We start from the raw sequence: 72,089 nt of genomic DNA, 5'->3' as shown, positions 1-72,089 counted from the left end.
TCAGGACCGATATTGGTCTGTGGGCAGCTTAACAGGAATCAGGACCGATAGCAGACTGTGGGCAGCTTAACGGGCATCCGGACCGATACTGGACTGTGGGCAGCTTAATGGGCATCAGGACCGATACTGGACTGTGGGCAGTTTAATGGGCATCCGGACCGATACTGGACTGTGGGCAGTTTAATCGGCATCCGGACCGATACTGGACTGCGGGCAGCTTAACGGGCATCACGACCGCTACTGGACTGTGGGCAGCTTAACGGGCATCCGGACCGATACTGGACTGTGGGCAGTTTAACGGGCATCAGGACCGATACTGGTCTTTGGGCAGCTTAATGGGCATCCGGACCGATACTGGACTGCGGCAGTTTAACGGGCATCCGGACCGATACTGGACTACGGGCAGCTTAATGGGCATCAGGACTGATACTGGACTGTGGGCAGCTTAACGGGCATCGGGACCGATACTGGACTGTGGGCAACTTAATGGGCATCAGGACCGATACTGGACTGTGGGCAGTTTAACGGTTATTAGGACCGATACTGGACTGTGGGCAGCTTAACGGGCATCAGGACCGATACTGGACTGTGGGCAGTTTAATGGGCATTAGGACCGATATTGGTCTGTGGGCAGTTTAACGGTTATTAGGACCGATACTGGACTGTGGGCAGTTTAACGGGCATCAGGACCGATACTGGACTGTGGGCAGTTTAACGGTTATTAGGACCGATACTGGACTGTGGGCAGCTTAACGGGCATCAGGACCGATACTGGACTGTGGGCAGTTTAATGGGCATTAGGACCGATATTGGTCTGTGGGCAGTTTAACGGTTATTAGGACCGATACTGGACTGTGGGCAGTTTAATGGGCATTAGGACCGATATTGGTCTGTGGGCAGTTTAACGGTTATTAGGACCGATACTGGTCTGTGGGCAGTTTAATGGGCATTAGGACCGATATTGGTCTGTGGGCAGTTTAACGGTTATTAGGACCGATACTGGTCTGTGGGCAGTTTAATGGGCATTAGGACCGATATTGGTCTGTGGGCAGTTTAATGGGCATTAGGACCGATACTGGTCTGTGGGCAGTTTAATGGGCATTAGGACCGATACTGGTCTGTGGGCAGTTTAACGGTTATTAGGACCGATACTGGACTGTGCGCAACTTAACGGGCATCAGGACCGATACTGGACTGTGGGCAGTTTAATGGGCATTAGGACCGATACTGGTCTGTGGGCAGTTTAATGGGCATTAGGACCGATATTGGTCTGTGGGCAGTTTAACGGTTATTAGGACCGATACTGGTCTGTGGGCAGTTTAACGGTTATTAGGACCGATACTGGACTGTGCGCAACTTAACGGGCATCAGGACCGATACTGGACTGTGGGCAGTTTAATGGGCATTAGGACCGATACTGGTCTGTGGGCAGTTTAATGGGCATTAGGACCGATATTGGTCTGTGGGCAGTTTAACGGTTATTAGGACCGATACTGGACTGTGGGCAGTTTAACGGACATCAGGACCGATACTGGACTGTGGGCAGTTTAACGGTTATTAGGACCGATACTGGACTGTGGGCAGTTTAACGGACATTAGGACCGATACTGGACTGTGGGCAGTTTAACGGACATCAGGACCGATACTGGACTGTGGGCAGTTTAATGGGCATTAGGACCGATACTGGACTGTGGGCAGTTTAACGGACATCAGGACCGATACTGGACTGTGGGCAGTTTAACGGACATTAGGACCGATACTGGACTGTGGGCAGTTTAACGGACATCAGGACCGATACTGGACTGTGGGCAGTTTAACGGTTATTAGGACCGATACTGGACTGTGGGCAGTTTAACGGACATCAGGACCGATACTGGACTGTGGGCAGTTTAACGGACATCAGGACCTATACTGGACTGTGGGCAGTTTAACGGACATCAGGACCGATACTGGACTGTGGGCAGTTTAACGGACATTAGGACCGATACTGGACTGTGGGCAGTTTAACGGACATCAGGACCGATACTGGACTGTGGGCAGTTTAACGGACATCAGGACCGATACTGGACTGTGGGCAGTTTAACGGACATCAGGACCGATACTGGACTGTGGGCAGTTTAACGGACATCAGGACCGATACTGGACTGTGGGCAGTTTAACGGACATCAGGACCGATACTGGTCTGTGGGCAGTTTAACGGTTATTAGGACCGATACTGGACTGTGGGCAGTTTAACGGACATCAGGACCGATACTGGACTGTGGGCAGTTTAACGGACATCAGGACCGATACTGGACTGTGGGAAGTTTAACGGTTATTAGGACCGATACTGGACTGTGGGCAGTTTAACGGGCATCAGGACCGATACTGGACTGTGGGCAGTTTAACGGACATCAGGACCGATACTGGACTGTGGGCAGTTTAACGGACATCAGGACCGATACTGGACTGTGGGCAGTTTAACGGACATCAGGACCGATACTGGTCTGTGGGCAGTTTAATGGGCATTAGGACCGATATTGGTCTGTGGGCAGTTTAATGGGCATCAGGACCGATACTGGACTGTGGGCAGTTTAACGGACATTAGGACCGATATTGGTCTGTGGGCAGTTTAATGGGCATTAGGACCGATACTGGACTGTGGGCAGTTTAACGGTTATTAGGACCGATACTGGACTGTGGGCAGTTTAACGGGCATCAGGACCGATACTGGACTGTGGGCAGTTTAACGGTTATTAGGACCGATACTGGACTGTGGGCAGTTTAACGGGCATCCGGACCGATACTGGACTGTGGGCAGTTTAACGGTTATTAGGACCGATACTGGACTGTGGGCAGTTTAACGGTTATTAGGACCGATACTGGACTGTGGGCAGTTTAACGGGCATCAGGACCGATACTGGACTGTGGGCAGTTTAACGGTTATTAGGACCGATACTGGACTGTGGGCAGTTTAACGGGCATCAGGACCGATACTGGACTGTGGGCAGTTTAACGGACATTAGGACCGATACTGGACTGTGGGCAGTTTAACGGACATTAGGACCGATACTGGACTGTGGGCAGTTTAATGGTTATTAGGACCGATACTGGACTGTGGGCAGTTTAACGGACATTAGGACCGATACTGGACTGTGGGCAGTTTAACGGGCATCAGGACCGATACTGGACTGTGGGCAGTTTAACGGACATTAGGACCGATACTGGACTGTGGGCAGTTTAACGGTTATTAGGACCGATACTGGACTGTGGGCAGTTTAACGGGCATCAGGACCGATACTGGACTGTGGGCAGTTTAACGGACATTAGGACCGATACTGGACTGTGGGCAGTTTAACGGACATTAGGACCGATACTGGACTGTGGGCAGTTTAACGGGCATCAGGACCGATACTGGACTGTGGGCAGTTTAACGGGCATCAGGACCGATACTGGACTGTGGGCAGTTTAACGGGCATCAGGACCGATACTGGACTGTGGGCAGTTTAACGGGCATCAGGACCGATACTGGACTGTGGGCAGTTTAACGGACATTAGGACCGATACTGGACTGTGGGCAGCTTAACGGGCATCAGGACCGATACTGGACTGTGGGCAGTTTAACGGACATTAGGACCGATACTGGACTGTGGGCAGTTTAATGGACATTCAGACCGATACTGGACTGTGGGCAGCTTAACGGGCATCAGGACCGATACTGGACTGTGGGCAGCTTAACAGGCATCAAGACCGATACTGGACTGTGGGCAGTTTAACGGACATTAGGACCGATACTGGACTGTGGGCAGTTTAATGGACATTAGGACCGATACTGGACTGTGCGCAGTTTAATGGACATTAGGACCGATACTGGACTGTGGGCAGTTTAACGGACATCAGGACCAAATGGCCTCCTTCTGCACTGTAATGATTCTGTGGTTCTGTGAAGATGGCACCTCCTGACAGTGCAGCACTCCTTCAGCACCGAACAAGTGTCAGCTTAGATTATATGCTGAAGTCTCTGGAGTGCGACTTAAACCCACAACCTTCTAATAATAACTAGGCTTATATGGGACAATGATGTCAGATGAAATTAGTCTGACTGTGAGCGTTAACAAGAGTGCTTAAAATGTGCGACTAGTTGCAGTAGTTCTCAGGTTGGACGTGGTTATGAAGTAATCTCCTCCTGGCAGACAGAACTGAGCCCCGGAATAAAGGAATTACTGGAAAGGAGTTCTTCCTGATATTCGCTTGTTAGCTGGTGTTGATAATGGTTGTTTGCTTCAGTCCAGCTTCCCTGGCAGCTTCGTGAGTAAAGGCACCACCTGTCGTGTGACGTACACATCAGACGGTTCCAGGCTGTTGCTGAGTTCACTAACTGCAGCAGCAAGGGCCGCATAATTGGGATGTACTTGTGTGTCAATGTTGGATGACAACAGGGTGGGACTTGAGTGTGATGCCTTCCTCAGTGGAATAGCCTTTTTCACACAAACTCTGCCAGCCTAGAGTTTTGGCGATGAATTTATAGATATGTTTATGTGGTTTATTTAATTTCTTTTAAGAGTAAGTTATAAATCATCTCATGTCTCAAGCCAGCTCCAGTATTTTAAAGAAGAGCAAACTGGGGAGGGGGGTCAACCCCAGTGTCCGGGACAATATTGATCGCTCAACGGACATCACTAAAACAGATTATCTGGTCATTATCATGTTGCTGGTTACAGGAGCTGACTGTGCTTGGATTTGACTGCCGCATTTCCTACAAAACAACAGGGGCTACATTTCAAAAAGTACTTTTTTTTATTCATTCACGGAATGTGGGAGTCATTGACAAAGCCAACATTTATTACCCATCCCTTATTGCCCTTGAGAAAGAGATAAAGAGCTACCTTCTTCAATATAATTCAGTGGCAGCTTGCTCGGCCTTTTCAGAGGGCAGTTAAGATTTCACTGGCTGTATAATGATGGCAAATTTCCTTCCCTACAGGACGAAAGTGAACAAGATGGGTTTTTATGACAATCCACTAGTTTCACAGTCATAGAATCATAGAACGTTTATGGCACAGAAAGAGGCCGCTTGTCCTGTCATGTCTGTGCCAGCCAAACAACGAGCCACTCAGCCGAATCCCACTTTCCAGCATTTGCTCCGTAGCCCTGCAGATTACAACACTTGAGGTGCATATCCAGACACCTTTTAAATGAGTTGAGGTTTCTGCCTTTACTACCCTTTCAGGCAGTGAGTTCCAGACCCTCACCACCCTCTGGGTGAAAAAAGTTTTCCTCATCTTCCCTCTAATCTTTCTATCAATCCCTTTAAATCTATGCCCCCTAGTCACTGATCTCTCTGCTAAGGTGAACAGACCCTTCACATCCACTCTATCCAGGCCCCTCACAATTTTGTACATTTCAATCAAATCTCCCCTCAGCCTTCTCTGTTCCAAGGGGAACAACCCCACACTGTCCAATCTTTCCTCATAGCTGCATTTTTCCAGTCCCGGCAACATCCTCGTAAATCTCCTCTGTACCCTCTCTCGTGCAATTACATCCTTTCTGTAATGAGGTGACCAGAACTGCACATAGTACTCAGGTTGTGGCCTAACCAATGATTTATACAGTTCCAGCATAACCTCCCTCCCCTTATACCTCAGCTAATAAAGGAAAGGATTCTATTTGCCTTCTTAACCACCTTATCAACCTGTCCTGCTACCTTCAGGGATCTGTGGCCATTCACTCCAAGATCCCTCACTTCCTCTACACTTCTCAGTATTTTCTCATTAATCGTGTATTCCTTTGTCTTGTTTGACCTCCCCAAATGCATCACCTCACACTTCTCCAAGTTGAATTCCATTTGCCACTTTTCTGCCCTTCTGATCAGACCATCAATATCTTCCTGCAGTTTACAGCTATCCTCCTCGCTATCTACCACACAGCCAACTTCTTGATCATGCCTCCTACATTTACATCCAAATCATTAATATATACCACAAAAAGTAGGGGACCCAGTACTGAACCCTGCGGAACGCCACTGGAAACAGCCTTCCAGTCGCAAAAACACATGGCAACAATTACCCTTTGTTTCCTGCCACTGTGCCAATTTTGTATCCAGCTTGCTACATTTCCCTGGATCCCATAGGCTTTTATGTTTTAACCAGTCTGCCATGTGGAACCTTGTCAAAAGCCTTGCTAAAATCCATGTAGACCATAGAACCAAAGAAAAGTTACGGCACAGAAGGAGGCCATTCAGCCCGTTGTGTCCTTGTCAGCCGAAAAAACTAGCTGCCCAATCTAATCCCACCTTCCAGCATCTGATCCGTAGCCTTGCAGTTAACAGCACTTCAGGTGCATGTCCAGGTACCTTTTAAATGAGTTGAGGGTTTCTGCCTCTACCACCGTTCCTGGCAGTGAATTCCAGACACCCACCACCCTTTGGGTGGAAAAGTTTTTCCTCATGTCCCCTCTAATCCTTCTACCAATCACCTTAAATCTGTGCCCCCTGGTAATTGACCTCTCCGCCAGGGGAAACAGGTCCTTCCTGTCTACTCTATCTAGGCCCCTCATAATTTTGTACACCTCAATTAAGTCACCTCTCAGCCTCCTCTGTTTTAAGGAAAACAACCCTAGCCTATCCAAACTTTCCTCATAGCTGCAAAGTTTAAGCCCTGGCAACATTCTTGTAAATCTCCTCTGTACTCTCTCCAGAGCAATTATGGCCTTCCTGTAATGCGGTGACCAGAACTGTACGCAATACTCCAGCCGTGGCCTAACCAGCGTTTTATACAGTTCCAGCATCACATCCCTGCTTTTGTATTTTATACCTTGGCCATTATAAGAAAGCATTCCATATGCCTTCTTCACCACTCTACCTACCTGTCCTGCCACCTTCAGGGACCTGTGGACATGCAGTCCAAGGTCTCTCACTTCTTCTACCCCTCTCAATATCCTCCCATTTATTGTGTATTCCCTCGCTTTGTTTGCCCTCCCCAAATGCATTACCACACACTTTTCTGGATTGAATTCCATTTGCCACTTTTCCGCCCATTCAATCAAACCATTGATATCTTTCTGGAGTCTACAGCTATCCTCTTCACTATCAACTACTCGGCCAATTTTTGTGTCATCAGCAAATTTCCCAATCATGCCTCCCACATTTAAGTCCAAATCATTAATATATACCACAAACAGCAAGAGACCCAACACTGAGCCCTGTGGAACACCACTGGAAACCACTTTCCATTCGCAAAAGCATCCGTCGATAACTACCCTTTGTTTTCTGTCACTGAGCCAATTTTGGATCCAAACTGCCACATTCCCTTGTATCCCATGGGCTTTCATTTTACAGTCTGCGATATGAGACTTTGTCAAATGCCTTACTAAAATTCATGTAGACCACATCCACTGCACTACCCTCATTAATCCTGTTTGTTACTTCCTCAAAAATCTCAATCTAGTTGGTAAGACATGACCTTCCCTTAACAAATCCATGCTGACTATCCCTGATTAATCCGTGCCTTTCTAAGTAACAGTTTATCCTGTCCCTCAGAATTTATTCTAATAACTTACCCACCGCTGAGGTCAGACTGACCAGCCTATAATTATTTGGCCTATCCCTTGCACCCTTTTTAAACAATGGTACAATGTTCGCAGAGCTCCAACTATCTGTACCTCGCCTGTATCTACTGAGGATTTGAAGGTGATCCTTGCAGCACCCGCTATTTCCTCCCTGGCTTCCTTTAACAAACTGGGATGGAATGGGAAACTTTGGCAGGTTTTAAAAAATGATTGGATGGATTCCTGTCAGTAAAGGGAATGCAGGACTATTAGGTCTAGACTCACCGTAAGGAATCTGATGGGAGGTTTGGAAGGATAAGCCAATTGGACCACAAGTCTTCTGCTGCTTGAAGCATCACAATATTACACATATTGAAGAGCTATTTGTTCTGCTGTTGAAAGAGAATGAACATGAGACTGCATGACAGTTCTGTCTGTGACAAGCAGCAGAATGAAGGAAAAAGGCGTTAAGAAATATTGGGCAAATGCCCCAAGGGCTCAGATGATTAATGTTAACATACTGTGTGTTACTGACAGATGGGAAATGGTATGGGTGAGGTTCCACTTTTCACCTCTCAACTGACCGCAGATAGTCTTTTTGAAAAAATAATGTTTTAGTTCCTGAGGGTCAAATAAACAGACAAACAACAGGTTTCTCGTAGGTTTTGAAAAAGAAAGTTAACTATTCATTAAACAATGCCTGAAAATGTTCACAACCTCACCCACTCACACATTCACACACCCAAGAAAAGATGGAGTAGAGGGTAAGAGTCCGATTGCTGTAAAGAGAGTTCACTTTGAAACTTTCTGGGTTTCTGGGATGAATTTTTAAGAGTGTTGCAGGCCTGAATGTTCCTTGTCTTGGAATTGAAGAAGTGTCACAGATTCCTTTGGTTAAAACTCAGTCCGAAGTTGGTGGTGGAAGTCCTGGTTCAATTTCTCAGATGGGGAGTTTTCAAGGTAATCTCTCTGCCTCAGTAGTTTAAAAATGGTGCTGGCAGGGCTCCTTGCTTAGCTGGATCAACCTCACAGCTGCTCTGGCTGAAATGGCTTTCTGTCTCACTCTCCCAGAGCAGTTACCTCTTTTTAGGTAAAAACTTAGCAGGTTTTGATTTCAGTCAGGTAACTCAAGATGCTTTCTCCTGGGGTGTTCATACAATGTCCCAGGATGTGGGGACCATTGTTACATAATGGTGTTTAAATGTGGTCCATTTTGATAAATAGGTGTTATTTCACACCTATTGTCTTGGCCTTGGCTTCGGAGTCAGTCTGTCTGCAAAATCCTTTGCAAGCCCAATTTTTGATGATAGGAATCTTTAGCATATCAATGTGCCTCCTCAAGGTGATTCCAGATGTTAATAATGGTCCCATCTTTAACAGCCAAATATGTTGGTTGGCAGTTCAGGAGGGATTACCTGACCTCTCCCTCCAAGGTGTGAGGTAGCAAAGTGTCCATTTTCCTGTGGCTTAGTTCAACAGTTTACTTTTATTTCATAATTCCTTCAGTTCATTTCATATTTCATCACTGTTCCCTCCATGAGTGTGACATGTGTGAATGAATCAGGCAGCAGAGGTTTATGTAGAGGCGGATAGTTAGCTAAGGTTCCCAATCCCAACCACTTAGCCTAAGGGACCTCAGACTCACCCCTGCTGGAAAATTCACACATATGATCATTGGTCTTGACTGTGGTGCCCACATGGTCAAATAGCTCATCAACACTCGTCAACAGTCTTAGCTCGCCTAAGTAAAGAACCTTGATCCTGTATAGATCAATATACCTTCAGAAGGAAATGGGAGAAAATTGGTCTCAAAAACAGGAGTGAGCAATTTATCCATTTTCCTTTGTCTTCTAAAGAATATAAGAGTACAAAATAAAAGCTTATTTAGGTTAGGAGTCGGGGGTTTGGTTACACTCAGTATGTTCATGAACTTAACAGACTCAGGCAATTCAACAGTGAAATGGTTAAGAAAATGCAGATTCATTGTGTTTTGCTCACGAATTGATCTCAAATAGAGTCATAGAGTCGTACAGCATAGAAACAGGCCCTTCAGCCCACCGCATCCATGCCGACCATAATGCCGATCTATTCTAATCCCACCTGCCTGCATTAATTCCATATCCCTCTATGCCTTGCTCATTCAAGTACCTGTCCAGATGCCTCTTAAATGTCGCTACTGTTCCTGCCTCCACCTCCTCCTCAGGGAGCTCATTCCAGATACCCACTATTCTTTGTGTAAAAAATTTACCCCTTTGATCCTCTTTAAACCTCCTCCCTCTCACTATAAATCTATGCCCTCTAGTTTTACTCACCCCTACCATGGGAAACAGACTCTGGCTATCTACCCTATCTATGCCTCTCATAATTTTATATACCTCTATCATGTCCCCTCTCAGCCTCCTTCGCTCCAGGGAAAACAGACCCAGCCTATCCAATCTCTCTTTATAACTCAAGCCCTCCAAACCAGGCAACATCCTTGTGAATCTTTTCTGCATCCTCTCCAGCTTAATCACATCTTTCCTGTAGTGCGGCGACCAGAACTGCACACTGTACTCCAAATGTGGTCTAACCAACGTTATGTACAACTGTTAACATGACGTCCCAACTCTTGTACTCAGTGCCTCGGCTGATGAAGGCAAGCATGCCATACGCCTTCTTCACCACCCTGTCTACCTGTGTTGCCACTTTCAGGGAACTATGTACTTGCACCCCAAGGTCTCTCTGCTCAACAACACTCCCCAGGGCCCTGCCATTGTATATGTCCTGCCCTGGTTTAACTTCCCAAAATGCATCACGTCACACTTGTCTGCATTAAATTCCATTTGCCACTCCCTCGCCCACTTTCCCAGTTGATCTATATCCTGTTGTAACTTTAGACAACCTTCTTCACTGTCCACTATACCACCAATGTTGGTGTCACCTGCAGACTTACTAATCATGTCCCCTAATGCTTTAGAATTCATCAGTAAACATGGAACAATCAAGGACCCAGTGCGTGAGGTTGTTTATTGTATCTGTGTAGCATTGCATTTGATCCGCAGTACTTACAAAGTTCTAGTAATTGCTACACACAAGCCTTCCAGTTTTGTTGCCCATTAAAAAAGTGATGGAATTTATGCCACGCAATGCAGGCTAAAAGCAGGCATGTTTCTCCCTCCACTGCTCTCCCAAGGTCACTGAAACCTTACAGGAGTGTGGTTGTCCTATGGTATCTCCCTCAAGGAGGTGCTACTCCTGTATGGGCCCTGATAGTGATAGGGCAGCAGGGTTCATCAAAGCCAAGCTTGGTCCTGTCCCGTCCAGCATTTGTTATCCATCCATTATTGCTGTTGAACTGAATGGCTTGTTTGGCTATTTCAGAGAGCAGTTAAGAGTCAACCACATTTCCCTGGATCTGGAGTCACATGTAGGCCAGATCAGGTAAGCATGGCAGATTTCCTTCCCTAAAGGACATTAGTGAACCAGATGGGTTTTTATGACAAATGAAGATATTTTCATTGCACCATTACTGAGACTAGCTTTCAATTTCAGAGTTCGATTAATTAATTGAATTCAAACTCCACCAGTTGCCGTGGTGGGATTTGAACCCCTGTCCCCAGGGCATTAGCCTGGGCTTTTGGATTACTAGTTCAGTGACATTGAGAAGGTTGTGGTGAGCCACCTCTGAAACTGTTTGCCATATGGTGTAGGTACACCCACAGTGCTGTTAGGGGGCGCAATCCAGGATTTTGATTCAGTGACAGTGAAGGAACGGCAATATAGTTCCAAGTCAGGATGGTGTGTGGCTTGGAGGGGAACTTGCAGGTGGTGGTGTTCCCATGCATCTGCTGCACTTGTCATTCTAGGTGGTAGAGATCACTTGGTGACCGTGAGCCACAAAGGCTGATTGAAATGCCCCTTTCACTGCCCTGATTGAGACCAGTCAACTCAATAAAGAACATGGGACCTTCCTGCATCATTCCATAAGAGGTAATGACTATCAACTGATGTAGCTAGGGGAGCAAATATCACACTATTATAGAATCCCTGGATTTGGGGTTCCCTATATGGGATTACTGCAGGGTTAGTATAAACAGGTAGTTGTTGGTCGGCACAGATATGGTGGGCCGAAGGGCCTGTTTCAGTGCTGTATCTCTAAATAAAATATTTGATCCCTTAGTCTATGCAACCCTTGCAAGTGCAGGAGGAGGGAAATCAGGTAAGATACTTCATGGAAACTGTGTGATGTTTTAAAAAGTTCTCCATCCCTCTATGTTCAAATTAGTGCATAAATAATCTGATCATTGTTCAATTTATGTTCAACATGGCCCCAACACTACTCACTAACAGCAGGTAATATAACATTATTAATAGAGCCTGTATTAAGATGTCAGTTATGGCTCAGTGGGTAGCAGTCTGAGCCAGAAGGTTCCGGATTCATAGACCCACTCCAAGAGACTTGAGCACATAATCAAGGCTGATGCTTCAATATAGTACTGAGGGAGTGCTGCACTGTCAGAGGGGCCGTCTTTTGGGTGAGAAAATAAACGGAAGCCCCGCCTGCTCTCTCTCAGGTGGATGTCAAAGACCCATGGCACAAGTTGGACAGCAGGGGAGTTCTCCCCGGTGTCCTGGCCAATATTAATCCTTCAACCAACATCACTAAAACAGGTTATCTGCTCATTACTTGTGAGATCAAATTGGTTGTGTGTTTCCTACATTATAACAGTGACTTGACTTCGAAAAGTACTGTAAAGCTTGGCTGTAAAGCACTTTGGGAGGCTCTGAGGTTGTGAAAGGTGCTATATAAATGCAAGTTTTTTCTTTTTGTAGGTGAGTTGCTGCAGGGTGGTTGAAGGTTCAATGAAGTGATTAAATAACACATTCCTGACACCGGCGGGAGAAAAATAGAGAGGGGCGGACATTCAGACAGTGAACTCCATGGTGCAGTAACACTCCTGAAAAGCTTGCTGGAGAGCTGGGATTTATGGAAGGGAGACAGCTGCGAGGAGGGCTGTGCAGAGAGACAGCCATGGAATGTGGTCCCATCATTCTGTCCACTCCCGTCGTTAAATTGGTTTACGACAGCTACTAGGCAACGAGATATTTGTTTTGATAACATTGCATCACTGAAGCATGTGCTGCAGCTGTCTATCCAGTTAGTAACCATTTCCCGTTACCGTACCACCTATAACTAAACTCTCTTACCACAGTTTCTGTACTGCACTGAGCAACACCCCTTACTCACAGACAACTCTTCCTTCCTGAATAATCTCAATTACTTTGCTGAAAATGTTTGTGGAGGGAGAAACTATACAGGTTCCTTTAAACAGAGCAGTGCAAGCTGATGAAGTATTGATAAAGCTGATACAATTTCTACAATACGTTAAAAAAATTGACATTTACTGTTGCTGTCCCTCCTTCTGTCCTGCAGCAGCTGGCTCTAGCTGCAGGTTAGAGTTTAATGAAGAAGGGTCACTGACCCGAAACGTTAACTCTGCTTCTCTTTCCACAGATACTGCCAGACCTGCTGAGTGGTTTCAGCATTTCTTGTTTTTATTTTATATTAGAGTTTAATGATACACAGTCCTTGTAACCTTTAGCAAGTAGGCATGCTTTAGCTATAAGCATAGACAGAGAGGGTTGGTGGATTTGTTCAGGAAGGGCTGGGGCCCCTCACAGCCCAAGCCTGATCCCGTCTTTACCTGATATTTATAGACATATTTTCCAGTTGAATTCACTGGATGGCAGTCTTGTCTGGCTCTTTTTTTTGGGTCCCCATCACAGGCCAGTTGTATCCACCCAGACTGTTGCCCTAGCTGAGATCAGCAAACACAGCGCAGACCTGGAATCAAATTTGAGATTCTGGGTGATTCCCTCTGTGCTCAGTTTCAGCTGGGGTGGTGGGTCTGAGATATATCAGCTGAGTTTTTGCATATTCAGCGACTGAAGCAGTCCGTGACCGCATGCAACAAGACCTGGAGAACATTCAGGCTTAGTCTGATAAGTGGCCAGTAAAAATCATGCTAAACAAGTGCCAGGCAATGACCATCTCCAACAAGGCAGAGCAGAACCACCTCCCCTTGACATTCAATGGCATTACCATCACTGAATCTTTTATTTTATTTTATTTTTTATTTTTTAAAATCTTATTTTATTATTTATTTTTTTATTATATATTTATTTTTATTTTTTATTATTTTTTTTATTATATTATTTTTATTTATTATTATTTATTTTATTTATTTATTTTATTTCTAATTTTTATTTTTATTTATTTTTTTAAAAAATATTTATTTTTTAAAATTTATTTTATTTTAAAAGTTTTAAATTTATTTTATTATTTATTTATTTATATATTTTATTTATTTGTTATTTATTTATTTTTTATGATTTATTTATTTATTATTTTTTTATTTTATTTTTATTTTTTATTATTTTTTTTAAAAATCCCCCATCATCAACATCTGGGGGGTTACCATTGACCAGAAACTTAACTAGATCAGCCATATAAATACCGTGGCTACAAGAGCAGGTCAGAGGCTAGGAGTCCTGCAGTGAGTAACTCACCTCCTGACTCCCCAATGCCTGTCCACCATCTACAAGGCACAAGTCATGGAATATTTTCCACTTGCCTGGATGAGTACAGCTCCAACAACACTCAAGAGGCTTAACACCATCCAGGACAAAGCAGCCCTCTTGACTGGCACATCATCTACCACCTTCAACATTCACTCACTCTACCACCAGCACACAGTGGCAGCAGTGTGTACCATCTACAAGATGCACTGCAGCAACTCACCATGCCTTCTTCGATGGCACCTTCCAAACCGCCTGACCTATATCACCTAGGACATGGGCAGCAGATGCATGGGAACACCACCACCTGCAAGTTCCCCTCCAAGCCACACACCATCCTAACTTGGAATGGGGGAATCCAGGGCTTGGGGCACAGTTTCCTCTTCAAACAATCCAATATGGCTGGAGTCATAGCTCATGTTCAGTCAGAGGATACTCAGTCTGATAATGTCAGGAACATTATAACTTGTAACACACAATTAAATATAGTTGATCCTGCTGAAAAATAATGCATTCTCTTCCTGTAACTATCTCACAGTTGTCTTCCACTATTCAATTCCTCCTCTGTCATCCTCTTCACTTTAATAGATAGAAGATCATAAAGAAAAGTCTTGCATTTATACAGCACCTTTCATGGACCTAAGCACTTTACAGCCAATGAAATACCTTGGTTGTTCATCCTTCGAGGCGAAGATGACCATGTCCATCATCTGGGATGTTTGGTAGGGTTCTGGTGGGCATGTAGGTGACTGCTAAGGCCGATCTGCGCCCGGAAGGTTCTGCTGCAAATAGGGCAGGATACTGCAGCTGACTGAGTTTTGGATGAGCTGCTGGCTTGGGATTTCCTCGCTTTGTGTTTTCTCTCTGCCTCTGATGAGTGCTTGCTTTTGAAATGGTCGCATCCATTTTTATTTGTTTGGGACAGGTGCGGTGATCCTGGGTGAGCTTCTCCCAGGACTTGGGGTCATTATTAAAACTCCTAAGTGAAGCCTTCAGAGTGTCCTTGTAGCGCTTCCATTGACTGCCATGGGAGCGTACCCCAGACTCAAACTCTCCATAGAAGATTCACTTTGGTAAGCAAGTGTCAGGCATTCTGACTGCATGACCGACTCAGTTGTGACTGTTCGTATGAACATAAGAGTTAGGAGCAGGAGTAGGCCACTTGGCCCTTCGAGCCTGCTTCGCCATTCAACAAGATCATGGCTGATCTGATTGTAACCTCAACTCCACATTCCCCCCTACCCCCCGATAACCTTCCACCCCCTTGCTGATCAAGAATCTATCTACCTCTGCCTTAAAAATATTTAAAGACTTTGCTTCCACCACCTTTTGAGGAAGAGAATTCCAAAGACTCAGGACCTTCAGAGAAAAAATTTCTCCTCATCTCTGTCTTAAATGGGCGACCCCTTATTTTTAAACAGTGACCCCTAGTTCTAGATTCTTCCACAAGAGGAAACATCCTTTCCACATCCACCCTGTCAAGACTCCTCAGGACCTTATTTGTTTCAATCAAAACCCCCGCAGATACAAACCTAGCCTGTCCAACCTTTCCTCATAAGACAACCTGCCCATTCCAGTTATTAGTCTAGTAAACCTTCTCTGAACTGCTTCCAACGCATTTACATCCTTCCTTAAATAAGGACCAATACTGTACACAGTACTCCAGATGTGGTCTCACCAATGCCCTGCATAACTGAAGCATAACCTCCCTACTTTTGTATTCAATTCCCCTCGCAATAAATGATAACATTCTATTAGATTTCCTAATTACTTGCATATTAACCTTTTACGATTCATGCACTAGGACACCCAGATCCTGTTGCATCTCAGAGTTCTGCAATCTCTCATTATCTCTTAGATAATATGCTTCTTTTTTATTCTTCCTGCCAAAATGGACAATTTCACATTTTCCCACATTATACTCCATTTGACAGATCTTTGCCTACTCACTTAACCTATCTATATCCCTTTGTAGCCTTCTTATGTCCTCTTCACAACTTGCTTTCCTACCTATCTGTGTCACCAGCAAATTTAGCAACCATACCTTCAGTCCCTTCATCCAAGTCATTTATATAAATTGTAAAATGTTGAGGCCCCAGCACTGATTCCTGTGGCACACCACTCGTTACATCTTGCCAACCAGAAAATAACCCATTTATGCCTACTCTCTGTTGCCTGTTAGCTAGCCAATCTTCTATCCATGCCAAAATGTTACCCCCTACACCATGAGCTTTTATTTTCCCCAATAACCTTTGATATGGCACCTTATCAAATGCCTTCTGGAAATTGAAGTACAGTACATCCACTGGTTCCCCTTGATCCACAGCACATGTTACTTCTTCAAAGAACTCCAATAAATTGGTTAAATATGATTTCCCTTTCACAAAACCATTTTGACTCTGCCGATTACCTTGAATTTTTCTAAGTACCCTGCTATAACGTCTTTAATAATAGCTTTTAACATTTTCCCTAAGACAGTTGTTAAGATAACTGGCCTGTAGTTTCCTGCTTTCTGTCTCCACCCCCCCCCCCCCCCCCCCCCCACTTTTTGAATAAAGGGGTTACATTGGCTATTTTCCAATCTAATGGAACCTTCCCTGAATCTAGGGAATTTTGGAAAAATAAAACCAACACATCAACTAGATTCAATATGGTGCGAATGCTTGGCATGCCAGCTTGGGTGAGCACCTCAGTGTCTGGTATTTTGTCCTGCCATATGTTCTTTAGAAGCTTCCAAAGGTAGCTCAAGAGAAAGCAGCTGAGTTGCTTAGCATGACGCTAGTACACAGTCCAAGTCTCGCATGCGTAGAGCGGAGTTCGCAGGACTGTTGCTCTATAGACCTTCAGTTTGGTAGGCAACTTACTCCTCTTCATTCCCAGATTGATGTTCAAAATCTGCTGAAGGCTTAACTTGCTTTGGCAATTCTTGCATGTGTCTTGTCATCAATATAGACAGCTTCAGAGTGTGTGCTGCCAAGATATGTAAACCCATCTGCTGCTGACAGGTTCTGGTCATGGAGCTTGGACTCGAGATAGTGCTTTCCTGGAGCAGGCTAGTCCACTACTTCAGTTTTTTTTTGTGCTGACCATAAGGCTGAAGTTGTTGCATGCATTGGAGCACAAGTCCATGTTATATTGCATGTCCAGCTCTGAACTGACAATTAGTGCATCATCATCAGCAAACAGGAAATCGCTACATATGTCTTTGGAGACCTTGGATTTTGCCCGGAGTCGTCTCAGATTGAGCAGCTTCCTATACATGTGATATCTAATTTCGATGCCAGGATCACAATCATGGAAGGCAATGGAGAGCATAGTGGAGAAAAGCATGCTGAAGAGACTGGGTGCTAGCACACAGACCTGCTTAACTCCATTAGTGACTGGGAATGGGTTAGAAGACCCACCATCATCCAGGACATGCACGAACATGCTGTCATGGAACTGTCAAAACATTGTGATGAATTTCTCAGGGCAGCCGAATTTCTCCATTACCTTCCAAAGAACTGACTGTGTCTAAGGCCTTGGTCTGGTCAACAAACATGGTGTAGAGATCCATGTTCTGTTCTTGGCATTTCTCCTGGAGCTGTCTAACTGCAAACACCATATCAGTGGTTCCTCAACCTGTTCTGAAACTGCATTGACTCTCTGGCAGCAGATCCTGGTTGAGATGTTACCCTAAGTAGTTCAGAAGGATTCTGGCGAAGATTTTGCTGGCGATGGAGAAGAGTGAGATTCCTCTCTGATTGTCGCAAGATTCGTGAGTTCCGTTCCTCTTGTATGGGTGGACAATGGAGGCATCTTTGTATTCTTGCGGGATGGTTCCTTTCTCCTGTTGCAATATCACTTTAACAGCTTGAGTATGCATCATCACAAGAAGCGATGTCAACCAGCATATGATATAGCAGTTGGAGTAGTGTTAGTCTACAGTCAGCACATGTATTAAAGAGCTCTCTTGTAAATCTGTTACTTTGCAATAAACAACCCTTCATTCAACTTACCATTCAGCCTAAGATTTTTTGGTACCTTATTGCTGAGAAAGCAATAACACAAGCGCTCCCACATCGACTGAAGGAGATCAGTGAGCTTCTTGACCAGATACTGACCTCCAGCTTTGTAGTCTTGTAGACCTCAACTGGGATAACATCAGCTTCTGGAGCTTTGCCGCTGGACAGGAATTTCTTTTGTAATTTCTAACAGCATGGGAGGGTCATCAAGAGAACTTGATAACTGCATCATTGATGGATGAAGGCCGATTGAGGATGTGGTTAAAGTGCTCTACCTATCTTTCTAGAATTTGGACTTTTTCTGTGAGCAGTGTTGACCTGTCTGCAATAGGGATCGGTGATAAACCAGTAGACTGAGGCCTGTAGACAGATTTCAGAGCATCGCAGAATCTCTTCCAATCTATGTGGCTGGCATATGACTGGAGTCTGTTTGCTTTCTGATTCAGCCAAGTGTCTTGCATCTCTCTGAGCTTGCACTGGACAGTCCTGCGGATGTTTCGGTCGGCAGCATACCTGGATAGTAATAACTTGTCATTGATGTAAGCCCAACAGAGGCGATGTTTCTCCTCCAGTAGTTTCTGGATTGCCTCATTATTGTCATCGAACCAATCTTGATGCTTACGCGAGGTAGATAATGTAGGAAACACAGCTTTTTGAGGTGTACACTATTGTAATATAGGAAATGCTGCAGCCAATCTGTGCACAGCAAGCTCCCACAAACAGCAATATGATAATGACCAGATGATGTGGTTTTGTGATGTTGATTAAGAGATAAATATTGACCAGGAAACCAGGGATAACTCCTCTGTACTTCTTCAAAATAACACCATGGGATTGTTTCTGTCTACCTGAGAGAGCAGATGCGGCTTCAGTTTAACATTTCATCTGAAAGACAGCACCTCCGACAGTGCATCATAAGTTAGGAGCTCATGACTTTACAATATGTACTCCCAGCTAGCACTTTTTTTTATCCTTTCATTTATTTCATCAGTTAGTTCCTTGATATGAGGAGCATAGTTCCTTGTTACATTGGAATAACATGAAATACATAATTAACAGCCAGGATTCACTGTATTTAACACATGACATTGCAAGTAGGTTCTTAACACAACACATCATACCTAATTAAATCTCTTATTTGTACATATTTACACATAGCTTACGATATATAGTCCCCAGTTGGCTGATCACTAAGCGTTATAATTACCTTTCATAGCCACAGGCTAAGCAAGGTAAAAAAAATCATTCAGGGTTCCTACACCTGATCACTGTCTAGTGACATCTGCTGGAAAATGTGTTGTACACAGGAACAGGAGTAGGTCGTTCAGCTCCTTGAGCCAGTTTCACCATTCTGTTAGATCATGGCTGATCTGTATCTTAACTCCATCCATTTGCCTTGTTTCTGTAATCCTTAATCCCTTGACTAACAAAAATGTATAAATCTCAGTTTTGGCATTTCCTATTGCCCCCCCCCACTGCCCCAGACTCAACAGCTTTTGGGGGAAAGAGAGTTCCAGCTTTCCACTACCCTTTATGTGGAAGTGCTTCCTGGCATCATCCCTGGCTCTAATTTTAAGATTATGTCCCCTTGTTCTAGACTTCCCACCCAGAGGAAATAGTTTTTCTCCACCTACCCTATCAAATACTTCAATCATCTTTAAACACCTCAATTTGATCACCCCTTAATCTTCTATACTTAAAGAAATACAAGTCTTGTCTGTGTGACCAGTCCTCATAATTTAATCCCTTTAGCCGCTTTATCCTTCTGGTGAATCTGGGTGCTCCAAGGCTAATATATCTGTCTTGGTTTGCTATTATTCTATTATATTATGGGGATAGGATTGTGCCTGTCTGTGATATCTCCTTAAGCTTAATAGCATCACGGTACTCTGAGACAAATCTTTATTCTCCGTACTCCAATTGATGGGTCTGTGATTCAGGCACAGTCCTGAGGTCCCGATATACCCATAATGTGCGGCAGATGGTGAAGATGGAAATTTTTGAGCTTCTTTCCTGGTAGTTGTAAGTCACCTGTTTCACAGCTATACAGCAAAGTGCTGAGAACACAGGCCTTATAAACCATCAGCTTGGTCCTAAGCTCCTCCCATGACAACATGCACTGCACTGTACAGTTTGATGGCTCCATTTCCGACCGTTTCAAAATGAAGAATGGAGTGAAACAGGGTTGTGCCCTAGCCCCCACTGTTTGACATCTTCTTCTCCATGCTCCTGATCTTAGCCTTCCCTGCAGATATGGAAGGAGTCTATTTGCACACTATATCAGATGGCAAGCTCTACAACCTATCAAGGTTGTGAACACAAAGACAAAAACACATTGCGTCCTGATCAGAGAACTCCTACTCTGATGATGCTGCGCTAATCGCTCACACAGAAACTCATTGCCTGTAACTTTCTCTCCCATTGCCTGTAACTTTTTCTCCTTGATCACGACCATCAAGAAAACCGTGTTTGTAGGACAAGGTGTTGCATCTCTGCCCCGATCACACTAAATAACACCCCACTGGAAGTGGTTAGCAAATTCTGTTACCTTGGGTCCACGGTGACAGATAATCTGTTTCTTGATGCAGAGTTCGATACACGCACAGGGAAAGCAGCCACCACCTTTGGTTGACATGCAAAATGCACATGGAATAACACCAAGCTGACTCATGGAACTGTGCACAAAGTAAATCAGGAGCGAAGAACCAATTGTTGAAACATCCATGTATCAGTATAGAGTGTCCCTCTTTTTCACCCTCTCCCTTGCTACGCAATAAGAAGGAGGGAGGGAAAGAGAACAGGAAAGAAGAGGGGAGGAAGAAGAGGAAGGGAGGGACGTGTAAGAGGAAAAGAGGAGGGAGGGATGGAGAAAGAGTAGGGAGGAAAGGAAATAAAGAGAAAGATCAGACTATTCTACATCACTGTTACTTGGCTTTCCACATGACAGGCTCATTGCTAGTTTGCACCTGTACCAGTTTTTGTCTTCAGCTCATTGTTGGCCTTTGTGTTCCCAGCAATTGGATGTATAACAGAGTAAATACACAAAGCCTGTTTGGAACAATATTAAACTAACTATATAGAGAAGCAGACTCTGGAGGTAAATACAGTGTATATTTAAGTACTTAATGCTAGATATGACTTGCATACTTTGCTTTCAAAGATGAACAATACTCTTGACAGGTATGTTCAATCTACAGAATTCCTGTTTTTGATCCCCATTAAGCTTCACATCTAAATCATTTTGCTTGCCAACTTTCACCGTTCCTTCTCTGAAGGCATTACTCCCAGCTGGGGTACAGTTCCACAGGCGTGGTCGATTTCTGCTACCTTGCCCAAATGGACATTATTCCCAACCTAGTCAGCAGAGAACATCACACTGGAGCTCGATCGCATCCTCAGCAGTTGTCACTGGATTGTGGTCAGGGATGGAACAATGCATAATTTCACCCCTTCCTATGTCTGAGGCACTGAGGCGAATTCCTACTGTCACTCTACATGCTATCTCAGCATGGACTGACGACTGAACCTGGGACACTTCCTAGTCTGCAGAGATTAGCCACTCACTGGATAAACTGGCTGACACTTTAAGTGAAGCAAAAACAAGAAATGCTGGAATCACTCAGCAGGTCTGGCAGCATCTGTGGAAAGAGAAGCAGAGTTAACGTTTCGGGTCAGTGACCCTTCTTCGGAACTGACAAATATTAGAAAAGTCACAGATTATAAGCAAGTGAGGTAAGTGGGGCAAGAGATAACAAAGGAGAAGGTGCAGATTGGACCAGGCCACATAGCTGACCAAAAGGTCACGGAGCAAAGGCAAACAATATGTTAATGGTGTGTTGAAAGACAAAGCATTAGTACAGATTAGGTGTGAATACACTGAATATTGAACAGCAGCAAGTGCAAACCTGAAAAAAAACCTGAAAAAAACAGTGGGTAAGCAAACTGAACAAACTAAGATGAAATGAAATAAATGCAAAAAAAGATAGTAAAAAATGTAAAAAAGAATGTTAAAAAAAGGAAGAAAAAATAACTAAAAATGAAAGTAAAATGGGGGGCTGTCATGCTCTGAAATTATTGAACTCAATGTTCAGTCCGGCAGGCTGTAGTGTGCCTAATCGGTAGATGAGATGCTGTTCCTCGAGCTTGCGTTGATGTTCACTGGAACACTGCAGCAATCCCAGGACAGAGATGTGAGCATGAGAGCAGGGGGGAGTGTTGAAATGGCAAGCAACCGGAAGCTCAGGGTCCTGCTTGCGGACTGAGCGGAGATGTTCCACAAAGCGGTCACCCAGTCTGCGCTTGGTCTCCCCAATGTAGAGGAGACCACATTGTGAGCAGCGAATACAGTATACTACATTGAAAGAAGTATAAGTAAATCGCTGCTTCACCTGAAAGGAGTGTTTGGGGCCTGGGATAGTGAGGAGAGGGGAGGTAAATGGGCAGGTATTACACCTCCTGCGATTGCAAGGGAAGGTGCCCTGGGACGGGGACGAGGTGGTGGGGGTAATGGAGGAGTGGACCAGGGTGTCGCGGAGGGAATGATCCCTTCGGAATGCTGATAGGGGAAGGGAGGGGAAGATGCGTTTGGCAGTGTCATCATGCTGGATGTGGCGGAAATGGTGGAGGATGATTCTTTGGATATGGAGGCTGGTGGGATGAAAAGTGAGGACAAGGGAAACCCTGTCACGGTTCTGGGAGGGAGGGGAAGGGGTGAGGGTAGAGGTGCGGGGAATGGGTCGGACACGGTTGAGGGCCCTGTCAACCACAGTGGGGGGAAATCCTCGGTTGAGGAAAAAGGAGGTCATATCAGAAGCACCGTCATGGAAGGTAGCATCATCAGAGCAGATGCGTCGGAGACGGAGAAACTGGGAGAATGGAATGGAGTCCTTACAGGAGGTAGGGTGTGAAGAAGTGGGTGTGACTTTAAGTGAAGGCTGCACAGTGCTAGTATTCAACTGTTCCAGAGAAACATTCTGGTACATGGTGCCCCCTAGTGATGCCTCTGATATCAGGCAATGTAGTTCAGTGCTGATCAATTTGATACTTCCATGCCTGCATTTTATAAGGAGGATCTATCATCCATTATATATACAAGAAATGATGGAAATACTCAGCAGGTCTGGCAGCATCCGTGGAGAGAGAAGCAGAGTTAACGTTTCGGGTCAGTGATCCTTCTTCTGAACTGATGAACTCTCTCCATAGATGCTGCCAGATCTACTGAGTATTTCCAGCTTTTCTTGTTTTTATTTCAGATTTCCAGCATTTGCAGTATTTTGCTTTTATCTATCATCCATTATCTCCCTTCCTCCAGTCCCCTTCTCTTTCTCACTCTTTCCCCATTCTTTCTCTCCTCTCAGCTGGAGACGAACCTGGAGTGGGAGGGGGTTGTCGTGGTCCACTTAGGAACCAACGACAGGTAGAACTAGGAATGATGTGCTGCTGAGAGAGTTTGAAGAGTTAGGGTCCAAAGTGGGACAGGAAGAGAGTTTAATGGTAATGGCACATTAGTGAATAAGGTCCATTCCAAGAATAGTGGCAAACAAATTAAATGAAAGGCTCTTTATCTGAATGCATGAAGCATTCGGTCATAGGGTAGATGAACTAGTGGCACAAATAGTGATAAATGGTTGAGATATAATCGCCATTCCAGAGACATGGTTACATGGCGACAAAGGCTGGAAAATATATATTCCAGGGTACACATCATTCCGAAAAGACGGGCAGAATGGCAAAGGAGGAGGGGTAGCCCTGATATAGCTAAGGATGACATCAGGACAGTAGTGAGAAAGGAACTTGGCTCAGAAGATAAGGAAGTAGAATCAGTATGGGCAGAGATAAGGAATAACAAGTGTCAGAAAATGCTTCTGGGAGTGGTATATAGGCCCCCTAACAGTAGTTATACCGTTGGACAGAGCAAGAAATAATTGGAGCTTGTAACAAAGACAATGTAATAATTGTGGGGTCTTTAATCTTCATATAGAGCGGACAAAACAAATTGGAAAAGGTAGTCTGGAAGATGAGTTTGTAGAATGCTTTCGCGACAGTTTCCTAGAACTATACGTTGTGGAAATAACTAGGGATAAAGCTATTTTACATCTGATATTTTGTAACGAGGCAGAGTTAATTAGTAATCTCATAGTAAAAGATCCTCTGGGGAAAAAGTGATCATAATACAATTGAAGTCCATATTAAGTTTGAAAGCAACATACTCCGGTCCCAAACAAGAAGCTTAAACTTAAGCAAAGCCAGCCATATAGCTGTGAGGGGAGAACTGGCTAAGGTTGATTGGGCTAATAGACTGAAAAGTATGCTGGTAAATAAACAGTGGGAAACATTTAAAGAAACAATTCAAAATGTTCAACAAAAATTAATTCCATTAAAAAACAACAAAACTCAGCAAGAAAGATCCAACTGTGGCATACTAAGGAAATTAAGGATAGTATTAGATTAAAAGAAAAATCTTATAATGTTGCGAAGAATAGTAGAAAGCATGAGGATTAGGACAGAGCAACAAAAAGTTGATAAAAAGGGAAACAGAATATGAGAGCAAACTAGCTAGGAATATAAAAACAGATTGTAAGAGCTTTCACAAAAAACAGTAGCTAAAGTAAACAGTAGTCCCTTAGAGGCAGAGACAGGAGAAATTATTATGGGGAATAAGGAAATGGCAGAGGTGTTGAACAAATATTTTGTGCCTGTCTTCATAGTAGAAGATATAATTACATACCAGAAATAGAGGATAACCAAGGAGTTAATAAGAGTGGGGAACTTAAAGTAATTAATATCAGCATAAAAACTTAAGGGACTAAAAGCCAACAAATCTCCAGGACCTGATGGCCTACATCCATGTGTTCTAAAACAGGTAGCTGCAGAGATAGTCAATGCCCTGGATATGATTTTCCAAAATTCTCTACATTCTAGAACAGTTCCAGCAGATTGGAAGTTAGCAAATGTAACACTGCTATTCAAGGAGGAAGTGAGAAAACAGGGAACTACAGGTCAGTCGTTGGGAAAATTTTGGAATCTATTGTTAAAGAGGCATTAACAATGCACTTAGAAATGCTGGTTTGTTCCCCCCCCCCACTCCGCCCCCCGCACCACCACCCCCAACCACTTCTTGCTTCTTTCTTAATCCCTTTACTTTGAGCTCGCACAGCTGCTATCCTGTCAATTACACCTCAAGCCAACACATATTTTATTCCTTTACTTGTCCCAATACCTTTGGCTTTGTACAATGAAATCTTTTGACATTTAATCTCACCTACCCTCCATCCTATCACAGACCTTCCCTTTTGTTTTTCTTCCCCCCCTCCCTCCCTCCCTCCTTTCACTTGCTCAAAACCTATTACAATTCAAACTTTTGCCATTTCTGATGACCTGAAATGTTAACTCTGTGTTTCACTCCACAGATACTGCCCGACCCGCTGAGCATTCTAGCATTTCCTGTTTTTGTTTCAGATTTCCAGCATCTGCAGTATTTTGCTTTTGTACTTAGAAAATCATGGTGTGATCAGACACAGTAAACTTGGTTTTACAAAAGGGAAGTTGTGTTTGACAAATTTATTAGAGTGTGTTGAGGATGTAACTAATAGGATAAAGGGGAGATAGTAGATGCAATATACTTGGACTTCCGAAAGGCATTTGGTAAGGTGCCGCACAAAAGGCTAATATGCAAGATGAGGGCTCTTGGAGTTGGGGCTAATATATTAGCATGGATAGAGGATTGGTAAGTGGACAGGAAACACAGAGTAGGGATAAACCAGACATTTTCAAATTGGCAGGCAGTAACTAGTGGAGCACTGCAAGCATCAATGCTGGGGCCTCAGCTATTTACAATCTATATTAATGAATTAAACAAAGAGACCGAGAGTAATGTATCCAAGTTTGCTGATGATACAAAGCTAGGTGGGAATGGAAGCTGTGAGGAGGACGCAAAGAGATTGCAAAGGAATACAGACAGATTAACTGAGTGGGCAACAAGGTGGCAGATGGGAAGTGTGAGGTTATTTACTTTGGAAGTGAGAATAGAAAAACAGAATTTTTTTAAAAGGCGTGAAACTTTTAAATGTTGATGTTAAGAGAGACTTAGTAGGTACTTGTACAAGGAACACAGAAAGTTAGTATACAGGTACAGCAAGCAATTAGGAAAGCAAATGGCATGTTGGCTTTATTATAAGGGGATTGGAGAGAATAAGGAAGTCTTGCTACAATTGTAAAGAGCTTTGGTGAAACCACTCCTGGAATACTGTGTGCAGTTTTGGTCTCCATATCTAAGGATACACTTGCATTGGAGGAGGTACTGCAAAGGTTCTTGAGACTGGTCCCTGGGTGAGTGGGTTGTCCTATGATGAGGCTGAGTAAATTGGGCCTATATTCTCTGGAGTTTAGAAGAATGAGAGATGATCACATTGAAACATACAAAATTCTGAAGAGGCTTGACATGGTACACTCGTTGTTTACCCTGGCTGGGGAATCTAGAACATGGGGCCACAGACTCAGGATAAGGGATCGATCATTTAGGACTGTGATGAGGAGAAATTACTTCACTCAGAGGGTTGTGAATCTTTGGAACTCTCTACCTCAGATGGTTGTGGATGCTCCATCCATGAATATATTTAAGGCTGGGATTGACAGATTTTTTGTCTCTCAGGGAATCAAAGGATATGGGGAGCAGGTGGGAATTGAGGCAGAAGATCAGCCATGATTGAATTGAATGGTGGAGGAGGCTAGAGGGGCCGAAGGGTCCACTCCCATTTCTCATTCCCCTCCTCCGTCCTTTTCCCTCATCTCTTCCCCCTCTTATTTTTTCATTCCCTTCCTCCTTCTCTGTTCCTGCCATCTTTTGAATTACCCTAACTCCCTCTCCTTTTCTCCTCGCAACTCCACTTCTTCAAAACTCTCTCTCCCTCCCTCTACCATCCTCTCCCCCACTCACTTCAAACCTCTCCCCTCCTTTTCCCCGCCACCTCCCCCCAATACCTCTCTCTCATCCTCCTCTCCCTCCCTCTACCATCCTCTCCCCCACTCACTTCACTTCAAACCTCTCCCCTCCTTTTCCCCGCCACCTCCCCTCACTCACTCCCCTACCTCTCCCCCCCCAATACCTCTCTCTCATGCTCCTCTCCCTCGCGCTAACTGACGGTTTAACCGGAAGTTGTTCCCGTTGCGCGAGACGGGCCCGTGACGTCAGGCGGTGGGCGGGGCTGCTCCTCGCGACGCTGAATCGGCCGGAGGAGCGGGAGCGGGAGCGATGACCAGGTGGGTGTTGGTATACTCCCCTATCCCCCCCCCCCCCCACCCACCCTCTCTAAACCGGTGTCCAGCCCCTTCCCGGTAACCCTTTCCCCCGGGACCTTCCCCTCGGTAACTCGGCTTTGCATCCCTGGTTAACGTCCCCCTCTAATCCGTTACCCTGGCCCGGCACCTCCCCCCCCCCCCCCCACTCCCCGGTACACAGCCCCCGGTAACCCGGGGTTCGGGGCGGACGAGGCACAGACAAAAACGTGACGAGAAAGCCGACTCCCTCCCACCGCACCGTCAGCCCCGAACCCCCTCCCCTGGGATCACCTCCACCCCGATCCCCCCCCCCCCCCCCACCCCCGGATCATCTCCCCACCCCCCCCCCCCCAATCCTCCGCCTTCCCCAGCCCCCACCCCCGGATCATTCCCCCCCCCCCCCCTTGGATCCTCCTTCCCCCTCCCCCGGAATCATCCTCCTCCTTCCCCCCCTTGGATCATCCTCCTTCCCCCTCCCCCTGGATCATCACTCTGCCCCCCCCCCCCCGCCCAATCCTCCTCCTCCTCCCCCCATTCTCCTCCTTTCTCCCCCCCCACACCGGTCATCACCCAGGCCCCCCCCCCCCCCCTTCCAGGATCCTTCCCCTTCCCCCCCCCCCCCGGATCATCACCCCTCACCCCTTCCCCCCCCCCCCAATCATCCTGCCCCCAGGAACATCCTTCCCTCCCCGATGCTCACCTCCTGCCTGCACTCTCACTCTTCATCGTCCTTTCATTCTATCCTCCCTTTCCATCATCGTTCCCCCCCCTTCTCCGTCATCCTCCCTTTCCCTTCATCATCTGTTTTCCCCTTCCCTTCATGTTCCCCAGAGGGCAGTAAATGTGCTCTATAAATCTGTTTTTTCCCTTTGGGTAGTTTCTTCATCTGGGTACAGGCTCCAAAGACAGTCTCCCTTGTGCTAAGCAGTCACTGGGTTCTTTTCTGAAACATGCTTTCTACCTACTGATGGTCTTGGGACGTTTTGCCACTTTAAAGCGGCACAGTGGCGCAGTGGTTAGCACCGCAGCCTCACAGCTCCAGGGACCCGGGTTCGATTCCGGGTACTGCCTGTGTGGAGTTTGCAAGTTCTCACTGTGTCTGCGTGGGTTTCCTCCCACAATCCAAAAGACTTGCAGGTTGGTAGGTAAATTGGCCATTATAAATTGTCACTAGTATAGGTAGGTGGTAGGGAAATATATAGGGACAGGTGGGGATGTCTGGTAGGAATATGGGATTAGTGTAGGATTAGTATAAATGGGTGGTTGATGTTCGGCACAGACTCGGTGGGCCGAAGGGCCTGTTTCAGTGCTGTATCTCTAATCTAATCTAAAAGCGCTATATAAATGCAAGCTGTTTTTGGTTCTTGTGCTAGTCTACTGAGTTGGGTGATGAGTGGAATTGTAGTGTGGATGTGGGGGTTGCTTTTGATACTGAGTACTCCCAGGGTCATTTGGGGATTGCAGTAATCTACATTAGCCTCACCACTACGCTTTTAATTTAAAATGGTGTTTTGACAGTGGAACTTTCAGAGTAATGTCAGATTACTTTTTGCAAACATACATACGAGCAAACAAATTAGGAGCAGGAGTAGGCCTTTACAACTTTTGCAAGTTTTATGTCAGCTGCATCTTGTTCCAAATTTTATATTATTAAAAATCATCCTGTTCATCTCCTGAAGTGCACGATTGTTCATAACTATTCTTTTGCATGAATTCTTTCTTAAGCCTAGTTTTGTCAGTGTGCACCACCTGTAACTGGCCTGGTGACTTGTTTCTGTGCAGTTCTTTGCTGCCAAAAGTTGAGTGTTTTATCCAGTGGTGATTTTTCCATCTGTCTCTAATTTAAAGGGAAGGCTGGGAGAATTGTTTTCATACATATGGTGATTAGGGTATGGTATTCATTACCACATGTAGTGGTTGAAGCCAGTGAGAATCATATACATGAAGAAGAATACCTCAGCATATGGGGAAAGAGCAGGGAATTAAGGTGGATAGTTCTGATTCTGTGGCATGCTGGGCTGAATGGTCTCTTGCATTGAAATTGCAGCAGTGTGACTTAAACTTGCAGGTGGTGGTGGTGTTCTCATGCGCCTGATGCCCTTGTTCTTCTAGGCAGTAGGTGTTGTGGGTTTGGACGGCCCTGTCGAAGAAGCCTTGTAGAGTTGCCGCAGTGCATCTTGTAGATGGTACACACTGCTGCTGTTGTGCGCTGGTGGCGGATGGGGTGCCAATCAAACAGGCTGCTTTGTCCTGGATGCTATTGAGCTTCTTGAGTGTTGTTGGAGCTACACCCATCAGGCACGTGGAGAGTATTCCATCACACTCCTGACTTGCGCCTTATATATTGTGGATTTTGGAGTCCGGAGATCAGTTACTTGCTGCAGGATTCCCAGCCTCTGACCTGCTCTTATAGGCGGTCAGTGTGGCTGGTCCAGCTAAGTTTCTGGTTAATGGTAACCCCCGGGATGTTAATGGTGGGGGATCCAGCGATTGTAAAGCTTTTGAATGTCACGGGACTCTCTTATTGATAATAGCCTTTTCCTGGCACTTTTAAGGGGTATCAGGCAAAGGTGGGTATGTGGAGTTAGGTTGCAGATTAGTGAATGGCAGAACAGGTCCAAGAGGCTGTTCCTATGTTCCTGTAAATCAGTGGTGTGTATGAAAGAATATGTCCCTCAATGCTGTGGTATCATGCATTCGTTCCCCAAACTCCTGTCAATCAGCAGTGCTGTTGGTCAGTGTTGAAATTTGTTCTGTCAGGGTTTCCGCTCTAATAGTTTCCTACCCACCAAGGATGTAGCTTGCATTGTATCAGCAACATTGCATAGGCCATTTGTACTGTAGAAAATTGATCTGAAAATGGATTGTTTTGTCACTAGGATTTCAGTGAAGCATAATGGGTGTATAAAATGTTTGTACTTTGTCCACTTGAACTGTGTGGCAGCACATAGCAGTACAATTCCAAATGTATTTGTTTTGACACCATTTTCAGCTATGTCACACTGGCACTGGTGGCTGGCATCGTGATTGCAATTTGAGGTGGTGCATTAAGTTGCACAAGAAGTGTATTGACTTGACTTTTCCCCTACAGCATATGGTAAGTAATATGATTACAGCTGTAGTTTTACAGAAAAAAATGCTACAAGCACACATGTTTGTGTTTAAGTGGTGATTGAAAACTGACAAGAATGTGATATATCTGCCTTAATCAGTTCAGGCTCTCATTTTAGTCTGCGCTCTTGTGTTCTGAATGTAAGCATTATTACGTCTTTCAGTGGTTAAAAAGTCAACATAATTTAGCAATTCTATTTCCCTGTCCTCTGACACCTTCCCAGTGCTGCAGATAAATCTTTCACATCCTTTCCATTCTGATATACTTAATAAATGCATTGCAATTACCCTTTAAATTTTAGGCTATATTCTGTTCATTTTCCCTCGACATATCTCATTGGAGTAACACCAAGAAATTGCTTAATTTTATTCTCCCTTTCTTGTTCCTTCCTTGTATATTTCAGAATTTTATGTGCTCTTTCCCTGTAATGTGATCCCCGCCTTTTCATTCATACAAGGAAGTTATGGTAAACCATAGGTTAGGCCGTAGCTAGAATATTGTGTTCAATTCTGGACACCAGACGTTAGGAAGGATATCAAGGCCTTGGAGAGAGTGCAGCAGAGATTTACTTAGAATGTTACCAGGGACAAGGGACTTCAGTTACTTGGAGAAGCTGGGAATATTCTCCTTAATTCAGAGAAGGTTAAGGGAGATATAGTAGAAGTGTTCAGAGTTATGAAGGTTTTTGTGAGATTAGATAGGGAGAAACCATTTTCAGACTAGAGGATCTATAACTAGAGAATACAGATTTAAGCTAGCTGCCAAAAGTGCTAGAGGGGTGGTGAGAAATTTTTTGATGCATTGAGTTATGATCTGGAATGCATTGCCTGCAGGTGTGATGGAAGCAGATTCAATAATAACTTTCAAAAGGGAATTGGATAAATAATTGGGGAGAAAATTTGCAGGACACAATATGCCGAATGGTCTCTTCCTGTGCTGTATGATTCAATATTGATTTTTTCTTCCAGTTTTGTTTCTGGGATAAAGGCCTCCACAATATATTAAAAAAAAACTCCAATCGTGACCATTTTTTCTTCACAGATTTCCCTTTTACATTCTTCTCATTTTGTATTCCTTGTACTGTTTAACTTGCAATCTGCTCTCTTGAAATCCTTAATTTTTGTCTTTTCTGAGCTTATTCCCACCTTTTACAATGAACAGATTTAGATCCCTTATCAACCTGTTTAATTAACCCCTCCTCATTGTTTCGAGGCAAAGGGGAACTAAATGGAGCATTAATAATATTCATGAACTAGAAACTACACTTTTTTTAAATTTCCAAAATATAATTTTTATTCATAAAAATCTGTAAAAAAATATATTACAAAACAGTTTCAAACAGCACCAAGTCAAAAAATACAAACAGTGCAAAGGAGATCAGTTTCCTTCAATACAGGAGTGAGTTGCCTCACAACCCTTCCATTTCATTTTTCATGCCATATACATTTTTACATTTTACAGCACACAAAATTTTCCCGATACAATTCGAGGGGTTTTCCATGGATCCAGCCCCTCAGTTCAGCTTGGTGGGGGGACCTTACACTGTGGGCTTTCCCTATTGAACCTTTGCTGCGGCTGCCCCATGCTTTAGTGCGTCCCTCAGCACGTAGTCCTGGACCTTGGAATGTGTCAGTCTTCAACATTGGGTCGTGGACAACTCTTTGCGCTGGAAACATGAGAAAAGAATCACTGCTGAAACATCCACTGGGCAGTTCGGACCACAGAGACCTGGAGCTAGCTTTAACCTCTTGTGAAATAACTGGGCAAGGTGGGACTTGGGTGGGGGGGGGGGGGGGGGGGTTGCGTGATGGTGGCAGGTTTAAAGATTAAAGCAATGTAGGAAGGACTTCTTTCCCAAAATGGAATTTATCGACAAGTCTTTGATTGTTAAATTGAAGCATTTTTATCATTCACAAATAATGGGCCTATAAAACTTCATTTAAGATTAAGATAGACATATTAGACCAGATTTTGCTTTTTTTTAAAAAAAACTGATGTTTGAGGGTAACAGCGTTCATTGTTATTTATGTATAAATCAGGCAGCAACTCTTAGTGCTTGCACATGCAGTTAAACATGGAAATCCAGAAGTTGCTGTCTAGAATGCCCTGCTCCTCCAAAAGCTGTGGGCACCTTGTCGTTTGACTGCCCATTCAAATGCATTGAACGGCGTGAAGTTCCTGTACTTGCGTCATTGGTACACTCCAAAGTCCCCACAAAAAGTTAGGGCTTGGATATTCCAGTCTAAATACCCTTTGAATGGTGTGGTAAGATTTAATTACAGCTAAACAATTTCTCTGGCACTGTAAATTAACTTTTATCAGTGGGGATTCCCATTTCTTCAGCTTTTAATTACTGTAGGAGGTTTAAAAATAATAATGTTTAAATAAGAACATATTTTTACTTGTTCTTTCTGTCACTTTTCTCTCAATCTAATCTTTCAATTTCTTTATTTTGCATCCTGTACCTGATTTATTGAATTCACTATTCTAACTGATACTTCCTGGTTCAGTCTCTGCGCTGCTCATTAATTATTCTTTACTCTGATTGGTTAAAGAGATACACAATTGTTCGCACAGGCCCCAGATGCCCTGTAGAGGTCGCTGAACTTTTTGCATGGATGGCTGACAGCAAGTTGCCGTCTGGGCAAGTGCAAGTCTAATGAGCGACTGGCACAGTTCATGTGTCGCTCAGAACAAAACCGGCTCAATATTGCTTAGTTGCAAGTCTGCAGATAGTATAACAGAAAGTAAAATAAGCCCCTCTTCTGGGGACTTAATATATGCTGGCCTATCTTTGTCAATTAACCAGTTCCTAATGGAGCTAGCAAAGGTAGATAGGTAAGGACAAGTTCATGATCTCAACAAGTTGATCTCTGAACTTGCATTTCCAATTGGGAAATCAGTTTTTGATCTGTAGTTATTTGAATTAAATTCTCAATCTTAAAGGCTAAAGCAAGTTATACTAGACCTGGTATTGTGCGATGAGATAGGATTAATTAATGACTTCATAGTTAAGGCGCCCTAGGTAGCAGCGATCATAATATGATTGAATTTTACATTCAGTTTGAGGGAGAGAAGAGTGGGTCCAAGACTAGTATTTTAAACTTAAATAAGAGCAATTATGAGGGCATGAAAGCAGAGCTAGTTGAAGTGAACTGGCAAATCAGGTTAAGGGACAGGTCAATAGAGATGCAGTGGCAGATATTTAAGGGATATTTCAGAATACACAGAATAGATACATTTCAACGAGAAAGATAAATTCCAAGGGTGGGACCTGCCATCCGTGGTTAATTAAAACAGTTAAAGTCAGTATCAAACTTAAAGACAACGCCAATAATTGCGCAAAGATGGGAGGCGGGTCAGAAGATTGGGCAGAATATAAAAACCAGCAAAGAATGACTAAAAGATTGATAAGGAAGGTAAAATTAGAGTACGAGAGAAAACTGGCTAGAAATATAAAGATGGATAGTAAGAGTTTCTATAAATATTTAAAAAAAAAAGAGTTAACAAAGTGAGCATTGGTCCTATGGAAAGTGAGTCTGGGGAATTAATAATGGATAATAAGGAGATGGCAGATGAATTGAATGGATATTTTGCATCAGTCTTCACCATTGAGGATACAAGTAACATCCCAGTAAGCTGTAAGTCAGGAAATGGAAGGGAGGGAGGAACTCAAGAAAATTACAATCATCAGGGAAGTGGTCCTGAACAAATTGTTGGAGCTGTGGGCTGACAGGTCCCCGGGTCCTGATGGACTTCAGGAAGCAGGAGACTACAGGCTAGTTAGCTGTCATAGGGAAAATGTTTGAAGCTATTATTAAAGACGGTATAGCAGGGCATTTAGAAACATTCAAGGTAGTCAGGCAGAGTCAACATGGTTTTGTGAAAGGGAAATCACGTTTAACCAATTTATTGGAGTTCTTTGAGGCAGTTACATGTGCTGTGGATAAAGGGGAACCAGTGGATGTATTGTACTTAGATTTCCAGAAGGCATTTGATAAGGTGCCACATCAAAAGTTATTGCAGAAAATAAAAGCTCATGGTGTAGGGGGTAACATATTGGCATGAATAGAAGATTGGCTAGCTAACAGGAAACAGAGAGTAGGCATAAATGGGTCATTTTCTGGTTGGCAAGATGTAACAAATGGTGTGCCACAGGGATCTGTGTTGGGGCCTCAACCTTTTACAATTTATATAAATGACTAGGATGTTGCGAGCTCTGAGATGCAGAGGGATCTGGGTGTCCTAGTGCATGAATTGCAAAAGGTAAGTATGCAGGTACAGCACATAATTAGGAAAGCTAATAGAATGTTATTGTTTATCGCAAGGGGAATTCAATACAAAAGTAGGGAGGTTATGCTTCAGCAACACAGGGCACTGGTGAGACCACATCTGGAGTACTGTGTACAGTACTGGTCTCCTTATTTAAGGAAGAATGTAAATGCATTAGAGGCAGTACAGAGAAGGTTACTAGACTAATACCTGGAATGGGTGGGCTGTCTTACGAGGAAAGATTGGACAGGCTGGGCTTGTATCCACCGGAATTTCGAAGAGTAAGAGGCGACTTGATTGAAACATATAAGATCCTGAGGGGTCTTGACGGGGTGGATGTGGAAAGGATGTTTCCCCTTGTGGGAGAATCTAGAACTAGGGGGTCACTGTTTAAAAATAAGGGGTCGCCCATTTTTTTTTATAGATACAGCACTGAAACAGGCCCTTCGGCCCACCAAGTCTATGCTGACCAACCACCCATTTATACTAATCCTACATTAATCCCATTACCCTCTCACATCCCCACCTTCCCTTAATTCCCCTACCACCTACCTATACTAGGGGCAATTTATAATGGCCAATTTACCTATCAACCTGCAAGTCTTTGGCTGTGGGAGGAAACCGGAGCACCCGGCGAAAACCCATGCAGTCACAGGGAGAACTTGCAAACTCCGCACAGGCAGTACCCAGAATCGAACCTGGGTCGCTGGAGCTGTGAGGCTGCGGTGCTAACCACTGCGCCACTGTGCTGCCTAAAGACAGCGTTGAGGAGAAAATTTTTCTCTCAGAAGGTCATGAGTCTTTGGAATTCTCTTCCTCAAAAGGCGGTGGAAGCAGAGTCTTTGAATATTTTTAATTCAGAGGTAAATAGATTCTTGATCAGCAAGGAGGTGGAAGGTTATCGGGGGTAGGTGGAAATATGGAGTAGTCAGTTCAGCCATGCACTTATTGAATGGTGAAGCAGGCTCGAAGGGCTGAGTGGCCTACTCTTGCTCCTAATTCGAATGCTCGTCTGTAAATTACAAGCTAGTAGTTTGTGCTTTTCCTATAATTGAAGTATTACTTGCATATATTTACAGCCACTTACCTAGTGCTCTGAGTTCATAAATCTACGTAGGATTGTAGGTGGATTAATGCAGTTCTGCAGCTGTGCCCTTCACCTAGTTGTGGTTTGTGTTATACGGCTTTCATGTACGCAGTGAGATTTTAGGTAAGTGACGTGTGGTTTTGACTCACTTATTAAGCTTTTTTCCATGTCATGTATCTGGTTTATAAGTAGGGGACTTTAGATAAATGATGTAAAATAAGTTGAACACAGGAAATGGTAATTGAATATTGCTGTTTGTGAATAAATTTCTTTCCATAGAACCCTGCTTTGTGCACTGTGGTAGTATGTTGCTATGGTGATGGGGAACCGGTTACTGGGGCTGCCTGTTTTTATTGTATGGTTGAAAAGCGAACGCTTGAAGCATTTAGTGATCATATCTGATGTGAATTTCTGGTTAGGAGCACTTACTTTGAAAATGGGACTTAGTTTCCTCTGCACTATCTGCGTTAACTTTAAATAGCAAATCTGGACGAAAGAATGCACCATTATAACATATTAAGAAATGATGAGCTGCTCAGACTATTAAAGATTAATTTATTACAAATTACAGCAACATTCCCCAATTCATTTTATTTGGAATGTCCAAATGTCTTAAGAATAGTAAGGATTATGCCAATGTGTCACCATTTTGGAACTGCAAACTAAGGAAAGGTTTTGACCTCAGACATTTGAATTGCTTAAGTCTGGAATCTTTGGATAGTGAGGCTCATAATTGAAATACTGGTTTTCTAGTAAACTTAGCAATGGCTCAGTAAGTCTGATTGGTCTAGCAGTGAACATATTTTTCATCCTGACTGGTGTTTTTCTTCCTTGTGTGCGAGAGAGGCTTACTGCTTATAGTTTTTATAGAATAGCTTTGTATAAAAGGCAGGCAGCACTTCCTCCTTGCAGTACTGTGTCACTCCTGTGTGCACAAAATAGTTGTGCCACTTGAGAAAAAAGTGTCTTTGTGCATTTTGTATTAAAGAAGATTTCAATTGGTTTGTAATTATCATGGATTTTCTATTTCCATTTCTTGCGATCTTGCCACAGGAACTTTGCAACACACAGAATATGGCAGCATATTAAGGTTCTTGTATTTCTGCCAAATACAAAAATGTAGTATGGGAAACTCAACAACATTTTACTTAAAAATAAACAGAGCCATAATTTAAAGGGGATGATTTTGGATTACTAGGATATGCAGTTTCATCCTTCCTAACCAACTCGATGTTTGTCAAGATCAAATAGCTAGAGAATTTAACTTTATTTCTTGCCTACATGTGATCTTATCCTCTCTCTTCCAGCTCACCTGCACCAAGGATTGTTTATAATGGCAAGCGAAACAATGGACCTCGCTCTCCGACTAACACTGCACCGCAGGAGATTTATACTCCAGCACATGAAGAAAATGTCAGATTTATACATGAAGGTACATTGAAATTGGTGTGAAGAAAAATAACTCCCAGACAGATAGATAGACTTTCATTTATATAGTGTCTTTCATGGCCACAGGACGTCCCAAAGTGCTTTGCAGCCAATTAGGTACTTTTGAAGTATAGTCACTTTTGTAATGCAGGAAACACAGCAGCTAATTTGTGCACAGCAAGCTCCCACAAATATCAATGCGATAATGACCAAAAAATTTTTTTGTGTGATGTTGATTGAGGGATAAATATTGGCCAGGATAAGGAGGAGAACTCATCTCCTTTCCTTCCAAATTGTGCCATAGGATCTTTTATGTCCAGGGCAGGTAAGGTTTATCCGAAATATGGCACCTCTACCACTGTAGATCTGCCTCAATACTAGCTTTGAATTTTGTGCTTAAGTCCTGGACTGGTACTTGAACCTACAAACTTCTGGCCCAGAGGTGAGTGCTACTAACTGAGCCGTAGTTACTGGCACAGAATAGTCATACAATGTATCATATTCTCACAAAATGGAAGAATCTATATCTTGGCCTGAAGTTGTGATTTTGCTTTCCCTTGGCCCCTCCTCTTCATGCTGCCCCTCAGCAACATCATCTGAAAACACATCAGTTTTCACGTGTGCTGCTGACACCCAACTTCGCCTCACCGTCATGTCTCTCCACTCATCCACTGTTGCTAAATTATCAGATTGCTTGTCTGACATCCAGTACTGAATGAGCAGAAATTTACTCACAAATTCTGTTCCCTAACTACTGACTCTCTGGCGGCTGTCTGCGGCTGAACCAGTCTTTTCGCCACCTTGATGTCACATTTGACCCCAAGTTGAGCTTCAGACCACATATTTTGCGCCATGACTAAGACTGCCTACTTCCACCTCTGCAGCATTGCTCCACTCACCACACACTCCCCACCCCTCTTGCCTCAGCTCATCTGCTGAACACCCCAACCATGCCTTTGTTACCTCTAAACTTGACTATTCCAATGCACTGCTGGCCGACCTCCCACATTCTAACCTCTGTAAACTTGATATCATCCAAAACTCTGCTGTTAATGTCCTTATTTGCACTGAGTCCTGTTCACCCATCACCCCTGTGCTCGCTGATCAACATTGGCTCCCGGTTAAGCAACGGCTCGGTTTTAAAATTCTCATCCTTGTTTTCAAATTCTTCCATGGCCTCACCGCTCTCTATCTTTGTAATCTTCTTCAACCTTACAACCCTCCAAGATATCTGCGCCACTTCAATTCTGGCCTGTTGAACATCCCTGATATTTAATTGCTTCACCATTGGTGGCTGTGTTTTCAGCTGCCAAGACTCTAAGCTCTGAAGTTCTCTCCATACACCCCTCTGCTTCTCTCCTTCTTTAAGATGCTCCTTAAAACCTACCTCTTTAACCAAACCTTTGGCCATCTGCCCTAATATCTTCTTATCTGGCTCAGTGTCAAATTTTGCTTTATAATGCCTTGGAACATTTTATTACATTAAAGACACTATATAAATGCAAGTTGTTGCCAAATTCTGGCTTTCTTTATACTTCAAAAGGAAAGTACATAAATCTGAATTGTTGAATAGTCATAAGATGTTACAAAACTCTACATTTATTAGTCCTTTAAGAGGGGTGCTGCTGGCTGTCGTCGTTTGATGGAGTGGAACTTCCTGATGTCTGTATAGGATGTGCAGCATTATTTGATTCCTTTCCTGGAGCACGCATTTTGGAATTCCTTAAATTCATGTGCAGAAGAATCTGAGTTTAACTTTACCACAGTGACTAGCTTTACCAACAGGAACTGAGCGCAGCTTTACCAACAGGAACTGAGCGCAACTTTACCACAGTAACTAGTAGTTAGGTTATTAATTCATGCAGACAGTTGAGTTTTGTATTTTTAAAAAATGGTTTCTGACGCTGCTTGTGTGAGAATGACTGACTAGGCATGAGGTAGTGATAAACTACAGTTTCAAAAGATTTCTTCTGTGCTAGGTACAGCAAAATCATAAATCTATTCTTTCGAAGAGAAGCTGCAGTTTGTCTATGTTTGGCATGCACAGCACTCTTCCCACTTCTGTGATGTGGAGATAAAGTGGAGAGCAGGGTAAGCCTCAGATTTTCCCATGAGAGAGGTAAGTGAATGACTGGTCCAATTGTTAGAGGCTTAGGAGTAGTTGCCTGCACTCCCCTTCTCTCAGCCATTATGTGTAGTCTAGTTATAAAGACTGGAAGAGAGATTTCCTTGTTATGTACTAAAATTAAACATTATATTCTGTTCTGATTGTATTTTAGAACTGGTTCTCAGCCATCTGGTAACTGCACTAGTTCCCTGCTGTCAAATTGGAGGCATTTATTTGAGTCTTGGTCGAAGCTGATGTGCACACTGTTTTCCCAATAGGATATGGCTGCCTTTGTTCTTGGATATCTGGATTAAAAACTACAGGCATTTGATTAAATGTAGAAGTTGTCATTTTTTGATAGATAATCTGTGTTCTGATTGGCTAGAGAATTGGTGTTAATTTATGCTAAGATCCCATGTTGATAGAATCCCTGCTTTAAAATCCTGCGAACAGTACCCCGTGGATTTCATCGACAATTGACAATAATGAGCTAACAGCTGGCACCTTTGCTTTAATCTGCTTTTTGTCCTATTCTAAGCTTAATACAAAAGATTTGGCGACGTGCATCTGAAATCATGAAATGAGTCAAGTTATGTTTTTGATGATTTATGCTAAAGTGGTTTTCATGTACAGAGATCTGCTTTAACAGGGGAATTCCAAACTGATGTGCTTTGTGACACCTTTTTGAATTATCATCTTTTCATCAGCTATTCCATTCCAAGGGTTCTGCTTGGACTTTAAATGACTTCTGAGCTTGTAGTGCATCATCACAGCTTTATAAGTCTTGCAGATAACCCTTTGAAGTTATGGTGTCTGTGCTTGTTTAAGGCCCTTAGGGCTTTGATCACTGTTAAACTTTGATGTTTTCTCGATAAAGCTTCCTTGTGCTTTGAGCATCATGTACAAGAAAAGCCAATACATTTTAGGTTGACATGTACAATTCCATTCCTCTGATATGTTTACATACTTCTGTTGAACAAAGATTAGTGATTAATAGTCTTGAAGCATGGAGCTGAGGCCCTACCCTGGCAACGCTGCTTTCCAATGGTGGAATTGTTTAACTTTGTGAGGCAGCTGGCATTCGTGGCTTCACAAAAGACTTTTTGGGGTTTCAGTGGTTACCCAGTGCAGAAAGTTGAACTTTGCCAAAGGAATGACCTTTTTGAAACTGTAGGCTCAGAATTGTGGTGTTGCAGGAATCCTACTGGACTGTCTCTGAAGTGAAAGGCCTACTTAAGTGGTCTTCATAATATGGAAACAGCTTTTAGCTAGGGTGTTCTTTTAATAACAGCTTCAGCTTGTAATCATAGGATGATGTAAGGCCATAAATCATTTTCAGTCAGATTTGAGACAAAAACAGTTAAAAACTACTCTATGGCTAGATCTCTGTTTTGGAAAATACATCACTGTTCTTGTAGTTAGAAAAGTTTAAATCTACAGAGTTGTGTACAGTTAGGCAGTGACAGTAGAAAGGCAAAAGATCAAAAGTTCCAGGGGCTTGTAAAAATTAATTTGAAGCACTTGGAAAAATCAAACTGAAGGGGGAAGGCTTAGTCCCAGGACGCCATTGTGGTTGAAAGAAATACAACTGGTTAATTTTATAAAGTACATCTCGTAACGTGCCTTGGGGATTGTCTCATTATAGGTAGATGGGTATTAATTGTATATTAATTATATTCAGATGATGGGCATTAATTGGGGACTCACTGTACTCATGTATCTCGAAACAGGCTGAAACTGTGGTTGTTGGATTGGATGAGCACGATATTTAATGTTTGTCTCTAAATTCAAGCTTGTAAGCTTATGAAGACTTGGCTCCAGTTCTATCCTTCACTGCCTGGCTATCTGAGTTGTAATGATGGGTGCAATATTTCTACCAAAGGATGAATTTCTCCTGTCTTTCTCCAGTCTGATATCTGGTTCTGGTTTGCAGCTTGGCAGTGTGTGGAGCGAGAGCTGAGAAGCCAGATGTCAGGAAACGAACGAGGCCCTGTCCAGTACGTAGAGAAGAATCCAAATCCAAATCTGAACAGTGAGTAATGGATGGTTGAGGGTGGTGGGGAGGGGAATATCTGCAATATAATTCAAAGTCTTTTGTTTAAGCCACTTGTTTTTAAATTGCAAAAGCCTTTAGAAAATCTTAATCCCTCCCCTTTGGAGGGTGAATAAGTTGTAAAGAGGGTATTTCAGCAATGGTGGATAATATGGTGTAACAAAGATTATCTTATGAAAGGTGCAAGATACCTCCTTGGACACTGCAGCATGTTGGCAATCTGCGTAAGTGAAAGATCAGTGTTTCTTCCAAGCTGAGCTGCCTGTTTCTTCTGTGGTGAGATACTTGTATGAATGTACCCACTGCAGTTTATTTGAGAGGAACTGTTTGGCTCCATGTAAAGCTTGTGGGTTATCGACAATAGTCACCAACTTTAGTAGTCTTTGTCTTTATATATTAGGTAGATGGAGTGGAGATGGTTCCAAGATAACATGCCTAGTAATAAGATTGGAATTGAGTCAGTGCTTTGTGGCAGAATTGGTCGTCAAATACCTGAACCACGCAGATGGAGAGGCAGTCAATGGCACTGTTGACCAACTATGCTGCTTCAGTGGAACCTAAGGGATAGACGTAATTGGGGGCTGGGATTCTTCGTCTTTGGCTTCAGACAACCCTGCAGACTAATTCTCTGAAGTGTGGAGTGGTCCTAGCTGCAAGCTCTTCAGTCCTCTGTGCTAATAAGCTGTGCATTTAAGCTGATTAAACCTAGCAGTATCTTCACATGCAGATTGGTAAACAATTTTTACTTGTGGGTTTCTCAGTAGTTTGGTTTGGAGGCTCTTAAGCAGGCTGATGGGCTCCTAAAAATAACAGGAAAGAACTTTACATGCCAGAAATCTTAAATAAAGACAATGCTGGAATTACACTGCATGTCAAGAGTGAGGACAGGTTATGATAAGAGGTGCACACCTGAAAGATCATAACTGGTCCTTGTTATTTTATAGATACTGATTGACCCATGTAATTCCAGCATTTTTCTCGGGTTACTGCAAGTATCATGCACAGATGACTTTAAAAAAAAAAGAAATTTTATTTCTTCAGCTATTCAAGACAATAAAGGTGCAAGCTTTTCTTGCCGCACCTATTTGTAATTTAATTTAATTTGTAATTAAAGTAATTTTACTGTTCTGTAGATGGGTTTGCGTTAAGCTTTTAACGCTGATGGTGTGCAATTTGATTCTACTGGTAGTGTTTAAAAAATCTCTATCCTCACAATAATACAATCTCCTCGTTTTCTTTGCACAAAGAGACCTTTATATTTACAAATGGTATTCAGCAATATGACATCAGCCAATCTGCCTCAAGTTGCACTCTCAAATTTTGTGAACACTTGGATTTTGACTGCAGTTTCCAACATTTTAATGAAAAAAACACACGAAGCAGCTTTTTAAACTAGCACTGTATCTTATCACCATTTAACTTGTGTGCTTCTCTAGGACAATCAGATCAGATAGGATGGTGGATTTTTGTGTTCTGAGTGTCAGTAGATTATCATTAGATAGTCTGAATTCTTGAGCCAGCTTTCAGCTAGCATCTTGTAAAGAACAACCTACATAAAAGCAGGCATAATGAGGTAAACGCAACTGCTGGAAAATCTAAATTAAAGAGAAACACTTTGTTTTGAGTTTATATTGCAGCACATCCACGATCCATATACCTGTGGTTACCCTTTCTCAGAATCCCTAAGCTATCCACACACACAAATTCTATTGGCTAAACACAGACCAGTCTCTAAGTGAATCTATTTCCTTTTCAGATTTCACACCCGTCGACTTGAGTGATTTAAAGAAGAGGAGTATGTCAGATGCTAAGAAGTCTTAAGGGCTGTTTTTGGCTGGATTTGATCTTTCCTTCAACATCCTCAGGAGCTTCCTTTTGAAGTTTGTTTTCTTGATCTCTGGCTTGGACAGGAATCCGGAGCTACCCACTTTCTTCCACAAGAATGGATGTCTGTCAGTTACCTCTAACTGACCTGAGGATGCATGCAGATAGCATGTGTAAAAAAACAAAAGTTCATAGATGGTGCTAATTTTATCTGATTTTTTTTCTCCATCTGTTTCTTCTCCATTTCTGTCAAGAGCTGTGCTCCATTTGACATGTTATGGCCACAATTCAAACTTCTTTCTGCCTTGAGGAGTATAATGCCCTTAGGAGGCACATTTTTGGAAACTCTTCACACTGGGCTCAGATTGTATGTTTTCTCCGTCATTTGCTTGGCATCAGCAACCAAACTGGATCTTCTGAATAGGCCTGTTCATAGATGCTGGGGTGGGAGGGGACAAAGAGTAGCCTATTGAATGATGCAGAAACCTTAATGACTAAGATTTGTTGGTTTAAAAATGCCATTTCCACAGCTAGAAGTTGAGAGTGGATTTGAGAACTGATGAAACATGCACTGTATGCAGCCAACACTAATGTGGGAAAACTAAAAGCCCATGTTAAATGACAGGGCTTAAAGCAGTGAGCTGTGTGATGGGATCATAAACTCTTTTCTGTATACAGGCCACAAGTTTGAGTCATTTTATGTTTGTATTCCAGAGATTGCTTTCAAATAAGTCTTAATTTTTTTAAAATGGAAAGTGAAGGATTGGGGGCATGGGGGAGGAGAGTAAGCTTTTTTTTAAATTTTATATTTCTACACTCCAGTTTTCTCCACAAAGCATGCTGAACATTGTCTCTATCAGGCTGGTTGGGTGGAAATGCAGACTTTGGCCTGTGGTTGGTCTGCAGGTTTAGATGTCTGAAATTATCTCCTCCTCTGGCCTGGTGCTGTATGTTCTCCAGTCATCACTGATAAAGTGACAGATCTCGTATTAAAGGCAACAGGTGGATTTGAGTGCCCAGTGTTCTTGGACCGTGAATCCGTTAATATTCCGATGTGAAGTGAGCACTTGACTGCTTAGAAACCTGGGCTACTCCCAGGAATCTCCAGCTTTCTAAGCAGTTTTGGGGTGACTCTGTTACAGTCCAAGTCTTTTTGCCAGAAGCTAAGCTTCAAAGTAGATTTGTTATCCCTTCACCAGCTGCATCCTGGGCATGAAAGGGTTAAGCATTGTAACCATCACTGTGGGACGTCAATTGTTGCTAACGGCAACTTGTCTAAGTGATGAGAAAGAAGAATGTATCAGAGAGCTAATCAGTCTGTACTCCACTGTAGTATGGACACATCATAATCGAGAGCCAGAAGGATTGTATTTGTGAGAGGAATTGTACAATTTAGTGAACTTCCTAATGCATCAGTGGGGAAGTACTGTAAATAAAACTTGACTTCATTTATGAGTCTGATGTTTGTGTCTGTTGTCAATTTCTTGTTTGTGTGAATGGTCCAAGGGCTGTGGACAGGGTTTTAAACTGGAGTGGGGGATGGGGGGGGGGGGGGGGGGGTTGTTGATAGTGTTGGTGTTTGGGTAAAGGGAAATTTAGAAATCCAAAGAGAGAGGTCAGGGCATCGGAGCAGGATAGTGATGTGGGTAACTCCCAACAGAATGGGACAGGAAGGGACAGAGAGTTTAACAAAAATTGTACATTGGCAAATAAGGTCATTGCAAGGAATAGAGGTAAACCAAATGAAATTGAAGTTCCTTTATCTGAATGCACGAAGCATCTGTAATAAGATCGATGAACTAGTGGCACGAATAGAGGTAAATGATGTAGATCTAACTACCATTACCGAGACATGGTGACAAAAAGATCAAGGTTGGGAAATAAATATTCCAGGGTACACACTATTTCGGAGAGACAGACAGAATGGCAAAGGAGGAGGGGTAGCCCTGATAGTAAAGGATGGCATAAGGACATTAATAAGAAGGGACCTGGCCTCAGAAGATCATGCAGTAGAATCAGTTTGGGTGGAAATTAGGAATAGCAGGAGTCAGAAAATACTGGTGGGAGTAATTTACAGGCCCCCTAACAGTAGTTATATTATTGGACAGAACATTAAATGGAAAATTATTGGAGCATGTAAAAAAAGGTAATGTATTAATTGTGGGGGACTTTAATCTGCATATAGACTGGGACAATCAAATTGGCAACAGTGGTCGAGAAGATGAATGTGTAGAATGCTTTTATGACGGTTTCTTGGAGCAACACGTTGTAGAACCGACTATGGGTAATGATATCTTAGATCACGTATTGTGTAATGAAGCAGGGTGAATAAGCAATGTCATAGTAAAAGATCCAATGGGAAATAGTGATGATAACATTGAATTTCATGTTAAGTTTGAAAGTGACATATTTCAATCACAAACAAGAAAGTTAAACAAAGCCAATTATGAAGATATGAGGGGAGAACCGGCTAAGGTTAATTGGGTAAATAGACTGGAAGGTATGGCGGTAAATGAACAGTGGGAAACATTTAAAGAAACAATTCAAAGGGTTCACCAAAAGTACATCCTGGTCAAACACCCATCCGTGGCTCACTCAGGAAGTTGAGAGTATTAGAATAAAAGAAGAGGCTTACAATGTTGCAAAAAAACAGTAGCAAGTCTGAGGATTGGGAGTGTTTTAGAAACCAACAAAGGGCCACCAAAAAGTTGATAAAAAGGGAAAAAAATAGAATAGGAGAGTAAACTAGTCAGCAATATAAAAACATATTGTAAGAACTTTTATGTGCATAAAAAGGAAGAGAGTAGCTGAAGTAAATGTTGGTCCCTTAGAGGCAGAGACAGGAGAAATCATCTTGGGGAATGAGGAAATGGCAGAGGCATTGAACAAATATTTTGTGTCTGTCTTCACAGTAGAAGACACAAGTTCCATACCAGAAATAGGCAGTCACCTAGGGGCTAAAAAGTGAGGAAATTAAGGATATTGATATCAGTCGAGAAAAAGTATTGGAGAAACTTGAGGGACTAAAATCTGACAAGGCCCTGGGACCAGATGGCTTACATCCTAGGGTTCTAAAAGAGCTAGCTGCAGAGATAGTGGATGTGCTGGCTATGATTTTCCAGAATTCCTCAGATTCAGGATGGCCCTATCAGATTTTCACACTGCTTTTCAAGAAAGGAGGTAGGGAGAAAACAGGGAACTACAGGCCAGTTAGCCTATCATCAGTCATTGGCAAGATGCTGGAAACTATTATTAAAGAAGTCTTAACATTGCACTTGGAAAAGTGTAGTATAATTAGAACAAGTCCGCATGGTTTTACTAAAGGGTGATCCTGTGGGGAAAGTCTTTGCTCGAGTCGCACTGAACAGGCTCCAGAAACTGGCCGAGCACGTCTACCCTGAGGCACAGTGTGGCTTTCGTGCAGAGAGATCGACCGTTGACATGCTGTTCTCCCTTCGTCAGATACAGGAGAAATGCCGTGAACAACAGATGCCCCTCTACATTGCTTTCATTGATCTCACCAAAGCCTTTGACCTCGTCAGCAGACGTGGTCTCTTCAGACTGCTAGAAAAGATCGGATGTCCACCAAAGCTACTAAGTATCATCACCTCATTCCATGACAATATGAAAGGCACAATTCAACATGGTGGCTCCTCATCAGAGCCCTTTCCTATCCTGAGTGGCGTGAAACAGGGCTGTGTTCTCGCACCCACACTTTTTGGGATTTTCTTCTCCCTGCTGCTTTCAAATGCGTTCAAGTCCTCTGAAGAAGGAATTTTCCTCCACACAAGATCAGGCAGCAGGTTGTTCAACCTTGCCCGTTTAAGAGCGAAGTCCAAAGTACGGAAAGTCCTCATCAGGGAACTCCTCTTTGCTGACGATGCTGCTTTAACATCTCACACTGAAGAGTGCCTGCAGAGTCTCATCGACAGGTTTGCGGCTGCCTGCAATGAATTTGGCCTAACCATCAGCCTCAAGAAAACGAACATCGTGGGGCAGGACGTCAGAAATGCTCCATCCATCAATATTGGCGACCACGCTCTGGAAGTGGTTCAAGAGTTCACCAGTAACCTGTCTCTAGATGCAGAAATCAACAAGCGCATGGGTAAGGCTTCCACTGCTATGTCCAGACTGGCCAAGAGGGTGTGGGAAAATGGCGCACTGACACGGAACACAAAAGTCCGAGTGTATCAAGCCTGTGTCCTCAGTACCTTGCTACCCAGGTTAATAGGGCTGTTAAGAAGGCATATGGTGTGTTAGCCTTTATTAGTAGGGGGATCGAGTTTCAGAGCCACGGGGTCATGATGCAGCTGTACAAAACTCTGGTGAGGCCGCACCTGGAGTATTGCGTGCAGTTCTGGTCACCGCATTATAGGAAGGATGTCGAAGCTTTGGAAAGGGTGCAGAGGAGATTTACGAGGATGTTGCCTGGTATGGAAGGAAGGTCTTACGAGGAAAGGCTGAGGGACTTGGGGTTGTTTTCGTTAGAGAGAAGGAGGAGGAGAGGTGACTTAATAGAGACATACAAGATAATCAGAGGGTTAGATAGGGTGGATAGTGAGAGTCTTTTTCCTCGGATGAGGATGGCAAACACGAGGGGACATAGCTTTAAGTTGAGGGGTGAAAGATATAGGACAGATGTCAGAGGTAGTTTCTTTACGCAGAGAGTAGTAGGGGCGTGGAACGCCCTGCCTGCAACAGTAGTAGACTCGCCAACTTTAAGGGCATTTAAGTGGTCATTGGATAGACATATGGATGTAAATGGAATAGTGTAGGTCAGATGATCGGCGCAACATCGAGGGCCGAAGGGCCTGTACTGCGCTGTAATATTCTAATTCTAATTCTAATTCTAATTCTATGGCAGCGAGGCCTGGACAATGTATGCCAGCCAAGAGCAACGTCTCAATTCATTCCATCTTCGCTGCTTCCGGAGAATACTTGGCATCAGGTGGCAGGACCGTATCTCCAACACAGAAGTCCTCGAGGCGGCCAACACCCCCAGCTTGTACACACTACTGAGTCAGCGGCGCTTGAGGTGGCTTGGCCATGTGAGCCGCATGGAAGATGGCAGGATCCCCAAAGACACATTGTACAGCGAGCTCGCCACTGGTATCAGACCCACCGGCCGTCCACGTCTCCGCTTTAAAGACGTCTACAAACGCGACATGAAATCCTGCGACATTGATCACAAATCGTGGGAGTCAGTTGCCAGCGTTCGCCAGAGCTGGCGGGCAGCCATAAAAACAGGGCTAAATTGTGGCGAGTCGAAGAGACTTAGTAGTTGGCAGGAAAAAAGACAGAGGCGCAAGGGGAGAGCCAACTGTGTAACAGCCCCGACAATCAAATTTCTCTGCAGCACCTGTGGAAGAGCCTGTCACTCTAGAATTGGCCTTTATAGCCACTCCAGGCGCTGCTTCACAAACCACTGACCACCTCCAGGCGCGTATCCATTGTCTCTCGAGATAAGGAGGCCCAAAAGAAAAAGAAAGAAAGATCCTGTTTGACAAATTTATTAGTTTTTTGAGGATGTAACTAGTAGGGTAGATCAAGGGGAACCAGTAGATATAGTATACCTGGATTTTCAAAAGGCATTCAATAAGGTGTCACATAAAAGATTAATAGGCAAGATAAGGCTCATGGTGTTAGGGGTAATATATTAGTTTAGTTTAGTGATACAGCACTGAAACAGGCCCTTCGGCCACCGAGTCTGTGCCGACCATTAGTGTACTAATCCTACACTAATTCCATATTCCTACCACATCCCCATCTGTCCCTATATTTCCCTACCACCTACCTATACTAGGGGCAATTTATAATGGCCAATTTACCTATCAACCTGCAAGTCTTTGGCATGTGGGAGGAAACTGGAGCACCCGGAGGAAACCCACACAGACACAGGGAGAACTTGCAAACTCCACACAGGCAGTACCCAGAATTGAACCCGGGTCGCTGGAGCTGTGAGGCTACGGTGCTAACCACTGCGCCACTGTGTGGATAGAGGATTGGTTAACAGACAGGAAGCAGAGAGTGGGTATAAATGGGGCATTTTCAAGTTGGCAGGCAGTGAATAGTGGAGTGCGGCTATTTACACTCTGTATATTAATGACTTGGATGAAGAGACAGAGAGTAATGTAAGTTTGCTGATGATACAAAGCTTGGTAGAAAGGTAAGCTGCGGGGAGGATGTAGAGTGGCTGCAAAGAGATGTGGACAGGTTAAGTGAGTGGGCAACAAGATGTCAAATGGAGTATAATGTAGGGAAGTGTGATGTTGTTCACTTTGCCTTTTGAAAATCCAGGTATACTATATCTACTGGTTCCCCTTGATCTACCCTACTAGTTACATCCTCAAAAAACTAATAAATTTGTCAAACAGGATCACCCTTTAGTAAAACCATGCTGACTTGTTCTAATTATACTACACTTTTCCAAGTGCAGTGTTAAGACTTTAATAATAGTTAATATAATATAAAAATAGAAAAGCAGAATATTTTTTAAAAGGTGTGAAACTGGTAAGTGTTGATTTTCAGTGAGACTTGGGTGTACTCGTACAAGGAACAGCAGGTTATTAGGAAGGCAAATGGCATGTTGGCCTTTATTGCAAGGGGATTGGAGTACAGGAATAAAGAAGTCTTACTAAAATTGTGCAGGGCTTTGGTGAGACCGCACCTGGAATACTGTGTGTAGTTTTGGTCTCCACATTTAAGAAAAGATATACTTGCATCGGAGACAGTGCAGTGAAGATTTACTAAATTGGTCCCTGGAATGAGGGGGCTGTCCTATGATGAGAGGCTGAGGAAATTTGGCCTATATTCTCTGGAGTTAGAAGAATGAGAGGCGATCTAATTGAGACATACAAGATTCTGAAAGGCCTTGATAGGGTAGAAGCTGAGAGATTGTTCTCACTGGTCAGGGAATCTAGAACACGAGGACGCAGTCTCGGGATAAGGGGTCAATCATTCAGAACTGAGATGAGGAAAAATTACTTCACTCACAGGGTTGTGAATCTTTGGAATTCTCTAACCCTGAGGGTTGTGGATGCTCCATCATTGAATACATTTTTAAGGCTGGGATAGATTTTTGGTCTCGCAGGGAATAAAGGGATATGGGGAGTGGGCAGGAAAGTGGAATTGAAGCCCCAGATCAACCCTGATTGTATCGAATGGCAGAGCAGGCTCGATGGACCTTATGGTCTACTCCTGCTTCTATTGTGTTCTTGTGTCCAGACAATGTAGCAAAGCAATTTAAACAAACTTAAGCTGGGGCGTGCAGCAAATAGAATAGCGTAAACCTCTACAAAAGTTATGCTACAGGAATTTAAATAGTGGGGTTAGAACACATTATACTATTTTATAGCAGATGGACAGGGAAACAGTCAGACCCTTGAGTGCACGAATGGCACAATCTTAAGGGAATTGCAACATCCTAATCCACTTCCAATGCTTGTGGAGATGACCCAACAGCTACTTTTTCAGTCAAGGTAGAAGGACAGGAAACAGCGTGGAGATAGGTAATGGGCAGACTGAAGGAAATAAGGACAGGGTTCCAGGCTTGCATGAACTTAATCATCGATAATGGGAGTTATGCCTGAGGAATAGCAATTTCTAAAAGGTGTGAAGATAATGGTGGGAATTACAGGCAAGTGAGCTTGAAATCTGCTGTAGGTAAAATGGGGGATTGCGAAAGGAGGATTAAAGAAATATAAATTAAAAAGGAGTTAACTTGGCTTAATCTACTGGATTTTGTGAAGATAACAGACCTAGTGGAGAAAGGGAAGATTAGAGCAATATTGGGATCTGAGAGCTTTTGCATAGACACTAATGCAGAAATAGGGAGAGGAGGAGAGGATCTTCTGCAGTGATCAGAAATTGGCTGAACAGAGGAGCAGTTTAATTGTCATATGGAGGCAGCATCAGAATGAATGATGATGATTAGAGGGATGCCTCAGGGGGGGGGTCATTGTTTAGATTAAAGTGAGGATTTGCCAGTGGTGACATTAGCTGAGGGGAGGTAGACCGAATTCACAATGGTGAGGAGTGTAGATAAGCTGAACCCCAATAAATTGAAATAATTGTGTCGTCTGTTGAGGGGCTATGGATTTCAAGTCTGCAGAGGAAAGTGATCAGCCATTAGACTGAATTTCACACTGGTGAATATGTGGGGGTGGTGGTGAGGGAAGAGACGAAGATGGTTCATTTGGTAAATAGAACAGCTGATAATTGTGCTGTTGAGCACATTCATGCTACCAGATTCAAATATTCAGCAACAATGTCTTAAAAAGAAAAGCCTCTTTAAGACCAAAAACAAATGCTGTCAATTGCCTAGTATTCGTTCATTTTGCTGTTTGCCTTTGTTGTTGGTGCGGAGTTCTGGCAGTAATTGAATCTCCACTAGAGGGCATATATAATGATACAGACCCTAAAATGAGATGGGTGTTGCTGCCTGTGTGATTAGAGAGACATCCAGTGGGGGTTCAGGAAAATGCAGGTTTACTGTGACTGAATGCAGTAACTGAAAATAATAATTTAAAACTTTTATTTACTACAGCACAGAAACAGGCCATTTGGCCCAACAGGTCCATGCCAGTGTTTATGCCCTGCATCAGCTTCTTCCCACGCTACTTCATCTCATCCTAGCAGCAGATCCTTCTGTTCCTTTCCCTCTCGTGCTAGTTTCCCTTCAAATCCATGCCATTTGCCTCAACTAGTCCTTGTGGTAGCGAGTTCCACATTCTTCTCTCTCTTTGAGTAAAGTAGTTTCACCTGAATTCCCTACTGTCTTAGTAAAGCATTTAAAATTTTATCCCTGCAGCTTCTAATCTTGTGTTGATGTTTAAGTGCCTCTTTCACCTCTAATATCACCTACCTCTGCTGCAACCTCAAGCCATCTCCCAGCGAAACCTTCCTTCACATTTACTTCACATCCTGACTCGATTATTCCTATCGTCTCCTCGTCAGTCTCCATCCTCTTCCTTTCGTGCATCCAGAGCTTGCTGCCGGTATCCTATGCTGCAGCAAGTCCCTCTCATCCATCATCCCCCTGTCTTTACTGACCTACATTACCTCTCAGTGCTCCAATGCCTGAAATTTAAAATGATCATCCTGCTTTTAAAGCCCTCCATGGCCTCATCCCTCGCTATCTCTGTAACCTCCTCCAGCCTTACAATCACCGCACTCCCTGCAAACTCTCCCTATAACTCCGACGCCTTGTGCACTTTCCCACTCTTCGACTGGCAGCCATACATTCAACTGCCTACTGCTTCCTCATCCTTGTGTACAAATCCTTCCATGACTTTGCACCTCCTACAACCTTCCGAGAGGTCTGCATTCCTCCAACTTTAGCCTCTTGTGCATCCCCCCACTCTCTCAGCCCCATTGATGGAGGCCATCCAGTCGCTTAAGACCTAAGCTCTTGAATTTCCTTCCTAAAAACTTTTCTGCTTCTCCACCTCACCCTCTCCTTAAAATGTACCTCTTTCACCAAGTTTTTTGAGTGTCTGTCCTAATATCTCGGGCTTGGTGTTCACTATTTGCCTGATTATGCTCCTGTGAAGTGCTTTGGGATGTATCGCTACGTTACAGGCACTATATAAATGCAAGTTGCTGTTTCATAGAACTTCTGGTCAGACCACCAAATCTCTCATCATTTATTCTTCCCTTCCATCTGTGTGAAGGACCTTGGGAAAGTTTTTGTGTTAAAAGGTGTTACAAAAGCATTAGCTGTTTAGTTGGGCGCTACTCTGAAACTGACACATATATATTAGGTTTCTCCTTACTCAAACTCAACCAAACTCACATAATAGTTCCACAGAATGTTTTATAGTAAGTTTGTAACTGAACTAATTGCCACAGTGACAAATTTGGATCTGTTTATTAAATTGCTGTTAAATGTGTCATTTACCACTATAATTACTCCTCCGCACTTAATTGGCAAAAAACCCCCACTTGCTTTCACATCAAGTTTAGCCTTAAACTATTTAATTGGTGTGGTGTCGGAGCTGAGAGCAGCTATTAACATGCCTCCTGACTTAAAGGTCTTAATTAAGGTGGATTTTAGTCAAGGTTCCAATACACGGTATTCAAAATGCATTTATTTTCTTACACTTAGCTGGAGTTTAGAAGAATGAGAGGCAATCTCATTGAAACATACAAGATTCTGAAGGGGCTGGATAGGGTAGACACTGAGCGATTGTTTCCGCTGGTTGGGAAATCTAAAACACTGGGCACAGTCTCAGGATTAGGGGCTGATCATTTAGGAGTGAGATGAGGAGAAATTGCTTCAGTCTAAGGGTTGTGAATCTTTGGAATTCTCTACCTCAGAGGGTTGTGGATGCTCCATCATTGAATACATTTAAGGCTGGGATCGACAGATTTTTGGTCTCAGGGAATCAAGGGATACTGCGAGCGGGTGGGAAAGTGCAGTTGAATCCTAAGCATGATCATATTGAATGGCAGAGCAGGCTGAAAGGGCCACATGGTCGTCTCCTGCTCCTATTTCTTGTGTTCTTGTGAATATGGTCCATTACAGTCTACTGATATTAGAGTCATAGAGTTATCCCCAAAGACACATTGTACAGCGAGCTCGCCACTGGTATCAGACCCACCGGCCGTCCATGTCTCCGCTTTAAAGACGTCTGCAAACGCGACGTGAAATCCTGTGACATTGATCACAAGTCGTGGGAGTCAGTTGCCAGCGTCCGCCAGAGCTGGCGGGCAGCCATAAAGGCGGGGCTAAAGTGTGGCGAGTCGAAGAGACTTAGTAGTTGGCAGGAAAAAAGACAGAGGCGCAAGGGGCGAGCCAAATGTGTAACAGCCCCAACAAACAAATTTCTCTGCAGCACCTGTGGAAGAGCCTGTCACTCTAGAATTGGCCTTTATAGCCACTCCAGGCGCTGCTTCACAAACCACTGACCACCTCCAGGCGCTTATCCATTGTCTCTCGAGATAAGGAGGCCAAAGAAGAAGAAGAACAACATCCCATTTTCCAGCACTTGGCCATAGCCTTGTATGCTATGGCGTTTCAAGTGCTCATCTAAATATTTCTTAAATGTTGTGAGGGTTCCTGCCTCTACCACCCCGTCAGGCAGTGTGTTCCAGATTCCAACCACCCTCTGAGTGAAAGAAATTTCCCTCAACTCCCCTCTAAACCTCCTGCCCCTTGCCTTAAATCTGTGATCCCTGGTTATTGACACCTCTGCTAAGGGAAAAAGTTTCTTCCTATCTAACCTATCAATGCCCCTCATAATTTTGTATACCTCAATCAGGTCCCCCCTCAGCCTTCTCTGCTCTAATGAAAACAACCCTAGCCTATCCAGTCTCTCTTCATAGCTGAAATGCTCCAGCCCAGGCAACATCCTGGTGAATCTCCTGTACACCTTCTCCAGTGCAATCACAACCTTCCTTTAGTGTGGCGACCAGAACTGTACACAGTACACCAGCTGTGGCCTAACTAGCGTTTTATACAGCTCCATTATAACCTCCCTGCTCTTATATTCTATGCCTTGACTAATAAAGGCAAGCATCCCATCTGCCTTCCTAACCACCTTATCTACCTGTGCTGCTGCCTTCAGTGATCTATGGACAAGTACACCAAGGTCCCTCTGACCCTCTGTACTTCCTGGGGTCCTACCATCCATTGTATATTCCCTTGCCTTGTTAGTCCTCCCAAAATGCAACACCTCACACTTCTCAGGATTAAATTCCATTTGCCACTGCTGTGCCCATTTAACCAGCCTATCTATATCGTCCTGTAATCTAAGACTTTCCTCCTCACTATTTACACGCCACCAATTTTCGTGTCATCTGCAAACATTATTATATTATATTAAAGTTGTCTTTGCAGTAGTTTTGTTTTGTCAGTCATGGCTCAGTTGGTAGCACTCTTGCCTCGGAGTCAGAAGGTTGGGGTTCAAGTCCTGCTCCAGAGATTGGAACACATCAACCCAGGCTGATGCTCCAGTGCAGTACTGAGGGAGTACTGCACTGTCAGAAGTGCCGTCTTTCAGATGAGATGCTAAACCGCGGCTCCGTTTGTGCTCTCAGGTGTACAAAAATATCCCAAGTTACTATTTTGAAGAAGGAAAGAGTATTTCTCTCCAATGTCCTGACCAATATTTATCCTCAATCAGCATCACTGACAGACATTATCTGGTCATTATCAGATTGCTGTTTGTGGGAGCTTGCTGTGTGCAAATTGGATACCGCGTTTCCTGCATTACAACTTTTCAGTGAGAGTCACTGGATACCAATGACTCAGGACTGACTTTTCTGTTTCCAAAGACCTTTCTCCTCTCCCTAGCTCATTGTTGTTGAAGCCAGTGGCATGGACCACTCTGCCTGAGACCTAAACCAGGAGGCCTGGCTCTTGCTGGCTTGTATGCCACACCAGATGCAGTAGTTGCCCATTGACCAATCCAGGGAGCTTTGTTGTTTTTTAGAGAAGGTTTATTTACTGACATGCGAGCCCGGCTGTTAATTTTTCATCAGTGTAAGCCGAGAAATTCAGAGGTATGCACTAAACCAAAACGCACGCCCGATAATGAATGCTGAGATGCTATCGCCGTGGAGCTTGGCTCTTCCTATGGCTGTCTGAGGGAAACTGTGATTCCTTTGATCCGGCAATCAAAGGGGCATTTTATTTCAGAGTAATGAAGGTAAGGTGAAAACATTTTGAACCCATTTTCATCTTCATCTTTGCAAGCAAGATGCCTTTGAATTGCAGTGAAACGCTGAACATTTTCCCTAATTGGTCAAAAGTGGCCCCAGACAATAAGAGGCAGCTTAATCCATTTAAATGGTCATCATGGTTGGATGTGTAACAGCTGTTGCAGTCTTGTGTGTATGCTTTCCTGTGTCAATGCAACATGGAAAAGGAAAGAGAGACTTGCATTTATATAGGGCTTAGAACAGCAACTTGCATTTATATAGCACCTTTCCCACAGATGCATACACTTTGTAGCTGCAGTCTCTATGTGGTGGTTAAGAGCAGCAATACTGCCTCATTTTCTCCTCCCTAATGTAGAGAAGGTGTAGCCAGTTCTGGCACTCTTACCAACAGCCTGGCTGAAAGAGAAATAGATAATACTCACACTCACATTCTGCTTTAACATGTTGAAATGTCTCATACACTCAGTTACTTTTGTGGTGCAGTGGGTATTGTTAAGCAGGCAAATATTGCTGTCCATTCTACAACAAGCTAGCTCAATACAGATTGAGGACTGAAACCAGGGCTTTCTGGATCTCTGTGGTTCAGTATCACACTATTGAGCTTTTCTTTTCTGGACTATTGAAATTATAGTTTTATTTCTCCACATAAATGATGGTTGGAAAAGCCTCAGTTTTTAAATTCTTATCCTTATTTTCAAATTCTTCCATGGCCTCGCCCCTCCCAGTTCTGTAATCTCCTCCAGCACTCCAACCTTCCAAGATATCTGCGCTCATCAAATTCAGGCTTGGGCTGATAAGTGGCAAGTAACATTCGTGCCAGGCAATGACCATCTCAAACAAAAGAGAATCCAACCATCTCCCCAGAACGTTCAACTGAATCCCCTACTATCAACATCTTGGGGGTTACCATAGACCAGAAACTGAACTGGACCAGCCACATAAATACTGCGGCTACAAGAGCAGGTCAGGTTCTGGGAATTCTGCAGCGATCAACTCGCCCCCTGTCTCCCTAATGCCTGTCCACTATTTACAAGGCACAAGCCCGGAGTGTGACGGAATACTCTCCACTTGCCTGGATGGGTGCAGCTCCAACAACACTCAAGAGGCTCGACACCATCCAGGACAAAGCAGCCTGCTTAATTGGCACACCATCTACAAACATTCACTCCCTCCACCACCGACGCACAGTGGCAGCAGTGTGTACCATCTACAAGATGAACTGCAGCAACTCACCAAGGCTCCTTAGACAGCACCTTCCAAACCCTTGCCCTCTACCACCTAGAAGGACAAGGGCAGCAGATGCATGGGAACACCACCACCTGCAAGTTTCCCTCCAGCCACACACCATCCTGACTTGGAACTATATCGCCGTTCCTTCACTGTCGCTGGGTCAAAATCCTGGAACTCCCTTCCTAACAGCACTGTGGTGTACCTACCCCAAATGGACTGCAGCGGTTGAAGAAGGCACCTTCTCAAGGGCAATTAGGGATGGGCAACAAATGCTGGCTTAGCCAGCGACGCCCACATCCCATGAACGAATAAAACAAAATTCTGGCCTCTTGAGCATCCCTGATTTTAATCGCTCCACCATTGGTGGCCGTACTTTCAGCTGCCAAGGCCCCAAGCACTGGAATTCCAGCCCTAAACCTTTCTGCCTCTCCACCTCTCTTTCCTCCTTTAAGACGATCTTTAAAATCTACCTCTTTGACCAGTGTGGCTTGGTGTTCGATAATGCTCTTGTGAAGTCGCCTGGGGCGTTTTACTGCATTAAGGGCGCTATATTATAAACACAACTTGTTGCTCATTCAAATGCTGAGGTCAGGAAAGGGTGAGCCTCGGAGCTGAGTCAGAAAACCTGACTGAAAAGATAGGTTTTGAGGTGGTTTTTAAAGGTGGGTAGAGGTGGATATGCGAAGAAATCAGAGAGTTCCAGTTAATGGGGCTAATGCAAGTAAAAGCTGTCACACTAATTGTGGGACGAAGGGAAAGTGGGGACTTATGTGGGGTTGGGGTGGGGGTGGGGTGGTGGGAGGTTGAATGAATAGACCAGAATCAGAGGAGTAAAGCATTCAGGAAGATTATAGGGCTGGAAGAGCTTGCAGACTAAGCCATGGATGGATTTATGGATAAAGATGAAGCGTTTATATTAAATAAGTTGAATTTAATGAATTGGAGCCATCAGTTTACGGATTGATTTCATAAATCTGGATTGCACCCAAAGAAACTCAATACTGTAATCACTTTCTTTTATTTAGAAAGTGCCCTTCCTCTGTAGAGAGGTTGTTAACAAGACACTGACTCTCACTACAGTTTGGCTGCACTGGTATCATTGGTTCACTGATATCCCATCCACCTGACCAATATCCTACAGAAGACTGAGCAGTGATTATTACCAGGTTATTTGATGGCGAACATGTTCTGTAACGGAAGAAGTGTCTTAATTGTCCTCTGCCTAGCCATTGGCACCAAGGACAAATTTAGTGCCATGACCAAGACCTCAGCTGAGAGCATCTAACTCATCAACAACCTGGGACCTTCCTGACCTGTTCAGCACAGCTCAGGGCAAGTATCAACTAATAATGACGGCTCAACCTATAGCTTTCAGATTTATTCTTTAGTTACAACCTAGACGAAAAGCAGAACAACCAACACAATTGACTGAAATCCAGGATATTGCTTTGTATCTTTGGTCATTAAATAGAGAACAATTGGATAATAAACATAACACTGGATACTTGGGAGCATTTGCAAGCAAGTAATCTCATCAAGAGAATCATGTAACATTATAAGGATTGAGGGAAAAGCTTTCATGGTTTGTAGCAGCTATCTGACGCCTGGTGTGTGAATACTGCCTTATAGTCACTGTCATTTTTATTTTAGACACATTCCTGTCCTCCCTATCCCTCATTTTTTGAGCTGCTGCCTTTAACATCCTGTGAACCTGTACCCCTAAATCCCTTGGTTCTTCCACGGCACCGCACATTTCAAAGCCAGCTTGCTGCTGATGGGAGAATGTGGTTGCTTAAAACTGCTGGTGGGGCCACAGGAAACATAATTCCAGTCAGGCCGTCGTTCTGAACTGTGTGGAATAAACTGTACAATTCACAGCAAGGGGTCAGCTATTTCACTGCATCAATTTATAAATTGTAAGAGATGGAGGAAAGCCTGGGACCAGTCACTGGAGAGGCCGTGTGAGAGACAGACAGATTGAACAAGAGAGAGACAAGGGAGAGAGTATGACAGAGAGTCTGTGAAAGAGAAGGAAAGAGAAAGAGAGAAATAGTGAAGGAGAGCGGGAGAGAGTGAAATAGTGAAAGAGAAAGATTTACAGGGAGTGAAAGTGAAAGACAGAGAGAGAGAGACAAAGCGATGGAAAGAGAGAAAGATGCGAGAAAGCAAGAGAGAGAGGGAGGAGGGAGAGAGAGAGAGAGAGAGAGAGAGAGAAACTGTGGAGTGGGGTCAAGCTTTTTGGGTAGGGTGTCATGTTGAATGGCTTGAATTTGCAAAGTGTTATCTTAATCTGAATAAAACATTGCTGTGGTGTCTTAATCTTTTTTTTTAGAATGAATCATAGAATTGTAGAATGGTTGCAGCACAAAAGGAGGCCATTCGGCCTGTTGTGTCCGTGTCAGCCCTCTGCATGAGCAACTCACCTAGTCCCACTCTCCTGCCTTTCCTTGTAGCCCTGCACATTTTTCTCTTTCGATAATTATCCAGTTCTCTTGTGAAGGCCTCGATTGAATCTGCCTCCAGCACACTCTCAGTCATTGCATTCCAGATCCTAACCACTCGCTGCGTAAAAAAGTTTTTCCTCATGTAACATCAGCCCCAGCTTCTCCAGCCTATCCACTTAACTGAAGTTCCTCATCTCTGGAACCATTCTCGTGTATCTTTTCTGCACCCTCTCTAATGCCTTAACATCCTTCCTCCTTGTTCTTCCTAGCAAAATGAATCACTTCACACTGCTCTGCATTCAATGTCATCTGCCTCTTGTCCACCCATTCCACTAGTCTGTCTATGTCCTCTTGAAATCTATCGCTATCCTCCTCCCAATTCACAATACTTCCAAGTTTTGTGTCATCCGCAAATTTTGAAATTGTGCCCCATACACCCAAGTCTAGGTCATTAATATAGATCAAGAAAAGGAGTGGTCCTAATGCCTATCTCTGGGGAACCCCACTATATACCTTCCTCCAGTCCAAAAAACAACCGTTCACAACTACTCTATCTTTCCTGTCACTCAGCCAATTTCGTATCCATGCGATTACTGTCACTTTCATTCCATGGGCTCCAACTTTGTTGACAAGACTGTTATGCGGCATTTTATCAAATGCCTTTTGGAAGTCCATGTACATCACATCAGCCATATTACCCTCATCAACCCTCTCTGTTACCTCATCAAAGACACTTAAGCAGGTTGGTTAAACACAATTTGCCCTTAACCAATCCATGCTGGCTTTCCTTAATTAATCCATATTTGTCCAAATGACTATTAATTTTGTCCCAAATTCTCATAGAGTCTTTCTTTCTCAATGCAATATATCTTTGTTGAAAGTTATGAAATATCTCTTTAAATGTGTGGCACTGCTTCTCAATTGTCTTACCTGTTAAAATTAATTTCCCAGTCCACTTTAGCCTACTCTGTATTCATACCCTTGTAATTGCCTTTATTTAAGTTTAAGACACTAATTTCAGAGCCAAATTCCTCACCCTGAAACTGAATGTGAAATTCTATCTTGTTATGATCACTCTTGCCCAGAGGATCCTCTTCTCTGAGGTCATTTATTAATCCTGTCTCATTACGAGATCTAAAATAGCATGCTCCCGGGTTGGTTTCAGAATGTATTGTTCTAAGAAACTGTCCCTAATACATTCTATGAATTCATCCTCCAGGCTACCTTTGCTAATTTGATTAATCCAATCCATATGAAGATTAAAATCGCTCCGGATTATTGCAGTACCTTTCCTACAAGCCCCTATGATTTCTTTATTTATGCTCTGCTCTACAGTGTAGCTACTCTTAGGGGGTCTATAAACTGCTCCCACCAGTGACTTTCCTTTGCTATTCTTATCTGCACCCAAACTGATTCTACATCTCGATCTTCCGAGCCAAGATCTTTTCTCACTCTGTACTGATCTCATCCTTTATTAACAGAGCTAGCCCACCTCCTTTTCCTTTCTTCCTATCCTTCTGAAATGTTAGATATTCTTGAATATTTAGTTCCCAGCCTTGGTCACCTTGCAGTCACATCTCTGTAATGGCTATCATATCATACACATTTATTTCTATTCGTTCAATCAATTCATCCATCTCGTAATGAATGCTGTGAGCATTCAACGAGCCTTTAATTGTGCCTTTTTACCATTTTTCCCTACTCTGACCCCATTTGCTGGTGCACTCTTATGTTTTGTCCCTTTATGTTTTGTACGCTTTGTCCCTTCCTGTCACACTCTGGTTATCATTATCCGTATTGTTACCCTGTGCTATTGCCTTGTCCTTTTCCATTAACTTTTTCAATTTCCCCTCAGCTGAACTCTTCCCCCCCGCCACCCCCACTATTTATTCTAAAGCGCTCTCTACAGCCTTAGTTATATGATTCACCAGGACACTGGTCCCAGCGTGGTTCAGGTGAAGGCTATCCCAACGGTACAGCTCCCTCTTTCCCCAGTACTGATGCCAGTGCCCCATGAATCGAAACCCATTTCTCCCACACCAACCTTTCAGCCGCACATTCAACTCTCTGATCTTATTTACCCTATGTCAATTTGCTTGCGGCTCAGGTAGTAATACAGAGATTATTACCTTTGTGGTTCTGTTATTAATTTAGCCCCTAGATGCTCATACTCCCTCAGCAGAACCCTTTCTTAGTCCTACCTATGTTGTTGGTATCCACATGGACCATGACAACTGGATCCTTCCTCTTCCACTCATGTTCCTCTCCATCCCCGAGGAGATGACCTTAACCCTGGAACCAGGCAGGTAACATAGCCTTCGGGTCTCACACTCTTTGCTGCAGAGAACAGTATCTATCCCCCTAACACTGTCCCCGACTACAACTACATTCTTTTTACTCCCCCCACTTGAATGGCCCCCTGCACCACGGTGCTGTGGTCAGTTTGCTCATCCTCCCTGCAGTCCCTGCTCTCATCCACACAGACTGCAAGAACCTCGATCCTATTGGACAATTGCAAGGACTGAGGCTCCTCCATTGATACCTTCTGGATCCCCATACCTGCCTCACTCGTAATCACACCATCCTATCCCTGAGAACAGACCAATCTGAATTACCCAGTCTAAGGGATGTGACTGCCTCCCGGAACAAATGTCCAGGTAACTTTCCCCCTCCCTGATACATTGCAGTGTCCGAATCTCGGATGCCAGCTCATCAACTCTGAGCCGAAGTTCCTCAAGCTGCAGACACTTACTGCAGATGTGGTTGCAGTGGATCACACGGGTATCCAACAGCTCCCACATGCTACAACTGCAACACATCACCTCCCCTGCCATCTTGGTTATGTTTTATTTAACTAATTAGGCTTCAAGTTTAGAAATATCACTGATAATTTGTAGTTATATTAAATAGTTTAACTAGTTAAGCTACAAACTTAATATAATAATTATATCTCCCCAGTATCAGTTTAAACTACCCGATTTAGAAAGGAAAAGAAACCCCTAAAACTCACCAACTAATCATCGACCTGCTCACATGATTATTGACTCTGGGCTTCAGCTCTCAGGTCTCACTGTGTCCAGTTTCAGCTCTTGAATCACTCCTTATCTGTAAAAGACCAGAACACCACCTCCTCCCTCATTGCACTGAATTCCCACACTCACCACATTCCTGAGTTAAGCACTCTGTCTGACAGAACTGAATCGAGCTGAGCTTTGTGCTACTTACCTCTTTCCTCGTTGAACACACCCTGGAAACTCTTGCCCCTCTCTGCCTTTTAAACTATTACTATCTCAGTCTATATTAGCATAATTAAAGCCCCCCATTATAACTACTCTATTATTCTTGCACCTCTCTGATTTCCTTGCAAATTTGATCTATATCCTTTGCACTGGTTGATGACTTATAGAATACATTCAGCAATGTAATGGTACCTCTTAGCTCTAACTAAATAGATTCTGTCCTTGACCATCTAGGACATCCTCTTTCCCACTCCAGCACTATAATGTTCTCCTTAAGCAATACTGCTACCCCTCTTTCTTTCCTGAACACCTTGTGTTCAGGAGTATTTAGTACCCAGTCCTGCCCTTTTTTGAGCCAGGTCTCTGTTATCGCCACAATATCTTATTTCCACGTAACTATCTGTGTCTAGAGCTCACTGACTTTATTTACCACACCCCCTGCATTCCCATACAAACACAGTAAACCTAATTTAGATCTTATTACATTCCCTCTTACTCTGACCCCACCTAATACCTTACTATTTCCTACTCTCGTGCTATCTGTTGCTTCCAATTCTTTGTGCACCTTGGTTTTCATCTCTAAATTTACCTCCTGGTTCCCATACCACTGCCAAGTTAGCTTAAACCCTCCCCAAAAGCACTAGCAAATCACCCCCAAGGACATTGGTCCCAGCTCAGTTCAGGTGCAACCCGTCTGGCCTGTACAGGTCCCATCTCCCCCAGAACCAGTCCCAATGTCCCAGGAATCTCCTGCACCATCTCTTCAGCCACACATTCATCTGTTCTATTCTCCCATTTCTATACTCACATGCGCATGGTAGCAGAATTAATCCAGAGATTGCTACCTTTGAGGTCCTGCTTGCTTGTTTCTTTCCTAGCTCCCTAAACTCTGCCTGCAGGACCTCATCCCTCTTTCTACCTATGTCATTGGTACCTATACGAACCACGATCGCTGGCTGTTCACCCTCCCCCTCAGACTGCTCTGCAGCCGCTTAGTGACATCCTTGACCCTAGCACCAGGGAGGCAACATACCGTCCTGCATTCTGTGGTCTGCGGCCACAGAAATGCCTGTCTGTTCCCCAAACTATTGAATCCCCTATCACTGTTGCTTTTCCAGTCTTTCTCCTGCCTCCCCTGTATAGCTGTGTCAGCCGTGGACTAGGCTGTGGCTGTCTGCCCCAGAGGAACCATCTCTCTCACCAGTATTGAGAACGGAATATCGGTTAAAGAGTGAGCTGCTGCAAGGGAATCATTTACTACCTGCCTGGTCCTTCTTAACTGCCTGGCAGTCATCCATTGCCTCGCTGCTTGCATGCTCATATTCTGCAGGGTGACACATCTATAAATGTGCTATCCACTAAATCCTCCGCCTTGAGGATGTGCCGCAGTGACACCAGCTGCTGCTCAAGCTCCAAACCTGGAACTCAAACTGTTGCAGTTGATACTTCCTGCACATGTGGTTGTCCAGGCCACAAGATTCCTGGAGTTTCCACATGGAACAGGAGGTGTGCACCATAAGATTGAGCTGCCCTGCCATGCCTCTATTTATTAGACGGTTAAACCTACGACTTAAAAAAAGACTCACCAGCTACGCCCGACATGCGAAATAGTGATCCCGGTCTGTTTCACTCTGCTCCGATCCCGGTCTGTTTCACTTTGCTCCGATCCCGGTCTGTTTCACTCTGCTCCGATCCCGGTCTGTTTCACTCTGCTCCGATCCCGGTCTGTTTCACTCTGCTCCGATCTCGGTCTGTTTCACTCTGTTCCGATCTCGGTCTGTTTCACACTGCTCCGATCCCGGTCTGTTTCACTCTGTTCCGATCTCGGTCTGTTTCACTCTGCTCCGATCCCGGTCTCTTTCACTCTGCTCCAATCTCGGTCTGTTTCACTCTGTTCCGATCTCGGTCTGTTTCACGCTGCTCCGATCCCGGTCTGTTTCACTCTGCTCCGATCTCGGTCTGTTTCACTCTGTTCCGATCTCGGTCTGTTTCACACTGCTCCGATCCCGGTCTGTATCACTCTGCTCCGATCCCGGTCTGTTTCACTCTGCTCCGATCCCGGTCTGTTTCAATCTGCTCCGATCTCGGTCTGTTTCACTCTGCTCCGATCTCGGTCTGTTTCACTCTGCTCCGATCCCGGTCTGTTTCACTCTGCTCCGATACCGGTCTGTTTCACTCTGCTCCGATCCCGGTCTGTTTCACTGTGCTCCGATCCCGATCTGTTTCACTCTGCTCCGATCTCGGTCTGTTTCACTCTGCTCCGATACCGGTCTGTTTCACTCTGCTCCGATCCTGGTCCGTTTCACTCTGCTCCGATCCCGGTCTGTTTCACTCTGCTCCGATCCCGATCTGTTTCACTCTGCTCCGATCCCGGTCTGTTTCACTCTGCTCCGATCTCGGTCTGTTTCACTCTGCTCCGATCCCGGTCTGTTTCACTCTGCTCCGATCCCGATCTGTTTCACTCTGCTCCGATCTCGGTCTGTTTCACTCTGCTCCGATCCCGGTCTGTTTCACTCTGCTCCGATCCCGGTCTGTTTCAATCTGCTCCGATCCCGGTCTGTTTCGCTCTGCTCCGATCCCGGTCTGTTTCAATCTGCTCCGATCCCGGTCTGTTTCACTTTGCTCCGATCCCGGTGTGTTTCACTCTGCTCCGATGTCGGTCTGTTTCACTCTGCTCCGATCTCGGTCTGTTTCACTTTGCTCCGATCCCGGTACGTTTCACTCTGCTCCGATCCCGGTCTCTTTCAATCTGCTCCGATCCCGATCTGTTTCACTTTGCTCCGATCCCGGTCTGTTTCACTCTGCTCCGATCTCGGCCTGTTTCACTCTGATCCGATACCGGTCCGTTTCACTCTGCTCCGATCTCGGTCCGTTTCACTGTGCTCCGATCCCGGTCTGTTTCACTCTGCTCCGATCCCGATCTGATTCACTCTGCTCCGATCTCGGTCTGTTTCACTCTTCTCCGATCCCGGTCTGTTTCACTCTGCTCCGATCCCGGTCTGTTTCACTCTGCTCCGATCTCGGTCTGTTTCACTCTGCTCCGATCCCGGTCTGTTTCACTCTGCTCCGATCTCGGTCTGTTTCACTCTGCTCCGATCCCGGTCTGTTTCACTCTGCTCCGATCTCGGTCTGTTTCACTCTGCTCCGATCCCGGCACGTTTCACTCTACTCCGATCCCGGTCTCTTTCACTCTGCTCCGATCCCGGTCTGTTTCACTCTGCTCCGATCTCGGTCTGTTTCACTCTGCTCCGATCCCGGTCTGTTTCCCTCTGCTCCGATCCCGGTCTGTTTCAATCTTCTCCGATCTCGGTCTGTTTCACTCTGCTCCGATCCCGGTCTGTTTCACTCTGCTCCGATCCCGGTCTGTTTCAATCTGCTCCGATCTCGGTCCGTTTCACTCTGCTCCGACCTCGGTCCGTTTCACTCTGCTCCCATCCCGGTCCGTTTCACTCTGCTCCGATCCCGGTCTGTTTCACTCTGCTCCGATCCCGGTCTGTTTCAATCTGCTCCGATCACGGTCTGTTTCACTCGGCTCCGATCTCGGTCTGTTTCACTTTGCTCCGATCCCGGTCAGTTTCACTCTGCTCCGATCTCAGTCCGTTTCACTTTGCTCCAATCCTGGTCTGTTTCACTCTGCTCCGAGCTCAGTCCATTTCACTTTGCTCCAATCCCGGTCTGTTTCACTCTGCTCCGATCTCGGTCTGTTTCACTCTGCTCCGATACCGGTCTGTTTCACTCTGCTCCGATCTCGGTCTGTTTCACTCTGCTCCGATCCCGGTGTGTATCACTCTGCTCCGATTTTGGTCTGTTTCTCTTTGCTCCAATCCCGGTCTGTTTCACTCTGCTCCGATCCCGGTCTGTTTCACTCTGCTCCGATCCCGGTCTGTTTCACTCTGCTCCGATCCAGATCGGTTTCACTCTGCTCCGATCACGGTCTGTTTCACTCTGCTCCGATTTCGGTCTGTTTCTCTTTGCTCCGATCCCGGTCTGTTTCACTCTGCTCCGATCCCGGTCTGTTTCACTCTGCTCCGATTTCGGTCTGTTTCTCTTTGCTCCGAACCCGGTCTGTTTCACTCTGCTCCGATCTCGGTCTGTTTCACTCTGCTCCGATCCCGGTCCGATTCACTCTGCTCCGATCACGGTCTGTTTCACTCTGCTCCGATCTCGGTCTGTTTCACTCTGCTCCGATCCCGGTCAGTTTCACTCTGCTCCGATCTCAGTCCGTTTCACTTTGCTCCAATCCTGGTCTGTTTCACTCTGCTCCGATCTCAGTCCATTTCACTTTGCTCCAATCCCGGTCTGTTTCGCTCTGCTCCGATCTCGGTCTGTTTCAGTCTGCTCCGATCTCGGTGTGTTTCACTCTGCTCCGATCCCGGTTTGTTTCACTCTGCTCCGATCTCGGTCTGTTTCAATCTGCTCCGATCCCGGTTTGTTTCACTCTGCTCCGATCTCGGTCTGTTTCACTCTGCTCCGATCCCGGTTTGTTTCACTCTGCTCCGATCCCGGTCTGTTTCAATCTGCTCCGATCCCGGTTTGTTTCACTCTGCTCCGATCTCGGTCTGTTTCACTCTGCTCTGATCTCGGTCTGTTTCACTCTGCTCCGATTTCGGTCTGTTTCACTCTGCTCCGATCCCGGTCTGTTTCACTCTGCTCCGATCCCGATCTGTTTCACTCTGCTCCGATCCCGGTCTGTTTCACTCTGCTCCGGTCCCGGTCTGTTTCTCATTGCTCCGATCCCGGTCTGTTTCACTCTGCTCCGATCCCGGTCTGTTTCACTCTGCTCCGATCCCGGTCTGTTTCATTCTGCTCCGATATCGGTCTGTTTCACTCTGCTCCGATCCCGGTCTGTTTCACTCTGCTCTGATCTCGGTCTGTTTCACTCTGCTCCGATCCCGGTCTGTTTCACTCTGCTCCGATCCCGATCTGTTTCACTCTGCTCCGATCCCGGTCTGTTTCACTCTGCTCCGATCCCGGTCTGTTTCATTCTGCTCCGATATCGGTCTGTTTCACTCTGCTCCGATCCCGGTCTGTTTCACTCTGCTCCGATCCCGATCTGTTTCACTCTGCTCCGATCCCGGTCTGTTTCACTCTGCTCCGATCCCGATCTGTTTCACTCTGCTCCGATCCCAGTCTGTTTCACTCTGCTTCGATCCTGGTCTGTTTCACTCTGCTCCGATCTCGGTCTGTTTCACTCTGCTCCGATCCCGGTCTGTATCACTCTGCTTCGATCCTGGTCTGTTTCACTCTGCTCCCATCCCGGTCTGTTTCACTCTGCTCCGATCCCGGTCTGTTTCACTCTGCTCCGATCCCGGTCTGTTTCACTCTGCTCCGATCCCGGTCTGTTTCACTCTGCTCCGATCCCGGTCTGTTTCACTCTGCTCCGATCTCTGTCTGTTTTACTCTGCTCCGATCCCGGTCTGTTTCACTCTGCTCCCATCCCGGTCTGTTTTACTCTGCTCCGATCCCGGTCTGTTTCACTCTGCTCCCATCCCGGTCCGTTTCACTCTGCTCCGATCCCGGTCTGTTTCAATCTGCTCCGATCCCAGTCTGTTTCAATCTGCTCCGATCCCGGTCTGTTTCACTGTGCTCCGATCTCGGTCTGTTTCACTCTGCTCCGATACCGGTCTGTTTCACTCTGCTCCGACCTCGATCTGTTTCACTCTGCTCCGATCCCGGTCCGTTTCACTCTGCTCCGATCACGGTCTGTTTCACTCTGCTCCGATCTTGGTCTGTTTCACTCTGCTCCGATCCCGGTCAGTTTCACTCTGCTCCGATCTCAGTCCGTTTCACTTTGCTCCAATCCTGGTCTGTTTCACTCTGCTCCGATCTCAGTCCATTTCACTTTGCTCCAATCCCGGTCTGTTTCACTCTGCTCCGATTTCGGTCTGTTTCTCTTTGCTCCAATCCCGGTCTGTTTCACTCTGCTCCGATCCCGGTCTGTTTCACTCTGCTCCGATCCAGGTCGGTTTCACTCTGCTCCGATCACGGTCTGTTTCACTCTGCTCCGATTTCGGTCTGTTTCTCTTTGCTCCGATCCCGGTCTGTTTCACTCTGCTCCGATCCCGGTCTGTTTCACTCTGCTCCGATTTCGGTCTGTTTCTCTTTGCTCCGAACCCGGTCTGTTTCACTCTGCTCCGATCTCGGTCTGTTTCATTCTGCTCCGATATCGGTCTGTTTCACTCTGCTCCGATCCTGGTTTGTTTCACTCTGCTCCGATCCCGGTCTGTTTCAGTCTGCTCCGATCCCGGTCTGTTTCACTCTGCTCCGATCCCGGTCTGTTTCACTCTGCTCCGATCCCGGCCTGTTTCACTCTGCTCCGATCCCGATCTGTTTCACTCTGCTCCGATTTCGGTCTGTTTCAGTCTGCTCCGATCTCGGTCTGTTTCACTCTGCTCCGATCCCGGTTTGTTTCACTCTGCTCCGATCTCGGTCTGTTTCAATCTGCTCCGATCCCGGTTTGTTTCACTCTGCTCCGATCTCGGTCTGTTTCACTCTGCTCCGATCCCGGTCTGTTTCACTCTGCTCCGATCCCGGTCTGTTTCAATCTGCTCCGATCCCGGTTTGTTTCACTCTGCTCCGATCTCGGTCTGTTTCACTCTGCTCTGATCTCGGTCTGTTTCACTCTGCTCCGATTTCGGTCTGTTTCACTTGCTCCGATCCCGGTCTGTTTCACTCTGCTCCGATCCCGATCTGTTTCACTCTGCTCCGATCCCGGTCTGTTTCACTCTGCTCCGGTCCCGGTCTGTTTCTCATTGCTCCAATCCCGGTCTGTTTCACTCTGCTCCGATCCCGGTCTGTTTCACTCTGCTCCGATCCCGGTCTGTTTCATTCTGCTCCGACATCGGTCTGTTTCACTCTGCTCCGATCCCGGTTTGTTTCACTCTGCTCCGATCTCGGTCTGTTTCACTCTGCTCCGATCCCGGTCTGTTTCACTCTGCTCCGATCCCGATCTGTTTCACTCTGCTCCGATCCCGGTCTGTTTCACTCTGCTCCGATCCCGGTCTGTTTCATTCTGCTCCGATATCGGTCTGTTTCACTCTGCTCCGATCTCGGTCTGTTTCACTCTGCTCCGATCCCGGTCTGTTTCACTCTGCTCCAATCCCGATCTGTTTCACTCTGCTCCGATCCCGGTCTGTTTCACTCTGCTCCGATCCCGGTCTGTTTCATTCTGCTCCGATATCGGTCTGTTTCACTCTGCTCCGATCCCGGTCTGTTTCACTCTGCTCCGATCCCGATCTGTTTCACTCTGCTCCGATCCCGGTCTGTTTCACTCTGCTCCGATCCCGATCTGTTTCACTCTGCTCCGATCCCAGTCTGTTTCACTCTGCTTCGATCCCGGTCTGTTTCACTCTGCTCCGATCCCGGTCTGTTTCACTCTGCTCCGATCCCGGTCTGTTTCACTCTGCTCCGATCTCAGTCTGTTTTACTCTCATCCGATCCCGGTCTGTTTCACTCTGCTCCCATCCCGGTCTGTTTCACTCTGCTCCGATCCCGGTCTGTTTAACTCTGCTCCCATCCCGGTCTGTTTCACTCTGCTCCGATCCCGGTCTGTTTCACTCTGCTCCGATCCCGGTCTGTTTCAATCTGCTCCCATCCCGGTCTGTTTCAATCTGCTCCCATCGCGGTCTGTTTCAATCTGCTCCCATCCCGGTCTGTTTCACTCTGCTCCGATCCCGGTCTGTTTCATTCTGCTCCGATCCCGGTCTGTTTCAATCTGCTCCCATCCCGGTCTGTTTCAATCTGCTCCCATCCCGGTCTGTTTCACTCTGCTCCCATCCCGGTCTGTTTCACTCTGCTCCGATCCCGGTCTGTTTCAATCTGCTCCCATCCCGGTCTGTTTCACTCTGCTCCGATCTCGGTCTGTTCACTTTGCTCCGATCCCGGTCTGTTTCACTCTGCTCCGATCTCGGTCTGTTTCACTCTGCTCCGATCCCGATCTGTTTCACTCTGCTCCGATCTCGGTCTGTTTCACTCTGCTCCGATCCCGGTCTGTTTCACTCTGCTCCGATCTCGGTCTGTTTCACTCTGCTCCGATCCCGATCTGTTTCACTCTGCTCCGATCCCGATCTGTTTCACTCTGCTCCGATCTCGGTCTGTTTCACTCTGCTCCGATCCCGGTCTGTTTCACTCTGCTCCGATCTCGGTCTGTTTCACTCTGCTCCGATCCCGGTCTGTTTCACTCTGCTCTGATCTCGGTCTGTTTCAGTCTGCTCCGATCCCAGTCCGTTTCCCTCTGCTCCGATCTCGGTCCGTTTCACTCTGCTCCGATCCCGGTCTGTTTCACTCTGCTCCGATCCCGGTCTGTTTCACTCTGCTCCGATCCCGCTGTGTTTCACTCTGCTCCGATCCCGATCTGTTTCACTTTGCTCCAATCCCGGTGTGTTTCACTCTGCTCCTATCCCGGTCTGTTTCACTCTGCTCCGATCCCGGTCCGTTTCACTCTGCTCCGATCTCAGTCTGTTTCACTTTGCTCCGATGCCGGTCTCTTTCAATCTGCTCCGATCTCGTTCTGTTTCACTTTGCTCCGATCCCGGTCTCTTTCAATCTGCTCCGATCTCGTTCTGTTTCACTCTGCTCCGATCCCGGTCTGTTTCACTCTGCTCCGATCCCGGTCTGTTTCAATCTGCTCCGATCCCGGTCTGTTTCACTCTGCTCCGATCCCGGCCTGTTTCACTCTGCTCCGATCCCGATCTGTTTCACTCTGCTCCGATTTCGGTCTGTTTCAGTCTGCTCCGATCTCGGTCTGTTTCACTCTGCTCCGATCCCGGTTTGTTTCACTCTGCTCCGATCTCGGTCTGTTTCAATCTGCTCCGATCCCGGTTTGTTTCACTCTGCTCCGATCTCGGTCTGTTTCACTCTGCTCCGATCCCGGTCTGTTTCACTCTGCTCCGATCCCGGTCTATTTCAATCTGCTCCGATCCCGGTATGTTTCACTCTGCTCTGATCCCGGTCTGTTTCACTGTGCTCCGATCTCGGTCTGTTTCACTCTGCTCCGATACCGGTCTGTTTCACTCTGCTCCGACCTCGATCTGTTACACTCTGCTCTGATCCCGGTCCTTTTCACTCTGCTCCGATCACGGTCTGTTTCACTCTGCTCCGATCTCGGTCTGTTTCACTCTGCTCCGATCCCGGTCAGTTTCACTCTGCTCCGATCTCAGTCCGTTTCACTTTGCTCCAATCCTGGTCTGTTTCACTCTGCTCCGATCTCAGTCCATTTCACTTTGCTCCAATCCCGGTGTGTTTCACTCTGCTCCGATTTCGGTCTGTT

General features: G+C 44.8%; 1 protein-coding gene across 1 annotated transcript; it reads left to right on the top strand.

Annotated features, from left to right (window-relative positions):
* Positions 1–27,255: 27,255 nt before the first annotated feature.
* Positions 27,256–44,706, top strand: mcrip1 (MAPK regulated corepressor interacting protein 1). Its single transcript, XM_068058448.1, has 4 exons — positions 27,256–27,344; positions 37,141–37,265; positions 41,302–41,400; positions 43,178–44,706. Exons 1-4 carry the CDS (start codon positions 27,337–27,339, stop codon positions 43,240–43,242), a joined length of 297 nt encoding a protein of 98 aa, XP_067914549.1. The 5' UTR covers positions 27,256–27,336; the 3' UTR covers positions 43,243–44,706.
* Positions 44,707–72,089: the final 27,383 nt, after the last annotated feature.

The sequence above is a fragment of the Heterodontus francisci genome, chromosome 26, assembly GCF_036365525.1.
Source record: "Heterodontus francisci isolate sHetFra1 chromosome 26, sHetFra1.hap1, whole genome shotgun sequence".
NCBI classification, from domain to species: domain Eukaryota; kingdom Metazoa; phylum Chordata; class Chondrichthyes; order Heterodontiformes; family Heterodontidae; genus Heterodontus; species Heterodontus francisci.
The sequence above is the reverse complement of the archived record's forward strand: the minus strand, read 5'-3'. Positions and strand labels throughout refer to the sequence as shown.

Coding starts and splice junctions, on each gene's coding strand:
- mcrip1 (XM_068058448.1), top strand. Junction 37,266..41,301: donor TGTCAGATTTATACATGAAG/GTACATTGAAAT, acceptor TCTGGTTTGCAG/CTTGGCAGTGTGTGGAGCGA. Junction 41,401..43,177: donor TCCAAATCCAAATCTGAACA/GTGAGTAATGGA, acceptor TTTCCTTTTCAG/ATTTCACACCCGTCGACTTG.